The sequence below is a fragment of the Mercenaria mercenaria genome, unplaced genomic scaffold, assembly GCF_021730395.1.
Source record: "Mercenaria mercenaria strain notata unplaced genomic scaffold, MADL_Memer_1 contig_5013, whole genome shotgun sequence".
NCBI classification, from domain to species: Eukaryota; Metazoa; Mollusca; class Bivalvia; order Venerida; family Veneridae; genus Mercenaria; species Mercenaria mercenaria.
Genome location: NW_026463292.1, coordinates 7,967 through 73,509, shown reverse-complemented (window position 1 = coordinate 73,509; position 65,543 = coordinate 7,967). Strand labels below are relative to the sequence as shown.

Genomic DNA, 65,543 nt, shown 5'->3' with positions numbered 1-65,543 from the left:
CTCTAAGCCTTTTTGTGTGATTTCATATTAAGGCTTAAAATTTATACACCTTCCCACACTCCTAACATCTTAGGTTTTCCTCTCCGATGCGACTGTCTAAGTGTTCTCACAGAGCAGGTTTTCCGGCTAAAGATAAGCCACTACTCACTTCAATCAAAAAGCTGACTTGCTAGCTGCATTCAAAGGCCTGCTAAAAACTTCATTGTACAATATTTTGTTAACTGACCGATACATTGAAAACAGCATAGAACAGTATTTTATCCTAGGATCACTTAAATACTTTTAAACATGTATGTATTGTATGTGTGTCTTGTTTAATCTATACATTTTACATTCATGATTTTTGTTAACGTGGAATGCATTTTTTTGTACGCGTATTTGTTTGTTTTTTGTTTTTCTTTTTTTTTTGCAATTTATTCTGGAAAGCACTTTTGAACGTGTACATGTGTATGAAAAGAGTGCTATACAAACGCAGTATAACGATAATAATAATGATAATAATAATGATAATATTAATAATAATATATCTTTGAGACACGAGCCGTAGTTGAAGCACATTTTAATAGAAACCACATCACATTTAGTTATGCGTGTGTGTTAAGCATCTTAAAACCAAAACATTTGGAGATATATATTTTTTTCATATAATTTTAAATTATTTTTAATTACTTATATTAATATATTATATTAATTTTTTTATAGGAGAATTTGTTTGTAGATTATTTGTAATACAAAATATTATTTTACCGTTAAATTGCACTTGCCGCAATTAATTTCACGTCTAACTTGTATTTTTCCATAAGCGTGACGCCATTCGGGAGGTAAAACTTTATTATATCATCATTTATATGGTTCGCTGCGGATCAAGGTAAGTAATGTTAGCCTTAAATATAGGTTTGTGGTGTGGGAAAGGAAATTTACATATACTTTGTTATCTCGCATATGTAATTGGTGCCAAAATAATTTATATGGGATGAAAAGTTTTATTGTCTAATTATTGGCTAACCTGTTTGGTATTTGATATTATTTTTGTTCACAAATTTAAGCTCCTCCTACAGTATGTGACTTACCGGGTTAATAAACGACTGGAAGTAAATGATGATTTACTACAAAAAAAATCCCAAATATTTGTAAATGTTACAATTCCATTGTACAAAAATAATTTCAAAAACTAAAGAGATGGAAAAGATCTATGTTTTCTTTTCCCTTTTTTATAAGATCTACATTTATTGTCTCAGTAAAGTGTGTCCCTTATTATTCAATATGTATTATGCTGCGGGGTCATTCTTTGTGATTTCAGCCATCGGAAATATTATGTTCTCTTAGTCTGCCAACTCGTCACTGGTGTAGGCCTATGGGGCTTTAAAAGAGTTTCAAAGCCCGCCCTCTTAGCTCAGTAGGTAGAGCGTCGGTCTACGGATCGCGAGGTGGTGAGTCCGATCCTCTGGTGGGGCGTATGTTTTCCGTGACTATTTGACAAACGACATTGTGTCTGGAATCATTAGTCCTCCTCCTCTGATTCATGTGGGGAAGTTGGCACACATGCGGAGAACTGTTTTTACTGGTACAGAATCCGTGAACACTGGTTACGGGTTAACTGCCCGCCGTTACATGACTGAAATAGTGTGTTAAACCCAAAACAAACAAATGAAAGATTTCAAAAACAATAATATAGTTTATTGAAAAAGAAAAGTTCATCAAATGACAAGTGTTTGCAAATTATATAAAACAGAAAATAACAGTTGGAAGATGTGATCATTCTCGAAAAAGCAGCACGATCCTATTCATATAGATTCTACTCTACAAAATATTTATATAGATCAAATGCCCTACGGATTGCAACGATATTTTCAAATTGAAATCATTAAATATATGTCGTGAAAATACACAAATACTGTCATCCGAAACAAAATAACAAATGACGCACAGAATGCAGCAAAACTTATCACTTTTACTGTATACATGTCAGATTTAAAAAAAATGGCTTAGATTTTTCTAAACAATGCAAGATACTTGAGTGTGGATGTTCTCCAACAAAGTTGTCAGTGTGGACGTTCTCATCAGAAAAATATACTCCAGGGTGGGTACGGTGCTCTTTACTCGAGTCAAAAGTTGCAGCAATAAAAAAGTTACAAGACTTTTCTTCCCTGAATCGGCGTAAATTTGTGTGTGGTCAGCTCATTTGCGCTAGTTTTTGATGACGTTGCATTCTTGGTTTACCCACCGTGAATGAGAGCATAGAAAGTTTCCGGTCGAAATAATAGCACTCTCAAGTTGATCACGAGAGGTAATGAAATGTGCAACACATCTGACGCCCCCTCAATAAATCTGTAAAAAGTTTATCAAGACAAATAATAATGAAATTATTTTTAATAGTATGCAACAAGTTAGTTTAGTTATAGTTATGATGAGAAAGGTTTTGCTCTCTGGCCTCATATGTCATCTTTTAATGCTTTGTTTCAAATGATATAAAGTTGCTCTCCAAATTTGGGGAAAAAAACGTGTTTGTATCGAAAGTCAGGCTGAACTAATTTATTTAATATAGCCTTAGAACTGTTCTTTTATTGTCCAACACGTTAAGAGTTCCAATGGATTCATGCTTCCTTTTATAAATGCGTACGAGTTTATCTTTTTACCCACTAATACACAATTAACAATTTTAACACATCAAATCCCACATCACTGGCTAACAAACTTCGAATAGTAATGCCGTGATTTCCGAAGCAATTATTATTGCGTATGCACATCAATTTTAGGAAGTACTGGATAGTTTCTTTTGTAAGCATCAGGCGTTTGCTAGATGGAAAATATATTATTCATAATAATTCATATTCACACGGGCAATTCATCGTTATTGATCTGACGATACGATACAAATACGATACAAATACACATAGTAATATGTATTTTCTACATATACACTTTATCAAGCGATGGAATACATTTCTTTGTTCATTTCATCAAATATTTCTCAGAATTATATCAATGTTCTTACTCCACTGCACACATCGGCAATAGTACCTATTACTGGTTCGAGTCGTAAATTCGGCCAGGTCGTAAATATTCGGCCACCCACTTTAAAGCTTTTTTTCGAGCCAGATGCTCGAGAATGCATCTGTGTCATCACAAGCAATTGCGTTAGCAACAAAGTCGGCAAAAAACAACAAGTTGAGGCGAGTAGAAAAAAAGTTGTCCTTCCCTAAAGTTGTGTACTCTAAATAGCAAATATTTTGTCTCGCGGGTCGCGTGACGTCATCGCAAGCGCTCGTTTATGCTGAGGCCCGGCAAGGGTTAATTCAAATCTAAACTTTATAACACGAAAAGAACATGCGCTAACTAGCATAAAACGCGTTTAAAACAAAATAAATGAATATAAAGTCCCTCAACGTCATTGAATTTCCATGTCTACGTTGTTTTTCACGTTGACGTCATTTCCTTTTGAATTATCCATTTCAGGGCCGTAATACGTTTATTGCTTTGCCACGAAAAACGATATATAAAAAGGTGTTATAACAGCACATGAGCGCGAGAACTCTTTACTCTCCTGTTAAAACACCTCCAAAAAATGACAAGAATAGCAGTTTTATGCTAGAATGTGTGACAAAAAGTGACGTAAAAATTGAACTACGTCATGCTGCTGTAAGAAGGATGACAGGAACTTTTTTCATTTCTGATGGCAAATATTTCCCACGAGGAATGCTATTGAAAATTGATTGCAGTTTGTTGAAAAGGAACGATTTTGGCTGTAGCAATGATTTTTTTCCAAGACAATGTTGAAAATATAACCAACTTTATGTTTAAAAAGTGGCCGAATATTTACAACCTCTAGAAGGTAAAATATGGAGGCTAAACCCGTCCGTTATTTAAAGCGCTATTTTAATGTTTACCATACTGTAAACGGCCGTTAATGATAACAATCAATGTTGCTTGTATTAAAGCACAAATGGTAGAAATTGTATTCAAATTAATTGTATAAAGAAAGAAATATTTATGAAAAACCGCAAAAAGTGGCCGAATTTACGACTCAAACCAGTATTATGTAAGATATGTATATATATTCTATTGCTTTCCGTAGAACAGCTTAGAGTACCTTAGTTTCATGAAGATATACTTTTCATAGTATATTTTTCCTGCTACCCCCAATAAGTCGGTACCATGTGAAAATCTACTTCACGAGATATATGAATATAAAAATAATGTGACACTTTAGGATAGAAAATGCGTAATTCATACAATATGTAGTAAAAGTCTCTAACATATCTAAACATATTCATTTAAATGATGCAGATTTTATGATTTTTATATTAAACATACTTTGCTATCTGTTTTAAAAACATAATTGAAATTTTGATAATCATCTAAGAGCAGTTTCCTTAAAGGTTGCAAAGTTTCAACGACTGATTGTTTTAAGCATATTAAATGATACAATCAAAATTAACAAATTATCAACACTGGATGTTTATAAACTCTGCTTTTACATGTATATCATAACCGAAGTTTTATCTAATCTATGCATATTTTACTCAATGGACGTGGGTCCTGCAACAAGTTCTGTCGTTTGGTTCGGATATCTTAAGTGCTACGTTTTATCAATTTGTTTTATTACAAACCTTCAAAGTATTCCCTCATTTACCGAAAACCACTTTTGTAACCTTTTTAACCAATCGCGAAAAACAGATAAATAGTCTTCTTTTTGTATCTGTTTGAGACACTGATAAATGACGCGGCCAAGAGAACTTCTGGACTTATATTTCTTTCTAGAAAGCATTTTCTTAAGCCTTGGAAATAAAAACTCACAGGTACTGAAGTCAGGTGAATACGGCGTATGGTTTACAACTTCCACCTTTTCAGAAGCCAAAACAGACAACAACATCGAACTTGTGAGAGGGGGCGTTGTCGTGTAAAAGATGGACTCCTGACCATCCTTTGCTTGGACGTTTGTTATTATAAAGCTTTTTCACTTCTTTCAGTACAGGGTTCTTATAGAATAGCCCAGTGACTGTATGACTAGATGGACAATGCACTTGAACGACTGGCCCACTAGAATTGAAGAAAATTGTGTACAATATCTTTTTCGAACTTATGGTTCTCTTGGCAATACAGGTGTGTTTTTATCTTTTCGTTACAATTGCTTATTATTAGCTTTGGCTCAAACATGTGAACCCAGGTTTAGAAATAAGTTAGATATAACCCGACTATCACAGCCTTTGTATGCTTTCAAAAGTTCCCGGGCACATTTGAGACGTTGTTTCTTTTGCTCCTCAGTGAAATGAGGTACCCAACTAGCGCAAACCTTTCTTAGGTCCAAACGCTTTTTCAGAATTGTTTGCACACTGCCTTCTGATATGCCAGTACAACTGGTTTTATCTTTCACCGACAATCGCACATCCTGTTCGACCACAGCTTTTACAGCAGCGATGTTTGTTGTTGCTGAAAGAGGTTTGAGGCCTACTGGAACGGGTATCATCTTCGACAGATAATTTTCCAGCTTTAAAAGCTATTACCCACCTCAAACATGTGCGCACTGAAATGGCCTGAGGTCCATATATATAACACACAATTCATCAAATATCTGCTTTGAGTCTATATCAAGCCTAATGCGGCATTTAATATAGCTACGAATTTCAGTCCATTTTACAATGTGACACGTAAATTGGTCAGTGTGTATGACTACATGTTTTTCAATTTGAAATAACTCTATCATTTGAAAAGCAATATGTACTGTCTAAAGATTATGGTTAGGGCAGCCACGGTTACAAAATACATTAAATACACTTTTTCAATCAAATCGCTTGAATCCGGTATATACCGGAGTCTGCAATATAACACAGGCGTTCCCGGTCTGTATTTAGACATAGTAAGCTACCGAATTCCATTGTTGGTCTGCTACCTTTAAGGAATATAATAACTACCAATTTTAAAGTTTACTGATATGTTAGTTATCATTTAACTAAATATATACAGTTTATCTTTTTATCTCTTGAAAGAAATCAGTATTTGCTATGAAAATATCGTTCATAAATTTTGCTTCATTAAAAACAGGATATTACAGTGTCATTTCATACTGAATATATTAAAAGAGTAAATAAATAAAATTGATAAAATGCTCTGCAGAGCCTCGCAATTTATTATTTTATTCAACGAGTTTAATAAATTCGACAAGAAAAGTCACAAATATAATATTCTTTTTATTACACGTTAGCTTTTTCTGTCGAAACATCAACAATTATACTTTCTTCAACTATTATAAGCAAAGTAATTTGATCAACGTCTCTACTATATACGACGTCGACGTCAAAGCTAGTGTCAGATACACTAGTGTATTATCAAATTTATGTTATGGCTTTATTTCACTCCCGCGACGTCAAACATGTGATAAAGTCAGTTAAATTGCATTTGTAAAAGTGAATATCACTGATTTCAATTTTAAAGAATAATCTCTGTTCAGTTCCAAATATATCTTCAAAATGAGTTTAGCTTTTGACAGAATGAGCAAAATATGCATGTTACATGTGACTTTTAACTGTATTAAAATATTTAATAAAGGTTTTAACTTTTTGTTATTTCTCATTGTCTAACGGTGTTTTAATGCTAATTCTAATACGACCCGATTTATTTCCTATTGACCAAAGAGAACTTAAATTGTGTGCAATAAAGTCATAGTTTTTTACGTCACAATTATTATGTCAAACGTCAAAGCGGAGGACTGAAAAAGAAAACTACACAAAATTAAACAAATAGATGAATATCGTGGAGGATGTAGATCAGTTTTAATGTGTTAAAATAAAAATGAACCGCGCCATGAGAAAACCAATTTAGTGCATTTGCAACCAGCATGGATCCAGACCAGCCTGTGCATCCGCGCAGCCTGGTCAGGATCCATGCTGTTCGCTAACGGTTTCTCTAATAACAATAGGCTTTGAAAACGAACAGCATGGATCCTGACCAGACTGCGCGCTGGTCGCAAATGCACTATGTTGGTTTTCTCATGGCGCGGCTCAAATAAAGTATCTCAAACAGTGATTTTCTCGCTGATGAAATTATTGTTAGTCGTTCAGATGTGTAATATTATATATAATACTCCAAACAATGATTTATTCTTAACTGTAAGCTACAGAAAAGACAAAAGTTTTTGGTTTTGATATATTTTATTGTATTACCCCTTTACATTATAATGGCGTATACATATCAGTAAGATAGAATGAATTATAATAAATGCAAAAGGGTTAGATAACAAGTTTTTCACAGCATTATTAAATACCTTTCTCTTAACAATATTCACTTACTTAAGATGTGGCTACAAACTACAGTAACTGCTGTTCATGCAGTTTTGAACAATGTACTGCTGTTTACAAACTGATACCTAAAGTAATATTGAAAAGAAAATAAAAATAGGGAGAAGAAAACAGAAAGTAAGCCGAGATCTGGTGATTTAAGTGTATACTTTATATGTCATACAGTACTGGTACTTTGGATATTATTGCTTTGTTGACTGTTGAGTTTTTATTCTATTTTTGTTCAGGTGTTTTGCCCAAGAACTAATTCTAGATAATTCTGGAAACAAAATATCAAACAGTTAATAGTATGGTGATGAGGTTAATATCACCTTGGCCAGGACCATATACAACCCGCCCGCTTAGCTCAGTAGGTAGAGCGTCGGTCTACGGATCGTGGGGTCGCGAGTTCGATCCTCGGGCGGGGCGTATGTTCTCCGTGACTATTTGATAAACGACACTGTGTCTAAAATCATCAGTCCTCCACCTCTGATTCATGTGGGGAAGTTGGCAGTTACTTGCGGAGAACAGGTTTGTACTGGTACAGAATCCAGGAACACTGGTTAGGTTAACTGCCCGCCGTTACATGACTGAAATGCTGTTGAAAAACGGCGTTAACCCCAAAACAAAACAAACAAAAAAAAGGACCATATACTTGGATATTCACCGATAGTATCATACAGTAAATGTTTTATTTTTACGACTTAACTTAAAGTGGCATTATGCGCATCTTACAGCACGTAGTGTGTTTTTGGTGAATGTTTTATAAAAGCAAGTTTTCGTTTGCTGTGCATTTAAATGTGTTAAATTAACAATAATGCCTCATAAGTATTTGAAACTGATGCTTTAGAAATGAAGAAATCGGACTTATAAAAACATAGTTCATTTCTTCAGTTTTGTACGCAATGATCTCCCTTACCTATAAGTAGAGATTTCTGAGGTTGAAGGGAAGCAACTCCTGCAAGCAGTTTGACTTTTCTTAAAAAGACTGCCCCAGTCAAAATAAGAAAAAGTCATACTTAAAAAGTTATTATTTCGTAATGGTAACAGGAAGAGTTTGGTATACTGGGTTAAAAACAATAATTTCCTCGACCCTTTTTACACACGTATCTATTTGTGCTGTATTTTTACTTGTAAAATGCGTATAATTCCACTTTAAGGTAGAGTATTGTGCGTTTTAATCAACCTGACGTTGCGGGGTTTCGCGACGGTCCACTGCATTATTGTGCAGGATATGTAGTATATTTGGTAACCTGATTTCTTATTCAGTGGCCATCTACCTTACATTGTAACCAATGTAGCATTAAATTTTCGTCGTTGGTTACCGAAAGATTATGGAATTGAACAATTGTTTTGCTGTTCCTATATATTGCTCGTTATTTGACATTACCTTTATTTGAATAAGTCAGAGATTAACAAGCCACCCCCACCCACCCCACCCCACCCAGGTCGAATAAAACGCACAATAGTGTTGTTAGTATCTCGTAATTTGCTTTTTTGAAGAATAGTCTCTTGTTCAAGTTTGTTTACATGAATATCACTTTTTGCGGCGAATATCACTTTCTATGGACCTTTATGTGTTCAATTACCGACAATGAGATAAGCGGAATTTACGTGTCGTGAACTAATAGGAAATATACCTTCATTTAGAGACCTATAAATTATTAAGCATAAATGTTTAGCTACTGAATATTAAGTGGTTTACAAAACTTTATTACTACACTAAAATGGAAGAATAAAGAGGAACTCTGCGTTAAACACCTGGGAAATTTTAACTAAATTTATTGTCTACTGGTTTCGACCCAATAAGGACCTTCGTCAGGGTAATTACTTTATGACTAAATAAAGCTAAACTAATTGCATTATAGACGTCAAGAAAGAATACAATATCAATGGTATTTTTGTAATAATGGTACTGGATACTAAAATTTCTGCTGTTTTTTTCGTATTTCTGTAAGATAAACATTTTTATCGTAAATATTCGTAAGAGGTACAAAACAATCATTGGAACGTGTAGCTTTATCAACATCTGTGTAATGTAGTTTTTCTCAATTGTCATAGTAAACCGTTTTCATTGAGGGTATAATTTCCGGCTTTTTTATTTGATACTGAATAGTGTTAAGTGTTTCCCATATTCTTTTAATGGTTGAACTTGGCCTCAGTGATAGTTTTTTCAATAGTAGTCAAAAGTTCTCCTGAGCAGACAAAGTTAATTTTTAAATTATAAACTTTGTTTCTTAGTAATATGATCCTGGTCCAACCTGTTTTATCGCTATAGATTTACAAAATGTTCTGAAAAGATATTGAAACAAATTCAGTTATTAATACAGAACTGCGTGCAAAAATATCTAAATTTTCTTATATTCTATTCATATGTAGGAAAGTTTTGGAAAATTCATTTTTTATAAAATGCATTATGTATTATAAACTTGATAACTTAAAATGTGTCTCAAATTTTTTTTAAATTTTTAGAAGCTACTCTGAAGATGTTTTACGCATGAAAAAGACTACAATTGTAAACACGCTCGAAATACAATTTAGGCAGTGTAACTAAAAATACAAACTTCAAGTAGAAACTATCTATTTTAGATATATGTGTAGTTAACTGCATCAAAGTACGTAGACTGAAAGAATGATTAAAATATCATTTTCCGAAAAAAAGAGTTATTTGAGGTGAGAAAAATGATCCCGGGTAAAATATTTGGAAAAAATGGAAACAACTCCGCTAAGACTTTATGGTAAGCTTAGGTGGCTATTGACCTAGAACCTCATGCAAACTATGCACGTTTTACCTCTAGGCAGGGAAAAAGCATGCATACTTGCCACATGGATTACCAATCTGAATAGAAATCTATGTCAAGATCAAATAAGTTAATGCCCTGGGGAAAGTGTGACATTTTCTGTGGTGAAATTTGTCAACAAACAGACGATTTTTTAAAAAAAGTCAAAACCCACAGAATTTCACAAGGTGAAATATGTTGAAAAGGCTACTGCTAGAAAGAGAACAATCTCTACTACCCATATATATGCGTCAAAGTATGGGAAAACTATCTAGAAATATGAGAAAATCAAAGAAATCAATTTCAGGACTGTTAGATGCATGACTGTGTTACCATGCATAGCATTTAACATAGATAGGTTGTTTTTCTTTTGCACTGATATAACATGGATTAGGATTAACAAACGGTGTTCACTCAACAATTTCACTATGTAAACAGATTGTTTCCCTTGTGTAAAGAAGGCTTAGGGTAAGTCTCTATACAATTGTTATATGAATGAGCATTAACATTATAATCGAACTTACTAAACATATATGCTAAAATTGGAATCGTAATTTCTGAAATTTCTGAAATTGTAATCGGAATAGATTATTTAAAATAGCTGTGCTACGAACGACACTTCTGTCTGCACACTCAAAAGAAATAATAATACATCTATATATTTGATGTTGATAAAACCGTAAAACAACTCTATCACAGGAAACTTAATTGTAAGGAATTCATATTCATAATGTCAATTTATTAATGCTCATAACTTATAGTTATCTTTAAATAATTATTTTCATTGCAGTTTTTATGTATTAATAGGCAAAGATATCAAACTGGATTAGATAACGGTATTTGCAAATAGTTCTTGCTTGAACGGGTTCTACTTTCACTCGGTCCCATTACATATTTAGTATCTGTCCGCACCACTTTTCCAACTATGTACTGTAAAAGAAAATAGAACAACACTTTCATAAACATTGAATCTCACATTAAATATCTCACTACTGTCTTTTAGTGCGATTGACACATTTTTAAGATATAGATGTTGTTTTTTTATTTCAAAGTCTTTTAACACCTGCTGAAAGAATAGACATTAGGCTAGAATCGAAAAAGTTAGAAATAAGTACTTATTGTTTTTTCTAAATATCTTGAATACTGGTAGTTGATAAATTAAACCATTTTGTTAAGTAAGCAACATGCAGTTGATGTAATTTATAACTTGGTGCCTGAAAACAGAAATACATATTCAAAACTTTCATATCTCAAAATTTTACACAGGCGTTTTTAAAGTGATTGGAGCGTTTTTAAAATTCAAACTCTTTAATATTATATGCACATACAGATGCATTTTATGTGTTTTGGACAAACGCATTTTATTAGTAACATTCTTTGCCACACTTCTGATGTATTCAGATAGAAATATCTGTAAAATATTAGAACCAAAATAAAAAAAATCTATGTATCAGAGTCAATAACAACACATACAATTGATTAATAAGTTTGTCTTGTCAAGAATGACATATGAAATGGTCATTTCCTTCGGCTATTTTTCATTTAAAAATTGCACAAAAATATAAAACTACAAAACATTTTTATACATACTGAACGAACTTCTCTTTGCAAAGCTTGTATTCATATTGCATCTTTTAATGTCATAGATAACAAACATTACTTCTTGCTTTATTCATTTTAATAGCGAGTAAAAAAGCTATTATAGTTCCAACAGTAATAAAATTTTGTGGTATCTAACGAAAATGCCAAAGCTACAGCACTTTAGATATGTCTTCTATAATGACAAGCTATAGCATTTTGTGGACTTTTTATAATGCCAAGCTACAGAATCTTGTGGTATTTTCACAATAATGCCAAAGCTACAAAATTTTGTGTTATTTTCACGATAATGCCAAGACCAGAGCAGATTATGATATTTTTCTAAAATTCAAAGGCTACAAGATCTTTCTGTAGTTAAACCACATATACCAGTGCTACATCATTTTGTGATATTTTATCAATTGCTAATTGTTTACATAGAAAAGATATTAGATTGTTTTTTAAGAAAATATTATACGCTTTATGCTACATGTAGAAACCGCTCCAGACGTTTCGAGCAAACTGTTCGTTTTGACAAACTATAATAAGTTCAGTTTCAGCCGCTTGTTTTCTTTTCACAAAAAGTATGTACGTCTAAAAAGGTTACAGTTAAAGTAACATTAGGAGTAATATTTGCTGACCCAAACAAGAAACTGTTATTCATCTCTCTTTCGTCGAAGAAAGAAAAATCAGATTAGGTCTTTTTTATTTCTATAAATGTTTGTGTCATAAGAAAAATTATGATATAAGATTCGCTTTTCAAACACGATCATTTGAACCTTGTGTTCTTCACCAATGAATACTAATTTGTGTTTATTTGTGAAATTTGTGTTCTCATAGAATTTGGATAAAACTGGTCTAAATGCTGGCAATGACTGCTGCAATAAATGCATGTTCATTTTAAGGAACTTATCAATCTAATACTCATTTACTGAAATCGATTAATCGACCTTATAACACGTAATTAATTTATTTTTATACTTTAAGGTATTCGCGTACGCAATGCCTTTGCAAATCAACAAAAACACATTTAAAACATTAATGAAACCAAGAAAGTACAAACCTGGCGGCGGGGGCTGACGAACTGTCAAAATAAAATAAAGGAAAAGTTTTAATTATTTTTAGGTGAAAAATCATACTTTAAAGTTAGAACAATTAATTAGAAAGTCATACGCTTGGTAATGTCAATGATTCGAACACAACGTTTTAAAAAACAGTACTGAAAAGTATATGCTTTCTAATATTTAGAGAAATACTGTTATAAGGAAAGGCATGTTTTTATGTTTTAGATTTACGTCTCAATACATTACATTTAAGCGATATCATTTATAAGAACAAATTCATTCACTCATATCGCCTTTAATTTAGTTATATAACAAAACACGCGTCCGAATCTATAAAAAAAATCTAACGAATATCCTTGGTATCGGACTTCCTTTTAACATTAGAAAAGAGAACCGTCTTGTGGGGTAAACTTACCGGAGAGCAGCTGTGGATTATTTAGTCTCTTAGGCTTAGGCTTCCTTGGAGGTGGCGTGTATTCCCTTTCAATATGACGAGGTCTCCAGCCATAACTTTAATTTTACGGATACAATTTAACAAATTTATATTAACATTTCTATTGTTTTCGTAATATTTAAAATTCAAAACTAGCAAAAAAAGCCTTAAAAGAAGAAAGCATCATTTTTCAACTCACATATGCTTAGTAAAAGTACCTATGCGACACCCTATAGACATGTGCCTCATCATCAAAAAATATCCAAATCTCCTGAGATAATATTGCGATAACATCTGCGATTATTTTTCTTTTTGATATACAATTTTTAGAATATTTTAGCAGACATGTCGATTTCGCGCTTGATGCCATGTTGTAATGGTTGGAAAACCTTAATTAGGCTCAGATAAGTAGCAAACATACAATTTCACAGGTATGACATACCTTCTCTTTCCACCTACACATGGGCATTTGCAGCAGGATGGCATACAAACGTAGTTACAACAAACGAATAACGTCACCACAGCCGTAATTGCGAGAAGTACCATTAATAGTACAAACCAAATAATATTCCGTGTGTCATCAAAAAATGTTTTGTATCTGAAAAGCAACATTTAAAAGAAAAACAAATGAATCATGTGATGGTCTGTGAAATTACTTCGTTGAAATGTTTTGAATACGTGAAAAAGCAACATTTGAATTTGTTCTTTTCTTGCACAAGAGCTACTTTTACTTTTACTGAATCTGTTAAATGTATTCTTGCACAAATGTACATCGGATATATAAAGTTTCTTTTTGAAGCACAGAAATATGCTATACACAGTATGGTTTGACACTTACTAGCAGTTTTTAATATTAACACACTGTCGTATACATCCGCTAAAGTACTTGTTCGCATCGTCCCTGCGTTTACTCTCATTCTAACACGACATGCGAACTCCAAGACTATTACATTTCTCGTCGGTTACCGTTATCATATTAATTTATATGTAATTTTTGCGATTGTTTATGTTTAAGAATCATCAACCATGCTGGTCAGTATCAACCGGTACGTATCTAATGAATTAATCAAAAATGCATTAAATGCTTAATATCAGTTCGATTCTATATCATACTGAAAACAAACCGTTAAGAAATAATTAACAACAGTGTTTTCTCCAAAATATCGTTTACGTCATGTTTTTGTATTGATTTGAAGTAATACGGATCGATCATCATCAACCCATACTGAGTAGGGATTCGGCAGACATTATTACACAAAGATATGGATTGTCCTTAAATTTACTTTATAAAAACTGAATCAATTTTGAGCAAACTTTGGCCCGTATTTGTATTAAAACCTTGTGATCAATATCAATGAAATGAATAAAGAAAAAGAGTCGTTCTTTTACGTTTTTTATAAGTACAGATCAGTTCACGCGGAAAACCCACTTTCCGTTTGTTCCTCGAAAGAATATTATTTCATAGCGAGGAATTCCTCCGAGTACAGCATTAACCTATTGTCTGTGCTTCCGGAAAATCTACCCGTACCTTTTATCTTTTATTTCTTAAGCGGAATTTCGCCGTGTAACTTCGAGAATTATTTGACGGAACTCCAAGTTAAAATTTATACAGGTAACACTATAAAATGTACCGGTATTTTATGGCCTTTATGGCGCGTATCCGAGTGTGTAATCAACAGTTAACTGGTCAATTTGTGTGCCGCAAGATGATTTCGCGAAACTTAGAGGCAATATTTCCTGACATGGATGGATTTTTTTTATAACCACCTCGTTCTTACTCTTTAAATTTTTAAGTATGATATTTGAATAAGTTTTGACTATGCGAAATTTATTTAGAAATAAATGTAATGGAAAAATAGATAAAGAATTATATAAAACAGATATTAAACTTTAAAACAACCATCGTTAAAGAATAGCGATTTATTACGTGTACGCTTTCAAATGATAGCCGTTAAGGAATAGCGATTCGTTAAATATGATACTAAAATAGCTTTTGACTGTGCGAATAAAATTTAGAAATAAATTTATGTAAAACTGACTAAATTAAGAATAACATAAAACTAGATACATTTTAAAATAGTGGCCGTTAAGGAGTAGCGATTCTGAAATTGATTTCAACACTGATAGTCAACAATCTTCTTGTACATGTAGATGAACGTTTCAGTTTAACGCTGGCAAACATTTGAACTTAAGGGTAGTAATAACACATACAACATTGTGAATCGGAATGTGAATACGATAGACATTAATAAAATGATAATATTAATACAGTATGTTAAAGAAAATGTACTTAATACAGAGAAACTGCATTATTTGTTGAGATGACATTTATATAAATCAAAATATATAAATATATATATATATAAATTTATACATGCTTACGCATATTATATTAATCAACACTTTGAACTACATGTACACACACAATTACCAACGTTGACGTGACGATACGGTTGTAAATGCAATCCAGAAGACAATCAAAACGTTTTCATACATATAATTAATCTCATTCATTTGTCAACATCATAATAAAACAGATTTAAGTAATTTCGTTTTTATATAACGTAAGACAACAAATCTATGGGCCAGTGGTCTGTTACATTTTACACTTTTATGACCTAGTTATATAACTGCATTATAACGGGGTGGGGGTGGGGGTAAAAAACGGTAGTTATCAAATTGAATAAACATGTAGAGTTCTTGCTAAAACAATATAGCCAAACGATTCATTTTGAAAACATGAAGCAATGAATAGATCTAATTAATTGCGTATAAATACTTGCTTACATTATTTGCAAACGAAGCACAATATCTGAATCCGATGTTTCAGTGTATGATTTTGTTGTTTATTATAAATAAATCAAGGGAAAAAAGCAGGGTTCAGGTTAACAAGTTTTAAACTTAAAAAATATCTAACATTTTTCAAGAGCATCTTTAACAGAAATATGTAATCATTCTTTTGGAGATTTTATGAAAAAGATTACATGTTTTAACAGGTATATGAAGGGATAACCGGTGATTTTTGCTGCTGTTTTTTTTTATATGATTTATATGGTAGGAGAAAGAAAATACTGCCACATCTACTCATAAATTCTTAAAATGTTAAAAGTGCATAGGAAAATCAGACATTTTCATTTAAAATAAATGGTACTAGCTCTATTGGTATTCACTAAAAAGATTCTCGTATCATTATATAAGATATAATTATCATTATACAATTTATCCTTGAATTTACTCGAAGACCCAATACAATTTTAAAGGTAATTATTCATTCGTCTCGAATCGGAAGTTGGGTTTCATCTCCACCTCCAAGTGACCAAGTGACTTCGAATAAATCCTCTGAGTCAGAAATACCTTGACGGAAAATGGCTGACACGAGAAAACTTCGAGTCGGATTCTTGGTACTCGTTTTGGTCATCCTCCAAGAATCGAGTAGGATTTCCGTGTGAGCTGATCTGCACATGTAATACTATTTGAAGCAATAAACAGCATTAGGTACTGTATTACGCTTAACCATTTAGTAATATCTTAACGGTGTGCACGTGATCAAGAGCTACATTGTACATGCAAAATTTCTGGTAATCAAAAATGGTTTACGTTACGCATATGACGACAAAAGACCACGTAATATGCATACGCATAGGCAATTGAAAGTTCATACATGCTTCAGTACAAGAAAATAGAATTAGTTTTTACCTGGTAACACAGATGCAACGTCAATTTTTGTTGTACGATTTTTTCCCCTTTTTTATTATTTGTTACAAAGATTATTTATTATGTTACACGAACTGAGAATTTCAGATGATTCATTCTACAAGCTACTGAATAAACCGCAAATTAGTTCGTCCAAAGACACAATATTAGATCATGTAATTTGCATACGCGTTCATACATGCTTTACTTCAAGAAAATAAAATTAGTTTTTACCTGGTAACACAGAGGCAACGTCACAAAATTATTATGTTAAACGACACTTATTTATTTATTTATTTATTTATTTATTTATCATTTTTACAAAGATTATTTATCATATTACACAATTTGGGATTTAAGATGACGTTTTCTACTCGCTACTGAATACACCGTAAATTAGGTCGTCCAAAGACACAACGTTAGTTTGGAAATGCTTATTTTGGGATCCAAAACTACCAGTGCTCGATTTCTCCTTTGTTTAGCAACAATGAGCCTCGCAATCCGTCTCGTAGCAACTTTTCGCATATTAAGTTTTTCTTGTAGTTTTCTAACCACAGTTTCATCTGACAAATTATATTTAAGAAATAATTTATAGTAAAACAGTGCTTTATCACTATGTATACACGATGGGCGGGTATACGTCGGGCGTAATAATTTCACGAGGGCGCAGCCCGAGTGAAATTATTTTGGACGACATATAACCGCCCGTGTTTATAAATAGTGATAAAGCACTGTTTTGCTATAAATTATTTCGATTCTAATATGTTCTTTATTGTAAAATTTATATCAAATATGATGGAACTATTTCTTCGCGCAAGCATGGGGCCAATAGTAGGTCTTTGTTTATACACGCCAGGGCCGGAAGTGGTAATACGTCTTGCGGCAGAGTTCAGTTCGGGCGGAAATTATTGCGAATTATTCAGCAAAGCGAATAACTTACTCAGTAAACTCAGTTTGGAAATTAATCAACCCATTTGCGCTATGTGACATTTCGTTTAAAACATGTTATAAAGTAAAATATTTCATAAAATTTGAAAGCGCTATTTCTTGATGCGTACATGGCGCTAAATAACACGTTGACGTGACGTCAACATAATATCGTTGTGATGATTAAAGCATTGTTAGTCATATTAGAATTAACAAATAATCAAGGCCTTCGAGTGGTTTACCATCTAATTTATCATGGTTCAGAGGATAGATGCGTAGGAATTGAACCACGAGGGCGTTAGCCCGAGTGGTTAAATACTGAAGCATCTGAACGATGAACCGTGGTAAATTAGACGATAAATCACAAGAAGGGCTTGATTGTTTTCATTCTGACATGCTCATTGACATATTATGATAAATATTATGCTGGACTTTATTTACCCGAGTAATAATGTATCGGACGTCATGCCGGCAATTTGACGTCATAATTGACGTCATAATGCTCTCTTACCGGTCCGCGCGTAAACCGTTGTTTATCGCAGAATATACAGAGCTTGATTTCCTTCTTTGTTTAACTGGAAATCAAATCGAGTCATGTTAGAATAAGAATTTTATTTTACCAATGATGTACTAGCGGTCCATGAGGGTCAATTTTTGACGCGTTTAATGTTTCACGGCCAAAGACGTCATCGTGTGTTACCTGCCGGAAAAGTAGCATATACATTTACCTCAAAATCTACGTATTATACATAAACGAGTGTTGTCCTTAAAGTCTTCTGAACCTACATATAACGAGCGTAATATGAATACAGAAAATGTTTACACTGTCCATATGAAATATACAAATAAAACTATAATTAAGCTTATGGCTTACACCAGTCCTTTATAATATTCACCCTTAACTGCAACGGACTATTCATGATCTGAAGTCACGGAGTAGCCTGCCCTTGGAATGTTACACAGAAACTGTGCTACTACGGTTCAGCAATTTGTCAGTTAAGGAAAGAGAAGAACATCACAAATTTGGCGAATATGAAGAATGTGACAATTGCTTGTTTGGTCTGCCAGTCTTGTAAAAGCTGCTGTACAATATTCCTTTTGCGGGCATATTCATTGTTAAGAGTAAGGCAGATGTTCCGTAAACTATTTTGTAGTCAACATAAAACGTAATGTTGCATACCGGATTGTAGAACTTTGTCACTTTAAAATGTAACTTGCCAGAAATAGATCTACTGGGTGTAATGAGTATGTGCACAACAGGGCATTAGAACTGAAGAAATTGTTTACGGAACCCGTTTGCAACTTTCTTTTTGCGATCACTGGTCGTTTAAACCCCTTCCTAAGCCACTGTTTGTTATTTGTCCGTCTTTGAGGTTCGAAATAATATACCGATGTCTTCGTGTGAGAAGTTCATAAAACATCCTTGCATCTGCATTTTTAGATTTTTTTTTTCATCATTGTATCATTTTGCTTTTTGGTCAAAAGACGGAATACCCAACTTGCACACACCTCAGGTAATTTAAAATGTTTTATAAACTCTTCCCGGTAAAATGCAGGTAATTGAGAAATTGTAAATCTCGAGTCTTTTGCTACAATGTCTGTTACAACAGCAATGTTAAAAGAGGATACTGGTGTTTTATGGCGCAGCTTTAAATTCTTGCAGAATCTGATTGGCTTGTATAATCGCAGAATAACGCATCTTTATGTAGGACGTAATTGCCAATTGTCTTCTTACATGGAACACTATGCTTACGATAAAAACATTAGTGTACATAAGTGTGTTAAAATGCTTGTAACTCAGCTATAACAAAACCAAATGTGTTGAAATTTCCAATGTACTTTGTATACGGCTATAGAAAACCCCTAGAAGTTCATATAAAAATCGTCCTTGTACCTAAGACAGTTTCCACAAAAGCGCGTTAGTCTTAAATTTTCAGGATTCTCCTTCATTTATAGTTTTTCGTTTTTTCTTTAAAACAACAGATTTGATCACGTGACTTTGTGCCCACTCCAATTTTAATGACGGTTCTTTCGAAAACTTATGACTGACGTCCTTGACAGCTGGTTATTATATTTTGAAACGCTCATAACTTTGTTATGAATATAAATAAATATATCATCACATTGAACAAAGGTTTGTTTAGAAAAAAACATATTTTGCCTCGTATCGGAAATGAGTGTTGCATTAGCATCCATATCTTAATGTTTTTTGCGCTCAGTAGTTGTAGTAACATTGCTGAGAAATGAAAGTTTATTTGACCAAAAGTTCAAAATTCTACTGAAATAATAATGTAACAATTCCTATTTCAGCCTATATATACACAAGCAAAGCGTAGATGTACGTGCATTAGCTTTTTTAGACATGAATTTTGTTGTTCAATTTGGGTCTTCGATGCAATTGGTTTACATTTGTATTATTCTCTTTACAGAACTAAACATGCAAATTCAGTGTTTACTTTTGCAATCTTCTTGTTCACATGCTGTTCAGAAAACGAAGAAGTCTTGTGACCAAAAATATACAAAAAATGGCGTGTTTAAATAACGCGAACGATAGCGTTTGTTGCCAATTATTATAACACACATATCTTTATATCATACAGGAAGATATTTTTTAAGTGAAAAAAGCAGTTGCCTATCTCAAAATATACCGGTTAATAATAAACCAGTCGGAATAAAAAGTATCGTGATAAAAATTATACATATCGGAATAAAAAATATTGTATTACTTATCAAAATTATACATATAGAAATAAAAAGTCTTGTAATATAGATTGTTCATTGTCGGAACAGAATAAAAGGTATTGTAATGTAATAAAAATTGAACATGCCAGAATAAAAAGAAGGATCGTAGTAAGAATTTTTTTTCTATTTAAACAGAATAAAAAGTATGGTAATAAAAGATATTCTAAGAGGAATAAAAAATATAGTAATAGAAATCATACCTGTCGAAATAAAAAGTGTCGCAGAAAAATTATTCCTTACGGAATGAAACAAAAAATTATCATAAAAAATCATTTCTATCGGAATTAAAAGTATCGTAATGAAAAATTATACCTATCAGAATAAGCAGCTGTAGTTGTAGTTGTAGTTGCCACTGTTGTGGTGGTGGTCAACACGATACTCAAGGTCCTGCTTATGCCAGGGTTCCTTTTGTCGGCCACGCCCACAAGAATGTCACATGTAGAGGCGCTGAACGTAGTTATTGTATCAAGTACAGTTACATCTCCCGCTGAAAGGTAAACAAATATGTTATATTGGAATTTTAGAGAGAAAACAAGGTTATATATGGTTTGCAAAGAAATGCCATTTATAAGTATAATGTACACACTGGTACGATGGGTCAAAATTATATTTCCTGGATAGCATGATTTATTTGTTTTGCGCTAAAATACGAATGTGACATTTTGATGAAAAAGAACTGAGTCCAGCAACATTTGAAACTCATAATCAAACTTAAAAATATCTGAGCAATATAGAATGTTTGACACGTGTTGTTGGTTCAACAAAGTTTATGCGTTATTATGCTGTAATGGCAACCACAGACATGCATCAATAAGGCCAATCCTATGACAAGTTTAGTACAAAGCAATGACTTTGAAATTAATTTCCACGCTTCTTTTACAGTTTCTGTATTAAGCAGTTTGTTAATATGAACAAAATATGACATGCATATATCACCTGTCATAACTAGCTATTATCCCCCTCAGTCACGTGAGTGATAAGAAATAATGTAAAAAGCGAAAAACATGCTTTATTTTACACATTAAATTTACATATCTGAGAAACTTTATAATTATTTTACTTAAGTTCAGAGTTGGTACACCTATTTAATATACCTCAAGAAAATAAGTATCAAGATATGACTCTTTGTTTCTATTTATATTATATTTATCATGTCGTTGTGTAAAACAAATAAACTGCAAAATAGCAAAAAATCAGTCTTACTTACAGTCTAATACTTCAAATGGACAATCTGAAGGATCAGAATTAAAGGTGACGGTGACCGTATTGTCCTCGGGATCGGTATAATCAACTGTAAAAACTATGGTGCCGGGCGGGGTAGACGTATCTACAGTAATTAATGTCCCTGTCCCTAATAACAAGTGGTTATACATTATAAGAGGTCGACAAAACTCACTGCAATTTGATATGATGTAAAGTGTTGTACACGGAAAAAGAACTTGAAGTTGTATATTCAGTTTACCAAGAATGTTATTGTTTTGAATCCGTAGTTGAATAATTCGCAATATGTTTATATTGCATCTCTGGACAACGCTGTCATTGCCAAGGTTACTAAGAACTTAGAATCAACCAAGTGAATTTAAAGCAGCACGCCTCCAGATCTACGTCAATAGTTCAGGTATTTATAAAATGATTTCATAAATTATCTATTGCAATTAGTGTAAAATAATAAAATCATTCTAAATATTCAGACAATATTTCAAAAGTCACTATTGTAGATAGTAGAATACATATATTTGTAACGTTTTCAAAAGCGTTAGTCCGCAATTCAAGTCATACATAAATTGGAAGGTTTGTAGCTACACATACATTAAAATATCAATTTCTGTTAATTACATAATGTATATTCAATATTTAATGTCAATATCTAAAACATTACAATACAGGCTGACACTGCTTTCCATATCCGCGATCATCCTCTATTTCCAAAGAATCTGTCATTACAAACAACTCACACAATATACCTAAATGTAACCTAAATCGCTGTACGACATTCGATAAAAGTTTTCAAGAAAAACGTACGTCTCCCACCAATAACCACGCAGGAATTGTAAAATGGCACAGATTAAGGGCCGTTACTCTGGAGAAAATTAACAATTAACTGAACTTTAACATTTCAATCATATATACAACCTGTCTTGCCAGTGGTTTGGTGGAATTCCTCTTTGTGCTATCGGAGCAGTTGCCCGGACAAAAGTATAACAAAAGACATCAAAGTATATAACTCTACTGAAAAATTGAAAATCACTGAACTGGAACAATATGAAGAATGAGGCTTGGCACTGATCAGTTCCTAAAGGTTCTGTGGATATCCGACAAATAATATAAGAGAAGTGACCAAAACATCCTAAAGTTTGATGAACGTTGAAAATCCTCAAAGCATACTCATTCTTGTCAAAATTGGTGTAAATCCATCCAGTGGTGTCGGAGCAATTTCATGGTCAAACTTTGTGATAGACATACGGACAGACAGACTTACAGACAGACTTACAGACAGACGTACGGTACTAAATCAATATGTCTCCTCTACTAAATTTTGGAGACATAAAGTATACTCGCCTACAAGGACATTGTATACAAAGAAATGAATGCTGGAATGATAAAAAGTACAAGTGTAACAAACAGGTATAACTGCCAGCGGCAAATCTCCGAGGAGATACCGGTTTACTTATCTGGATGCAATCAATTATACTTTACCTGGTAAATTATTGATTACTGGTGGCGCGTTCGGTATGAGATTAACTGTTATGTCTTCACTGACACTGTCCAGTCTATCATCACATACAACTGTTATTATATAATCTCGCTGACTATAGTAATTGAATTGTCCCAGTGATTCATTTACCTGCGACCGTACATATATCCCGTATTCTGCAATGGAAATTTCATTAATTTGAAATATTTAAGTGTGATACCCCAAATTCTTCAGATAGTTCAGCACGACATTTATGTTGTGTTAGTGTACTGTTTGCTTTTTGAGCTCGATCATTTCAGCTTTAGTGGTTCAAATACTCCGGCTTTAATAGCTTTAGATATCGTTTAATCACCCCTAGGCTATTTGCCGGTTTTTCAGTTTTGTCTTTGAGCATTTTCTGTGATATGAAGGAACCATAACCTTAGTAATTTCCCCTCTCTAAATTCCATTTTATTAAGTTCTGCCCATTGTTTTCTCTTTTTAGAAAACCATTGTTTTAACTCTAGACCATAGCCGCTATTCATGGAATTGCACTATGTGAATCATTAAAGGGTCCATTACACCGCTGTATAAACACACCTGCGGGTGCCTCTTCATTTTATTTCGGTACCTGTAACATGTGTAAATGTTGAGTTCTGCTCAACCCAGTGAAAGAGGGCGTGGACGGCAGCTTGATTTTCCATCACCGGTTATGAACAGCCTCCGTCAAACCAAACCTGCAACATTTTCATTTTATGTCGTGTTGTTTTCCACTTTTTCTTATGTATAGAATTCACAAGAAAATGCTCGTGCATCAAGCTTGTCTGCTACCAATGTAAATGTATAGCTGTTTTCACTAGCTAGAGTTCGATGTTAAAAATTGGGACTTCAATACTTGTGTATCGACCATATTCTTTGGAAAATACAAGAATTCACGGGACATTGTGCGAACATGTCAGAAAAATTATTCTTCATGAATTTTCTCTCTGGCTTGTCTGCACAGGTTATTAAATCTGGACGAGATTTTGAATGATATGTAAACTCTACTTTAGAGTTTGACACCATTTGTACATGGAAAAAGAAGTATGAAATATATATTTTTTTAATGCGCCACTGTTTTATCTAAAGTCAGCAAGCAAAATTCAACAAAAACATCTACAAATATGAAACATGCCACCTGAAAATTCTTGTTAGTCGGAAAGCGGTCAACCGCAAAACAAAATCTGACAAGAAATTACCATGTTACATCTGAATGGGACTCTGTATGAAGTGTTGAGTAAACTAGTTACATGTGTAATTGCAATATGTCCTAAATAGGAGCAAAATAATAACCAGACGTAAAAGTCCCTACAATATGGACATGTCCATTTATGCTGACAAGTATACGACTTTTCATTTAAATTCAATGGAAGCTGTAGGAGTAATATGGCAAAGGCCAACAGGCAATATCTTAGAAATTGATATTTGGATATGAAAATTCCGATGATGTCATCATATCCGCCATATGTTAATAATATACAATGCACATATATATGTTGTTATATGGGAAGTCCAAAACAAGGACCATACCTCAATGAAAATAATCGGACATCAAGTCAGGTCCATGTTGATTATGCAAACCAAATTTGTTTCAAATTCGATGAAAAATGTAGCATAAGTTGAGTAAAAAAGAAAGTGTGACGGACGAGCAATTCAAATTCTATATTAATCCCGGGGCTTCAACACCGGGGAATAAATTGTCAATAATATGATACAACAAGAAGGAGGGTACGGATTTCGTTACATAAAGTCTGTTGAGGGCACTTTTAAGCCTTTTTTTTATACTTTTTTCTCATAGATTGGAAGTTAAATAGGTATGCAAAGGTAGTCAATCTTTCCACAGATGAACAAAAGAATGTAGGGATAATACACTTTTTTGTGTCTTATAGTCTGCAGACGCCCGCGGGAATGTTTGTGACCTCGACCTTCGGTCTCGCTCACAAAAATATCCCAAGGGCTTCTGCAAGCGTTAATACACAAAACAAACGTGTATTGTCGCTATTCTTGCATAAAAACATAACACGACGACTAAATGAAGGGTTTTAACCGATATTTTAATCTCTTATTATTATAAACATGACATTACCATAAATTTACCAGATGTTAATGTGCGCAGAAATACATATACGTCCATTGGAAAGCATTTCAAAAATAAAAAAAAATCAGGTATTAACAGCACGTGAATTGCCTTGTTTGCACAAGCTTTTTCTCCCGTTAATACATGGACGAATCAAGTGAAAAAAGTAGTTTTTATGCAATGTGCATTAAAGTGCTATTTCTTTCCTATATTCCACCATAAGAAATTTACATACATGCATATATAAGCGAAAGAGGGTCATAAGACATTGTTTTATTATTTCGTTTTTCTTCCAAAAGTATAATGAAATATAAAGACCACGTTAAAAGAATAAAACCCTTCTGTAGATAAATTATACAAAGAAGGATTTATATGCTTTTTGAATATGTTTATTCTCCCTGCCAGTGAGAAGGGGGACAGACGTTACAGGTAAGTATTGCCGTAAAACTGAAAAAGAGAACTGAAGATATATGATTTTACAAAGCGTTCTAAAGACTAATTTTAAACGTGTAAAAGTACAAGTTTCAGCACAAACCAAATGGAAAAGCTACAATTTTAACGATTTGATAAAAGACATTGTGTCTGAAGTCATTCATCCTCGACCTCTGATTCATGTAGAGAAACTGATTATGGAGAATAGCTAAGTACTGATGCAGAATCCAGGAACACTGATTTTATTAACTGCCCATGCTACATAAATGAAAAATGAGATAAACCCACGAAAATATAGACTTCCAAAGATATTCATAAACAAATAACTAACCATCGGTAGCTGCGCCAGTAAGGTTTGTGAAGAAAAATGGTGGGTCGTTTGCAGGAGAGACTGATATTGACACGTCAGCAATTCCAGAAGTGTCGCTACATGTGAATGTTGAAAGGAGAACTTCCGAAAAGATGCATTCGGGTATAGAGGTAGAACTTGCAAGACCGCTGAGTTCTGGTGGCTGTTAATAAAAGAAGACATGATGATGTTTTTCACTAGAAAACAGACTTATGACAATATCACAAAGGTTTTAACTGAACTATACCAGTTCAGAGGTATGTTTATTGAAGTTTATTGAATGAAGCTCAATTTGACTTTGTTTTTTCACATGAATGTTATACATGTACATGAGCCGGAGGCTTTTTGAACAACAGACTTTAAAAAATAGATATCTAGTTAAAGTCAATAAATCTTTCACTGAAGGTTGTTCTTTCACTACAAAGTAAGATTTACATTTATCATCTTAAATATTACAAATTCGAAATGTAAAGTACAAAAAGGAATACTTCTCTAATTATAAAAAGAGTTATGTTTAATTTTTCACTGTACACTTTTATCAATGAGATATATAATTGTGCCAATGTAATTCTTTTTGTGTCTAAATTATTGTTTGAACTGTTTTAGATACAGAGGGACGGATATTTTGGTCAAAGTAATATTAATATTGCTCTCTCAAACTCGTTTTTTATAGTCGAGGAGTTAGGTGAATATATGATCATTGTATTTCCTTAGAAGTCAATTCGTTTCATATAAGTGCACAATTAACTTTTTCTTTCTTTTTGCTTTTGGTACTCGCTTCAGAAGTTTATATTTTAACGGTCAGTTGTTTGACTGGTAACTTGATAATTATTATCGGCTTCTTAATTATTCTATGACAGGTAGATTAAAACTATGAAAGTTTCGGGGTGATAATTCAATACTTTTCTATTTCTTTGAATGAATTAAGTGAGTGGTATAAATACATACAGAGATTTATTCTATGAAAGGGTTGTTAACCTTTAGACTTCTGGCGGTAAATGATTCTGCCTCTGCGACCAGCGCTGTCCAAAATTAGCTGTACTTCTGTACAGGCTGATCATGGTCTGCACTGTCTGTCAGTAAGTATTCAGTGAACACCCCTTCGAATAATAAATGGTACTGTCCAAAGTGAATGATGGACCAGTCCATTTAAGAAATTTAGCAAGGTAAAGGTTAAGCAAAGAGTGCATTTATACTTTTTCTACTTACTGTATTTATAATAGTAACAGTAACAGTGCCCGTCACAGTTTGCTCACAGAGATCTGTAGCGGTAATAGCCAAAGTTCTTGGCCCGCTCTCACCAGTCAACGAAGCCTTTACAATAACTGTTGCTTAAATACATACAAGAACATGAACAAATTAGTGTTACTGAAAATATATTCTTATTTTAGTATATATGAAACAACTTTTTACATAAAAATTTAGGATTCGTAATACATTATATTACATTATACATAATACATTAAATATATTACATCACAAATACATTCGAAGGACCTCCCATATTTTATTTACTATTTAAAACATAGGAACATGTTTATTATTTTGATTTTAACAACGCAAATAGATCACATTTTCCGTAGTACATTTTCAGCAATACGTCATTTGGGTGATTTGGTGTTACAGTTTACTCAAATAAGTAGAAAGAGTTACATTGCCAACAGAACTTTTCAATATTTGTTCTTTTTATATAACAGCTCGCAAACAATTGATGAACAGAATAAAAATTGCAAAAACGCAAAAAAAGAAAATTATTTGAAACTAGTGAGCCTTTTGGTTTTGCAAACATTAGAGTAGCGTAGTGTCAGATTAGGAAAACAACACCGAGCACATAACATGAGTGTAGCAACAATAGGCCGTAATCTTCTCTTCGTAGAACATGACGCCAGAACATGGTGTAGTTGAAGGTTTCGCAAAACTCGCAGTCTTCACCGATCTCTCATTTACATGATTAAAACTATGAAAATGAATACGTAGAATAAATGAGAAAATCGTCTTGGCCTTAAACTAAATCCTCATAATAAGATTGTTTCAATGACTGATTTTAACAATGACCAAATACAAAGGTAGTCTATTTTAGTTTGATTCATCATAAAAAAACAATTAAACATATCAGAAGACTGAAAAGTTACCTTATATACAAGTGAGAAACCAAGTGGATATATTGCGAGAACTATGAACGTTGTTCTAAGCGTTAGTTTACCCAAATTAATGCGACATAGATACGCATGCGTAAAACGTATTGACTAAGTTTAAACTTAAGGTAGTTCTCCACGTTCGGATCGAAATCATTTCTACAATGTAGAATCTGATTAAACGCACGCTAATTTTAAGACATTATTTTGAATTCTTAACATGTGAGATGTTTTAATATCATATTTTAACTTTAGAAAGATAGTAACAGTGCCATTGTAATAAATTTACACACAGGTCGTCATTAATTCATAAAATTATTTTCATTTCCGCACGCCTCAGGCTTTATTCTACGTTTTCTGGATAAATGACGTTACGCCATCACGTCCGGTTTATCAAGGTAGTTCTGCACGTTTGGATCGATTTCTTTTCTACAATGTAGAATTTGATTCAACTCTGATTTTTCAAAACTTCAGAATATACCTAAAAAATCAGCAAATAAAAAAGATAGGATCGTGTGCTTGATGTTTTGCTAGACTGATTTTAAAAAAATTAGACCGCACGTATTTTTTCATAATGGAAGTCTATGGGAAAATCATAACTTTCATAACATTTTCGCGAATAGAAATTTCTCTACAAAGTAGAATTTAATGAATCTTCCCACAGTTGTAAATAAACATATGGTCTATAATGTGGTAAAATAAAATGTATAGGTCCGTGTGCTTAATTTTGAGATAACTGAGCATGCTTAAAGTGGACCGCACTTTTCACGCAAATTTTAAGACATTATTTTGAATTTTTAATGTGTCAGATGTTTTAATATCATATTTTAACTTCAGAAAGACAGTAACAGTGCCATTGTCATACATTTACTTATAGGTTGCTATTAATTCAAAAAAATGATTTTCATTTCCGTACTCCGAACCTAGGTTTTATTTCACGTTTTCCGAATAAATGACGTTACGCCATCACTTTCGGTTTATCAAACGTGAAGAACTATCTTAATTTTATAAAAAAAATGAATAATTTACCGTGATAAAAACTTAAGTTCGTTAGCTAAATTTCAATTGTTTTGCATTCTTACCCGTTCCATCGCCGTTGTCAATTATATCAAACAATGTGTCTGACACCGCCAGTTCAAGCTCGTCCGCATTATCGATGTCTGTAAATGTTACTGTTCCCACGGGATCATTTACAGCAGCCCCATTGTCTATGGAACCGACATCTGTCCCGGAGAAAGTTGGATACGTGGCTGAATGATAAATGTTTATACCAACTGTAAGGGTTTATATCATTGTAAAAGGAACCATGAGCAGTACATACATCTGCAGACTCTGAAATTATCTCATTATTTATTTTAAAATAAACAACTTTGGAAGCAAATGTGTGGGATATTAAATATAGCAGCATTTAAATAAATAGCCATGAAATAACGAAATAAACTCTCTACAAGTGTAGATGGGTTCTAATTTGTAATTTAACATCTGGACAGCCTGCTTTTCTACACTATTTGCAATCTCTATACAGATTAATAAAGAACTTACTACAATATTTTCTCTTTATTTTGTGACACCCTCCTCACCTTCTACTTATTTTCTGCTCTACTGGATGCCTCTTTCACAGATTTTGGACTTATAATAAACGTGCTACATTTATAATTTAGCAACGTTTGACATGCCATATTTGACTACGAAAAAAATAAAAGTTGTATTTTCTTCGCCTCACCTTATAAATTTCTTCTTTCTTAACTTGATATGTCAATAGGTTTACTTGTTATTTTCGAATTTAAAAGTTTGAATAAATAAAAACCATATTGTACAATACAGTCACATTTTAAGGTCTATTATAAGTTCAATGTGTTGTAGAAACATATCTTTTTACCTATATCAAATCTATTCCAGTCACACTTACATGCTACAACTTCAGCGCCTATTCCCCATTCCATGGTTGCTGACGTTTCAGCAGACCAGTTTTCATCTGTAGCGGTATTTACGCCAGCTGCAGCTTGATACCGGCCAGTGACTCTATTTCCACCATCCTTATAACCAACTACTTCAGTCCCAGCGGCATACCTGAAATGAATGCTAACTGTTTAAAGTTCAATAAAAGTGTGCCTTTTACGCTTAAAGAACTACATGTATACCATAATTGTATACATCCCCTGTTGCCATTGCCAAATGATTGTTAAAGATATCCAATGCTCATCTTAAAGTTGAATAATTTATCTTTAGATATTTACTTCAAATGTTTAAAACCCTTAACGGATGTATTTTACTTTACTAAATATATATGTAGTATCAGCTGATTGTTAATTCAAAGCCCTGAAAGAACTGATATCCAGTGCTTATTGATTGATTTTTCAGGGGTAGGTCTAGGGTTCGACTTTCCTAGAATTTGGCACCACTTATGCTGTTACAAATCAAAACGCCGTCTCTCCATGTTGTTAACCAATCAAAGCTTACGGAATTTCATTCATACGTGTTGCGTTACGAGTAGAATTTTAGCTATGCGCGAGAATGGATTCATGTAGAAAAACTGATACAAAAGATAGAGTGAGCGGAGCGATTCCGAATATTTCGAATGTGAATATAAAGTTCATAATTATTCTAGAATCCGTTGCTGCTTGCTTTTGTTGTTTAAAACGGTAGTCCTTAGTTGCTCACACACTAACACAATACCAAGGATACGTCTAGAATATTTGTGTAATGCGGTCACATAGAAACTCAAACGACACGAAATTGAAACTTGGTAGTTGATTGAGAGCTAATGCCAGTTGCTAAAGCTCCGGCTAAAAACAGCCAGTATTTCAGTGGTAGCTAGTATACATTTATACAGTGTTTACAGTGTATTCTATTTCAAACCAAATGCAGTAACTCATACACATAAACTTCTTATATTCATATAAACGATATAAAGTAATTGTTCATGATTTTAGACATGTAATTTGGATTTAATATACCTTAAAATAAAGCTTGTAAATTGAAATATAATTAATCTTAAACGTGTAAACTACAAGTGATATTTTAAGGATTAATGCTACAGCTGTTGTATGACCTCTTTTATGTGTTTAGGTTCGATAGTTGCATTGAATGCATTTTCAACGGTATCCAAATATCTAACTAACTTGCATTTTCATTGATAAAGTAAACGATATGTGTTATAAACTTAAAATGAAGTTTATAGCTGTTGTATATAAGGATCTTACATGCCTGCCTGTGTAAGACGGGATTTTCCCTACCCGAGGGACAGTGTGGAATGGAAAACCGAGCGTTAGCGAGGTTTTTTATCCAAACTGTCCCGAGGGTTGGGAAAAACAGCTGTCTTAACAGGCAGACATGTTAGATCATTTTTCTCGCCTATCACGTTCAAAATCGATCGTGGAGACAAATAGATTTGGGTATTTCCTGACATTATCTTTATAGTTTATGACGTCACAATAGTGCCAGTACAATGTGACGTCACCTTAGTGCGCGCTAATTTAGACAAGGTTTTCCCTAGGGGAGAAGGAATATCTATCCCCGGCGAGTGCTCAGACAAATGTATACTTTCCCCGCTAGGTAGGCAAGAATAAACTTATCTTCCGGTGTCACTAGACATAAGTTGATGAAATCTCCCGGCGGCGTCAGGTTTAAGCCGAAGGAACGAACCGACATACCACTTTGTCAATCTTACGGAGTCATCAAGTAAAAGTCGAAGGAATGAATCAACTCACCATCCTATACAATCGTTTGGCTTCACAAGATACCTAATCGCAGGAGTAAATTCCACATCTTCATCTTCTATAAAGTAAAGTCAAAAGCTCATGATCAAAAGACATGTAGACAGTTGTAAACACCCTTAAAATTCATCTTTCCAGCAAGAAAATCAATAAGGGCACAGGAAGGGAAATATCTAGAACAAAAACAAATTGTGAAACACAAAATTAAGTAAGTTTTTTTCACTTTTGTGTTCAAAGACTTACTGGCGAAGGATAAAATAAACTGAACTGTAATGAAAATATACATATTATTACGAAGTTAAGAATTATCATTAACGACACAGTCATGGTTTAGCGATAAATTTGGGTAAATTTGATATAATTTTGACTAATGAAATCCTATATATAAAAACAGTGGTGGTATTAAAGCGTATGTGTCATTCTACTTTTGAGTATTAAGTATCATTTATGTTATTTGCCTTTGATCCGATATACTTTATTGTGAACTAACTCTCTCTGTAACTAACAATTGGCATGTATGTCTTTTCTTTGCCACGATGATGTTGATCTTAAAGTATGTGAACTGTTTACAATAGTATATACTTCACAGTATAAAATTTGTACCATATGCTGTGTCTTTTGTCTTTTGAGTATCATGCTGATCTTGTGTTTCGTTTCGACACGATCAATATTTGAGCCGCATCATGTGAAAAACCAACATAGTGCATTTGCAACCAGTGCGGATCCAGACCAGCCTTCGCATCCACGCAGTCTGGTCAGGATTCATACTGTTCGCTTACGGTTTCTCTAATTGCAGTAGGGTTTGGAAGCGATAAGTATGGAATCTGACTGTTCTGGATCCATTCTGGTCGCAAATGCACTAAGTTGGTTTTCTCATGGTGCGGCTCATTTTGATTAATAACGACAATTACATATGGTTATCATTTATTACTCATGTTCCCGTGATATATTTGTTTCTGAAAAAATATTTTAAAAAATACACTTCGTACAAATATTGCCTTTAGATTTGTCATACAGTATATTTCGGTTTGTAAAACGCATGGATTTGTAATTCAAAACTATCTATTATTATGCTAATAGGGCTCGCTAAATTATAAACGAGCGATAAATGTAAATTGTATATACTTATTTTCCGATTTCAAGCTAGATGTCAGATAATACGATTTCAACCGTCTAAATCCATATCACGATTTTTACCTGATGTGGCAGTATGTGCAGTCGAGCTGATAAGTCGATAGGATCCGGAGATAGTAGGTCGCCATACCTGTAACTGAACATTTCCGGCAGCGAACGATCTATAACGCCACTCGGATATCAAACCACAACAGTCAAAACTATAATCTCCTTCACATACGAGAAAATAAGTATCTGAAAAAAAAGTAAGTCCATGTGTGCTGCAATTGTTTTCACTCGATTCTCATTCACGATAAAATCGACCACAAACCGCAAATTAAGGGCATGGTGTTTTATCGGTAACACGCTTGGCTGTCAATATAGAGATCCGGGTTTTGAATCCCGGTCCAGACACTTGAATTTTCTGAGATACTCTTCAGGCTAACTAATTAAGAGGCAATTACTTGTTCTTCCCAGAAAAAAACGGCTACCGGTGCTAGGCACCAGACACATTACTGAACGTGACTGTTGATTTGCACAAAGCTAGGCTATGTTAGACTATGTTAATGTTAATATATATATATCCGTATCTCAAGGATTTTTCTCTCTCTGTTCTGAGGGCTTTCTCTCGCTCTGTCCCTCTTCGCTCTGTGCCTGTTCTGGTAAATGATGCATTTAGCACTCTGAGTGATTGCCCTTTTACGTAAAGCGACATTGAACGTATTTGTCATGAAAAGTGCGCTAAATGAATCTGGTACAATATATAGAGGATATTTGTTTGTTTTGACTGAATATGGAATATATCTCACCGAGAAGCGAGAAAATTTCAAATATTTTCACGAGCGCCTATACCGTTGAAAATGTGAAAGTTTTCTCACTTCGCGGTGAGATACATTCCATATTCACGAAAAACAAACAAATTTTCTTTTTATTTTAGGCTTAATTACGTTGAGATGTGCATTTTGCAACAAATTTTAGTCTCAGCGCGGGAAAAGACGCGCGTAAACAGACATGACGTCAGACGTGTTGTGACGTTAGAAAGACGCACACAACATAAAGTTCCATTTTATTTCTTTTTTATTTTTTGCTGTATAACGTTATAAAATTCTCATTAAGTAAAATAATTTGAATCGGGAAATATACTATAAAGAACAAAGTGCGACTACAAATTTCATCCTGTTTTAAGCAAATAATTTAAAATTTGTACACAATATACAAGTAGATCGGCATTTACAGTGAGTGATATGCAATGAGTGACATGGATTATATCTCACTGATAAAACACAGTATTTCATCAGTTAGCATAAAAATAAAGTATAATATGTTTTACAGTTTGATTTTATAACTTTGCTAAATTCTTAAACAGAAGTAGAGGATCTATGTATTTGCTCTATTAGTTAAAATCCAGTTAAAAGCAGCAAGTTTATGATCGTCCTCGTGAGAAAAAATGTGTCATGAGGACAGGAGCGTATTGATGTACAGGCAGAGCGCTTCACCCGAAGGTCGCAGGTCAGAGTCCTGATGAGGGTGGACTATTACCAAGGTATGAGTTCTTGTATGAAGATCGAGGATAGTTTTATCAATATTCAATAAATACCTGGTAAAATGCTCTCAATTTTTATTTATCCTACCCTCATACAAGATATAGCACAAAATCGGCCTGCCTAATAAACTTTGCTTTATTTAGTAAGTGTCAAGGTATCACTTTTGTGGGAACTTTTGAAATCACATATTTTATCAAAATTTTTGCATTGAAACTGTCAGCATTTTATTCGAAATGTTTGAACTTAGAAAATGAGTGGTCAAATAATAGGATTTTATCTAGAAACAAAAAAGTCATTGCTATTTTTCACTTTTACAGCACTTCAGCCGGAAATTTTGAAAATACTTTTTTTTTAATTTTCACTGAAACCATTATCATTGTATTGGAAAAGACATCACATCTGCACGCTGTTCCTCTTTCCAACGACTTTTCCCCCATTTTTCTGGGCAGGTACGATAAATAGAATATTAGATTACTGTCTGAAAAAAGTAACTTATTAGGCTACGAAAAAAATATAAGGCTCGGCAGCGAGCCTCGCCTAATATATCTTTTTCGACTCGCCTAATAGATTTAAATTTATCAGACAGTAACCTAATATTCTCTATATAAATCATCAAAAATAAACGAAACTGCTACTTACTGTAGACTAGAAAATACTTAGTTAATATGTCAAGATTATACTTAATAAATTACAAGTAAATGGCAGTCTCCATGGCAATGTCATGTGACGTCATCCGACCCAATTTTGTCTCTTTTTCTAATTCCATGTGTCAAATCATTACTTCATTTTATCTAAGTTTCAAGCTACCTTTTCTTGATGTGAAGTGTAAGCATTACGCCATTAAAGTCAAGTTATAAATTTGACATCATTGAAATGTTTGGCAGGCATACTGTGTTGGTCACCGCTTGAAACTTAGTGATGAAAGGAGACATGAGAGATTACATATTGTGTTTTGAATCGAAGATTAAGAAAGAGAAGAAAAGGAAGTTTTCTGTTGCAACAGACAATGCCCTGAAGAAAACAAAACTTTATTAGATGGACAGGACGCTTATAAGTGGTCAGGAGAACATTGCTGACGACTCGTGGTACAGACATGAAAAATAAAGTTCAGTTACGTGTTCCTTGATACGGCATCACAGTTCAGTGTACTAATTCTTTAATACGACAGGAATATCATATGAACAGTATTTGTGTATTCGTAGGAAGGTATGAAAATGCATTTAATGGCGATAAACATTGAACCAATGGTAATCATGAGCTGTATTGATTAATTGCATGTCATATGACAGTGTCCTAATGACGTTGGGCGCTTTGGAGGTAGAGACGTTGCCAAGGAGACAAGACATTAATAGGTTCATATCCGTCATAGTTTTCAATTTTGGCATTTAATGGGACCAGAAATAAAGAAATGAGCATATTTTCCGGGTATTTATTGTACACCCCTCGAACATCCTTAATTAACGTAATTCATGACCTGGCGAAAAATACCAGTCAGTTTATCACACGAGTACCAATGAATAGTTACAATTTTGTAAAAAAAATCTATTATCGCATTGCTTCATGTATTATCATATTAACATTATTGGCCCTTAGGGTCATTATCGATAATGGCCCTGTCGTTAGCGCGGGAAATTAACGTCCGTAAACAAAATGACGTCATGACGTTTCATGCAGGCAAGACAATTAATAGTTTAATTTTAGTTTTATTTTCTGAAGCGTAACTTCGTGTATTTTTCATCAATAACACTTATTTTCAGTCCTAAGCTTTTCTGTAACCACACAAAAAAGTAAAATGAAAACTAAAGTCTGTCCCACCTATCTGGTTAACATCATTTTTAAAATTATGATATGCGTTATGATGCCCTAAAATATGTTTTTATATAGCACAGATCCATATCTCTAGGCACTTTTTTCATTTTTCAAAAAAAAAAAATTTGAAGTTGATATGTTCAATTTTGTATTTTTCTCCATAGACCGTAATGCTAAATGACGTCGCGTCGCTTCTTGTATATAAACAATATGGCGGCGCCCTGTAATACATTTTTTAGGGGACAACTCAAAATTATCGACGTTTAAATGTATTAGAAAATAAAACTCGGGCCGAGTTCACTCTGTATTGCTAAAAAAGTCTCACTGTTGTTGTATGAATTCAAATAAATGTTATCAATAAAAGATGATACGGGGAACAATTGGCATGTTTCACTTCCAGTGTTACAGAGTAATTTAAACATATTTTTGATGTTTGAGTATTAATCGTTAGTAGATCAAAATGTTTTAAGAGCATCCCAAAATTTGGGTCGATTTTAAGATTAATGTTACCCGTAAAGCAGAAAAAGGTAGAATATCTTACCCTTTCTCATGCCCAGCTTAATTTCCCCTCGTGCGTATCTGGATCGCCAGCATTTGCGTTATGAATTGTTTTTATTTCTTAAAAATACTTAAATATAACTTGCCTAGATCTACCTGCATATTAATAAAAAGACATATCTTAGATGATAGCGCTTTGAACATTCTCATGAACAGATTACGGACAAGATTCCCGATTTCCGGGATAAACCAATTGACATAGTGGAAGAAACACTGGTATTTATAGTTCCGAATTTAATAGCGGATATCAGTTACTTGATATTTTTATCATGAAGTTTGGCTTGATAACTTTGTCATTTAATCTTTTTTTTTATAAAATTCTAAAATAAATACTGAATACACAAATCGTCGGCCGGCGTCAAAAATCTCGTTTCTTAACTTTTAGGATATACAAAGCAATCCTTTTTTCATGACAACACATGCTTTAAGTAAAATAGCATTATCGGTTAGGCCTGTACTTAAATTATCGCACATATACGAGATTTTAGCATGACATAATCGTAATAAATTGAAATGTAAGTGGAAACAACACGATATCTTAACGTCTGTTTTGAATTAAGATTTAAAAATTGTCATTAGGCCCTACGACATTTTTGCAGAACTTTCATTAGCTAATTTTTTTCGCCGACGCCGTCTAAATTCGTTTTCGTTACCTGTGACACGTGACTTCAGTTTGCAAATCAAACTACTTGATAACGCATCATAGATAAGTTATCAAAATGGAAGATTTATGCAACACTCTGCCTGATTGGACGAGAGTGTCAATTTCTTTCACTCTGTTGATTGTGCTACGCTGAGTGAAATGTAGACAAAGCGTTTATCCTAAACGACGCTGTTCACAGTTTTAAAGCTAACTTTGGCTCAGTATATTTAGCAAGAATATTGATATATCTCAAAATGATAAGTAAGTTTAATAAATATGATAAAAACCTGTTCAAATACCAACATATAACAAATTAAAGAAAGAGCTGAATACGGTCTGCGTATCACATGAATAAGGGTGTGATAAGAGTCTTTTATGTAAAGAAGTGCTTTTTAAAAGATTTTCCTTGTTACAATTGTCGTCTGTATATGAAAAGGTTTCTTGCTTTTGTGACTTATTCAGATTGCATATTAAAATGAGTACTTGTTTGCTTTGATATATTTGTTATAAATTATTTAACTGATTTATTATATATGAATATTTTTCTTTAGTATGGTATGCAAATATTGAACTCAGTTGAAATCTGTTTTATCATATATATGCTATATAATGACTGAATCTCATTACACTGAAATGAAGGTACGCTGCATACAGTTTATCTTTTTGATATGACTACGGTCCAATCTGACTAAAGTACATCTCCTATTACGCTACGCATAGGATCTGAGAACGACCTATTCATTGCCTCGTTCTGACGACCCTTTCGCTAGCCAATCAGAGCCTAACTTACAACATCTTGCAAATCTACCTGTAGCCTTGGCTTTTGATATTTACAATTCTTATGTCGTTATGTATCAGATAGCCGCCTAGCTCAGTCGGTAGGCCACTTGCTTTGTAAGCGAGGGGTCCCGGGTTCGAGCTCTGGAATGACTAGAATTTTTCTTACTCCTTGACATTCGAACAAGTCGTCTGATTGGATAAAATAAAAATAGCAATACTGGAAATCCAAAATCTACAGAAGACGAATATGAATGGGTCGTTCTCAGATCTTCGTTTAGAAGATTCAGTACTTTAGTCAGATTGGACTACGGTCAAACTTTGCTTATGAAATAAAAATATTGAAATGATAACAATTGTATGTTTTGCTTGACCTTCACTTTTTTATAGGTGTGACGTCATTGTCAAAAGATTCATGAATAGCGAATATGCATTTGTTAAAGCGGGATCAGTTGGCCTATTTTAGAAAATGAATAAAAATAATAAATAAAAAATCCCTTAATTGATTTTTTCTCATGTATTCTAATCAAACTTGATTTGTAGCATCTTTATTAGGCCCGCAGCCAACTTTGTTCAGCTGGGACATTTGACCCCTTTTAGGGGCTGCTAGAGCTAAAACTAGAAATGCCTTTATACAGAGTCTCATGAACAGCTTGATGGATCTTTGTCAAACTTGGTCTGGAGCATCATTATAAGGTCCTCTTCCAAATTTATTTATATATGAACTTGGGCCCTATTAGGGACCACTATAGCTAAAAGTAGATATGCCTTTCTTCGCATTAACCACTAAAATGTAATGGATTTTTATCAAACTCGATGTGTAACAATATCGTAAGGTCTCCTGCTATTTTGTTACAAATGGGGATAGGGACCAATTTAGCTAAAAAAATAAACACGTTTAATGACCTCTTCTCATGAACCGCTTCATGAATCTTCATCAAACTACTGCTGTAATTATTCGTCTAAGGATAAACGAAACAAAATTGCAACCCTACGAAACCTTTGCGAAAAATTAAAAGAGAACCATTTAAATTGTTAAAGTGCGGTGTTTAGTTTTGCAATTTGAAAAATGTTAGATGAAAGATGAATATTAGATGAAAAATTCATAAGTTTCTTTCCTTATTACAATTCGCCGACCATCATTTTTAAAGATATTTCTTGTTAATAACTACGATAAATTGGCTTATTTTCGGGATGTAATATATGGATATGTAAGTCAAGGTAGCCGGCTTTGATAAACTGTATTATAAAGGATCATTATTTTAGTTAAATAAATTACATTTCTTGTGATTAATTATTTAAGATCTTTTCGTGACTTACCTATTCATTTCGCCGTATTTACTCGCTCATATCATATCGGCCGATATTGTGTTTAGCTGTCAAGAAATGATCAGAGTGTCTTTATCGTCATCGGCATGTTTATAGCTTCCTAAAGTAAAGTCTTTAATAAAGTTTTGTAGTTTGTTACATGTTGAAAATCATTTTTGATAGAAGATGTCAATTATCGGCGGTCATTTAGAATTAGGTCTTTTGATATGTAATTATCTTACAATACAATTGCCTTAGAATAAAGAGTTCATCATTTTGTTCAAACAAACAATAAGAACCAATCAAGCTAAGATTATAGACTTATGTTCATGTATGATATGTAAATATAGGGCTGGCTACCTAGACCTTTAGACTAAAGGTTCCGGTAGAACAGGCTACCTAGCCACTGCCAAATTGAAAACTGAGGATCTTTCATAGTATCAATAGAGGTCTGAAAGTTCATTATTATGATAGTAACTGTTATGCCTAAGTTCTTGCAAAAATATTACTCATTTGTGTTTTATAAGTTGGTTTCCTTATATTATATAAAGATTGCCCTCTTTTTGAAATCATTGAGAGATAATAAAATCTGGAAAGTAGATCCCTCGGAAGCACCGAGAACAATGCAAACAGTGAAAATTGCAGACTCGGTTTGATTGAGTCTGTTCATGAGCAGTAATGGAAAATGCAACACTGCCCACGCCCCCTAGTACCGGCTTATGCAGTATTCAATCTTCAAATCTAAATGAGTTGAAATCAATGATCCCGAAGGACCAGAAAATATAACAACACTGAGATGAAGTAGGGGCGACTTTTAACACCCGCTGTTGTGAAGTAAATAAAACATGGATTACCACTGTATGTGTAATGTTGGTTCGTAAATGTGACTTTAAATACATATGTTTTATAGTTCTATTCAGTCTATAATTCATGAAGGTCGAAATATCTACCAAAAAAAAATTCATATTAATGCATGTACAAAAATTATCCTTCATATTCAAAAGAACCCGATTACGTTCAACCTCGTAAACCTGTTTGCATGGGTATCAGGAAGGCGGTACACGATGTTGAAAGTTGAGACTTTGATGATGAAAAGCCGAACCTACAATGATGAAAAGTCCAAAATACAATGATGAAAGGTCGAATGTATGATGGTGAAAACTCGAATCTACGATGATGAAAACTCGAAACTACGATAGTGGAAAGTCGAAACCACGATGGTGAAAATACGAAATGATTTCGACTTTCAGTATCATAGTTTCGTGGTTTCGACTTTTAAACATCGTAGTCTCGTTCTGACGTTGCTTCGAGCTCACATACGTTATGAGGCGATGGCCCTACCGGAACACCGTACGTAGACATCATGCGCGGATCCAGCCATTTTTCTCAAGTGGTGTTCTGACCGAACCCTTACCATGGCAAACATGTGTCTGTTTATATTTAATAATTTGAGGTTATTTATGTGGATGTTAGCCGTTTACAAATAAAGAGTTGTCAATAAGTATTTGTTGAACAGGCTAAAAGAGGAAATAGCGGGGCATACTCCCCCTGAATATTTTGAAATTCAGCGTTTCATTTCCTGCATTCTGGGACGTTTTAGAAGCATTTAATAACATCTTTCCCATTGCCATTGTATATACAATATACCCCTTATTTTCGTATTTTTATGAGCTCACCTGTTAAATTAAAAGGTAGAATTATTCGTATTTTTGAGATAATTAACATAAATATGAATTAGCGCTCTACGTGAAGCAGCCCCATACACTTTGAATGCGGTCCCTAATGTTGCCTTTTCGAAAAATCATTATCTTTCCTTCTTCTATTCTTTCCTTTTTTTTAGGATTTTCCAAGGGGTCCGGACTACCGGACCCTCCCCCTCTGGATCCGCGCATAGTTAAGCTTACCTGGACCGCGCATAGTTAAGCTTACTTTTTTTACCATAAAAACAAAATTTCGGCTCCATTTACACAATTTGGTAAAATTATTTTTTTTTCGAAATTGTGACTTTAGAGCGGTATTTACACATGACAAAAATTTGACAATATTAAAACTGTAGAATTATAAATTCTTTTCAACTTTCAAAACCCTTAGAGATGTTTAAATGATGTAGATCTACATTCTAAATCGATCTGGCTCTATAGCATTTGACCCGCGATTCACGCTCTGAACATTATGGATTTATAGTTGGCAGGGGCGTAGCTGGCTTTTTCGTCCTGAACAAAAGTTTGTGCATAAAAAATCTGAACCACGGGAAGACGTAGCCATATGCCTTTGCTTTTTTATCGTTTAATTTGTTTTATCAGTTGTCACAAGTTCAAACGAAGATGGAATGCAGACGGAGAGAACTTTGCTTTGCTTTAAGTCACGATCTAGTATCTCAGATGTGAAGCCGTTGATCCCATCTTATTTTTAAATACACTTCATGTGTGTGTGTGTGTGTGTGTGTGTGTGTGTGTTTTTTGATTTTTTTTTCATCACGTTTCCTTAAAAACTCTTTCGATTTCGCCAATGCACGGGATCCCTCTCACATGCAGTCGACAAAATTTTGCCTCTTTGCCTCACAGGATCTCTCTTAACTCCCTTTACCCGGCACGGGAACCCTCTCTGACACAATTTTCTATCAGCACCGGCGCCCTCTCAATTTCACTTCAATGTTAGAATTATGAGATTGTATATATATTTTTTAAAAGTTGCACAATAATGCAGACTTACAAGTGTGGCCTCTCTTTGTATCAAATCAAATTATCCAAATTCTAGTTTAAGTGATTTAAGGATCATTCTAATATTTTTAACATTTTCTTTTTATAAACATAGAAGGCTTTTACCGTGTAGTGTTTTGCCGATTGAAACATGTTTCACAAAATGACCTACTTTTGGTAATGCGTCCATTTACGCCTAAAAAGGATTAAAGACTGAAATCCCTTCAATGGAAATAGATTTTAGTTTTGCCTGCTTTGTGGGCAAATAAAACTTTTTTTCCGTTCATATGCGTCGTAATTAGGCCCTAATCATCTCTCTTATCTCACTGGTCAGGATAAGGCGGACCCGATGATGCCATTTTCAAATTTGGTGCCAAAATATTTAGTGCAGGGTTAAAAAGCGCTTATAAAATGTTAACTACAAGCTGCAAGCAATGTCTATTTTCCGACATTAACAAAGTTGCAGGGCGATATTTTGCGGGGCCGTGGTATACGAGCGAGATAATAGTTAAACTACTGTTATCTGCTTTTATCAATCATGGAAATAAAATTAACTCTAATTACATGTTCAATACGGATTTTAGATTATCATAAGCTCCTGTAGCCTTACCCCCCTTACCATTCCATTTTTATTGCTTATTTAGCATTTTTATTTTTCGTTTTCTCGGATATCTGCAGGCCCAGGCCTGCCGTGCCTTAAAGAAGCGTACGCCACTGATTAGATGAACAGTACTTAAAAGTGTAGTGTGTTTTCAAAGCAGTAGTTTTATGGAAATTAATTTTGGAAAGGGTTATATAATATCGAGGATAATTCTTTGAAATACATTCAATGGGAAGGAAGGATTTTTAAATTGTAGAATACAGGTTATTTTTTGAGCCATGCGTATGAAAAATGGTGTAATCAACGCATTGTTTCATATGTATGGTGCAATTGGTGCCTGAATATCATCTAGAGTGCCGGAGCCACTGAGTGTAGTTGTTCGACATAGAACAAAAATGAAGTTGTATTCCGATTGGACGGTGGAAAAATAAATTGGGAATTGATAATTTGTAGAAATCTAAAAATCGGACCTTGGGATACAGCATACAGTTAACTTGGAATTTGAAAGTTGCATGTGAGTAAATTTGTCTTCCTTGCATTTGAAATTTGTTTTGAATATACGAACTGTTCAATCTGTTGAGCTTTCAAGGTATTTCAGTACAAAACGACGATTATTCATTTTTAAATCCATTTTGAGTGGCTCCCCAAGTAATTCACGTGAACATTCATGTTCTCCTCCTTTTTAGAGAGTAAACGCCAATGGCGGCCGATTTTTTACAACAGTGAGCTGCCGTTGGAAAAATATATGTGGCATTCATTTAGCAATTCGAGTACTTAGAGAAAAATCCTTGAAATTCTCGAGGGTGACTTTTTTGTAGTTTAACTAACGCTATTTACTTTACCGATAGCTGCTCCAGTTTTGTCACCGTGCATCCAAGTTGATGTTAAGCGATGGGTTGGGACAGACTTTAGAATTGTAATCTACATGCGTATAAAAAAATAGAACCTAGTGTCCATAAAATTGCACACTAAACTTTTAAACGTTTTTCATATTGCATTATAGGTAAAGACAGGCTACTTAAGCAGGCTATCTCGGGCTATTATCACCTTGCCAAGGCCATTATCGCTCAAAGGTACACCGCTCTCTCATGTATTAATCTATACATATTGCCCACTTTCACTTATAATGTCTGACATTGGCAGTTGTGTTACTTTTTGTAGAAAGGTATGTAATAACACGCATTTCTAACCTACCAGTCTGACCCAAATTGTCGTTCTTGTCTCTTTTGGGGTCTTTCTCGCCAGCGAAGTCTCCGGTACAAGCTGAAAAAATGAATTAATATTACAAAACCAGAAAAAATACGTTCACAGATCGCAGTACCCTGATATCGTTACGCTATCTCTGTGTTCGTGTGCAGATGTAACATAATAACCAGGAATAGAGTGAAAGGTTTAGACGACAAGGATGAAACGAACATACAAGAACACAATGGGACACTACCCTAACCTTTACCCACTATTTTCTTTTCTTTAAATGGACTAATAATATCTGTCATGTGTTTACGAATCGGATAGAAATACCCGTCCCAAGGGCACCTGTGCATTGGGCGGTAATGAGGCTGAATATTTTTTCTTGCATATCGTATACATGTACATGTTAGTATTTTATTCTTGCAGATTATTTTTCTTGCGTACCTAATTTTACAAATAACTGGTAGACATACTTTCTTTGTAGCGCTTTTTCTTATTGTAGAGCGTGGGAAATTAACGTCCGTAAACAGAAGTGACGTCATGATGTTTTGCGTTACGCACAGTAACAAAGATCCACTTTAGTTTTATCGTTTGTAGCGTAACGTTATGTTCTTTCGGTAAACTACCGTGATTTGAATCGAGAAATATACTATAAAGAACGGAGAGAAACTATCAAGATACCTGCATTTTTCGTATTTTACATGAACAATATATTATCATTGCATGAACCACTTGTTGTCATTAACAGCACGAGAGTCAAATGGCATGGGGGTGCCAGATGGGTTTTGCCGGCATGGGTAGAAACACCGGAAATGCTAGTCCGGTGTGCAAGAATGTGTTATCATTTAATTTGGACAGTAGATCTACTGTACTTATTTTTCAAACAGATGTTCAATGAATATTTACTGACAGAATAACGAACAGAACTGGCCGCAAAGTTAAAATCATTTGCCGCCAGTAGGCTAAAGGTTAAAGACCCATCACAAAATAACTTTATTATACATGTACTGTGTTTACGTGATGAGAATTATACACGATTTATGTCGTAAATAGAGAAATATTTACATTCGCCCTATTCTTTTCCATTGAAAATTATGATTAAAAGTCAACGCTCCGTAGAGACAACGGGCCGCCGTTTTGACGACGTCTGCGTATAGACAGGGAGAATGTTTCTTAGATGATGTCGCAGTTGTTCCGTCAGGTGAATAGAATAGCCGCGAAGCTGATTTTAATGTGAAATGCAATAGAATGTGTGAAATTTATAATATAATTCTGTTTACAAATGAAATGGAAATATATCGTAGGAAATTTTCTGTGTTCATGCAAAATGTGTACGACAGAATAGCATCGGCAAATTAAACATGGATTTACGGATCATATTCTGTCGTTCTTTGCGCATGAACACCGAAAAAAATATGATTTCATATCTTAAAGAAATGCATCTACTGTTTTAAAAGTTAAAAACTGACAATAACATAGAAGGTGGCCACTCATGATGACTACTATTCTAAACAGCTAATTGGGGGAGGAGGAGAGTAAGTCACTACATTTTGGTGGGTCTCTCAAAACGGTCTGTGGCAGACTCATGTTATGGCAGGTACATTGTATACAATATTTCAGTACAGTATGTAATAGATACTGCCCAATATGGAGCGCCCTAGCTGTCTTTTGATGTTGATATAACACGTTATGCTGTACATATACCGGTATATGAAATGCCTCTACCCAGATATACAATGTTTATACATGTATATATAGAGCTTCACACTGTTTATATGTATTTGCGGTGATTTTAACTGTGCATATGGTTGCTATAACTGTATATGTGGTGATTTTGATAGTGTATGCGGTTTATTCTGCATTTTTAACTTTATATGTAATTTTTTCTGCTGCATATGTTGTGCTTCTAACTTTGAATCGGAATTACTTTTTGTGCGGTGTTTTCAACTTTACTCTGTGTAATATGAGATACATGTACCTGCAGCTGTATGTGCATTAAATTTACATGCGGTGCTTTTAAGTTTATATGTGGCGCATTGTATTTTACCCTACCCTCATAAAAGATATACCACAAAATCGGCCTGCCTAATACACTTTGCTTTAACTAGTCAGTGTCAAGGTATCACTTTAGCGGGAAATTTTGAAATTACATATTTCATCAAAATTTTGCATTGAAACCAACACCATTGTATTGGAAATGTCTGAACTTAGAAAATAAGTGGTAAACAAAGGTTTTTTATCCTAAAACAAGAAAGTTATCGCTATTTTTCACTTTTACAGCTCATCAGCCGGAAATTTTGAAAACATTTCTTCTGAATTTTCCATTGAAACTGTTATCATTATATTAGAAATGTTCTAACTAAGAAAATAAGTGGTAGTATCAAAAGTTTTTATCCAGAAACAAAAAAAAAAGCTAATGCATTTTTTCAGTTTTATCCATAAATTGAATTGCATTTGCGAACGTCATATTATATGACTTCAAGTCTGCATGCTGTTGCTCTTTCCAACGACTTTACCAATTTTCTGAGCAGGTAGGAGAAATAGAATGTTAGATTACTGTCTGAAAACAATTATGCGGTGATTCATTCTGCATTTTGAACTTTATATGCAATTCTTTCTACTGTATATGTGATGCTTTCAACTACCTTATGTTGTGCTTCGAACTTTGAATCGGAATTACTTTTTGTGCGGTGTTTTCAACTTTCATCTGTATAATATGTGATACCTGCAACTGTATGCGCATTTCTTTTAGTTTAAACATAATTTTATTTCAAACAATGGTACAACATATACAAATTTACATTACGCAGTACAAAAGATAAATGTATGAAAAAGGGTTAGATCCGAAAGCTAAAGCTTATAGAGGTCTTCTCCTATAATTAAGTACTATAATAAATACGCAATGGCAGTGCTTATTATCTTGTCTGAAAAAACACATTTTAATATGGAAAACAAAAAAAACACAGGAGTAGTAGAGCTTTAACTTATGAACGAAATATTAGAACATAAGTTTTTAAAGTACTTAAGAGTGATGATCATATATATATATTAAATTAATAGGTAAATTAAATGAGGTTAACATAGAAGAGGAAATGAACGAAAAAAGGTGAATAGAAAAATATATTCATTCGGATCGCCAATGGAGCAGTAAAGCATATAGCATTCAGTAAACAGATGCTCATGAAAATCGTCTGCTTTCCCGGATGTAGTTTTGGACTGCTTGGAATATTTTAACATTTATTTCATCGCTGAGATTTCGGTCTCCATTCAGTAGAGTGTGCAGTGATATAGTGCAATAGTTGGAAGTAGTTTCAAGAAGACGAACTCTGATATTATCATAGTGGTGACACTCAAAGAAGAAATGATGGTTACTCTCTGGAAGACCACATTGACAAAGAGGTGTCGGAGAAATGTTTTTTCTGAACAAATGCTCATTTAGGGAGCTGCATTCAGTACGGAGCCGAGCATGGTATACTTGCCATTTTCTGTCGCCTACGTAAAAATAATCAGGGCATTTCGGGACGCTAGTTTTCAACTGCGATTTGAAGGAAGCTAATGAAGTTAATTTTGCAATTCTCTTGAAAGTGTGTTCCAATCTCTAAGAGCCGATGGAAGAAAGGCATTGTAGTAAAGAGATTCTGGTACGTATAGGCGGAATGTCAGTGGCGTTGCGTAAATTATACCTAGATGTTTTCCCTACAGATGGTGGGACAAGAGAAGAAAGATAGTCAGGAGTAAGGCCGTTTTTCATTTTGTAGAGTAGAATAAGCTTATGGTGAAGTCGTCGACTTTCAAGAGATTCCCATGGAGCTTCTCTATTAAGTTCATGAAGAGATACAAGTTTGGTAGCCCCAGAAACAATGCGGGAAACTTCATCCTGAATTTTATTGAGTTCGAGTTTCTCATATTGCGTGCAGTTGATATAAACTACATCAGCATATTCATAAGCGGTCTGATGAAAGATAAGTATATTACTTCTAAGGATCTTCTGTCAAGTTGAAACTTGAGTTTTCTCATGATATTTATTCTTTTCCATGCCCGTTCTTTGATAGAGTTAATGTGAGAATGCCAAGAACCATCGTCAGAAAAGTAGACACCAAGATGTTTGTGAGAGGATACCAAGGAAATAAGTTGGTCATGCATTAGAAGATGCGGGTGAAAAGGTTTAGATGATTTACGTGAGATGGTCATCGTTTCTGTCTTGGAAGGATTAAATGTAACTAACCATTTATCAGCCCAAATGCATATCTTGTCGATGTCAGATTGAAGAGTTACCGCAGCAGAAAAAGGATGGTCAACAATAATATGCAAACTGGTGTCTTCAGCAATTAGATGTACATGAGAGCCTAAGTCATCAACAATATCATTAATAAACACTAAGAATAAAAGAAGGCCTAGAATAGAACCCTGAGGGACTCCTGCATCAACTGATGACCAATTAGATTGGGTGCCAGGTAAGACAACGCATTGACGTCTGTTAGAGAGATAGTCAGAAAACCAGTTCAACAACCGTCCGTCCAGTCTGGCATTTTTTAACTTGAAGAGAAGACCTTTATGCCAAACTTTATCAAAGGCCTTGTTAATATCAAAGAAAACAGTTCTTACTTCAAGTCCATCATCAAGAGATTTACAGAAGGTATTGTACAAATAAGTGAGCTGATTCACGGTCGAGTCCCCTGGTGTAAATCCAGATTGTAGAGAAGATAGGAAGTTATTATCACGAAGAAAGTTAAAAAGGTGCTTTTCAGTGCAGCACAGCAGCGAAATCGGTCGGTTGTTGTTAGGTAAAGACGGGTCACCTTTTTTGAAGACAGCACAGACGTTAGCATCTTTCCAAATTTGAGGTACCTTACTGCATTGAAGTGAGTAGTTAAAAAGAGAACAAAGAGGAAATTTAATCACAGGTGCAGTTTCACGCAGTATCCGATTACTAATTCCATCTGGTCATGATGCTTTGTTGATATTTAAAGAACTCAAGGCGTCTTCGACGTCTTGTGGGGTAATGGAAATAAAGACAAGTTTGTTTCTAGTCGCTTGATAATCATTGTCAGGAAGGTCCTTATTAGAGTTGATTAGCAGAGCCTGGCTGCAAAAGAATTCATTCAATAGATCAGATTTTGATTTAGAATCAAAGACAAGTTCCCGAGTGGCAGGATTTGTGAGTGGTGGTATAGTTTGTTTATCAGTTGTAGAGATGAAGCCTTTAATAACTTTCCACCAATCTTTAGCCGTAGTAGAGTCAGATTTAAGTGTGTCAGCAAGTTTTGAGAAGTGATTTTGTTTAGCTGTGCGAATTAATGATACAATTTCATTACGAACCTTTCTGAATCTATTCCAGTGCCCTGGGTTCTGAGAAAGTTTGGCTCTGTGATAATATTTTTTTGCGTTTCTGAAATTTTTTCTTAATTTGTGCTGTGATCCAAGGTTTATCATTAGGTTTCACAGTGATATTTCTTGAAGGAATACATTCCTTAGACAGTTCGAGGAGTTTATTAGTAACAGATATAGTATAGTTATTAATGTCTTCAGTTTTGAAAAGATCCCAGTTGGTATCCTTGATTTTACGTCTTAGTGATGTATAATCGCCGCTGTCGTATTGCCATATTAAACGTTTAAAGGGCTTGACACGGGGCGTAGAAAATGTAAATAGAGCATAAACAGGACAATGGAACCGTTGATTCTGGTCTAGAGTTGGTTCCCCAACACCAGAGGTTATAACTTTATGACTACAAGATACAAGAAACAGGTCTAGAAGAGCAGAAGAAGACTCTGTGAAGTGGGTCGCATTTCTTTTAAATTTACATGCGGTGATTTTAATTTATATGTGGCGCATTTTTTGTGTATATGGTGCTTTCAACTGTGTATACGGTTCGTTTAATTTTATATGCAGTACCATTATATTTATATCGGGTGCTTTCAACTTTATATGTGGTGCAAATAACATTATGTGCAAACTACATTATGAGAAAAGAATATTGCAAAACAACGAATATTGCCGTAAACATTCGACATAGGATATCATTCGAGAGCATTCTGCCCTTTCTACAACAGTTCAGGGTAAGCCTAAAGTGCGAAAATAAGGTTATTTCGCGAAAATAAGATTTTTTACGAAAATAAGCCATATTTACATAAATTTATTTCATATAATTATACACATACGATCAGCAGACACTTATAAAGCAAACAAAAACAAATGATTTAAGTCCAATGAAGTTTGCACAGAATATGTATTTGAAATCACCGCAAATTAAATTAAAAGTACCGAATATGAAAATCGAAGCATTACACATAATGAAAGGAGGACCAACGAAAGGTTAAACAACCCCATATACCGTTAAAAGCACCACATATAAAGTTGTAATCACCGCATGTGCAACTGAAACCATCGCATGAAAATGTAAACCAATCCATATACAATTGCAAGTACCACGTATACAATAAAAAGTATTGTTCAAATCATAAAAGAGAGGCGTTTTTTTAACTTAGGTAAGACTTAGGTAAGACTTACAGAACGAAAAGGATATTATATCCTTTGTGTATCTTGAAAATTGCAATTACGATCATAGAATTGGGATACCATAACACAGACTAAAACAAATCTTACTTAAGCTTATGTATATCTTTTCAATGAGGTTTAAAATTCAAAGAAAATTAAAAAAAAAAATGAAAAATTCTACTAAGAGCACTGCTCCTTGATTTTTCAATATATTGTATAAAAATAGTGATTTTCATGCAGTTTTCTCTCATAAAAACAGAAAACACATTTCTACCAAATGTATGGTATACTTACGGGTCAACTGTGAATAACTCCCATCTAAATATAGAAGAATAATCCATATGGAAATATAGCTATTCTTCATTTCTTTGTGACAAAAAATACTGAAAGAAATAAAAAATTTACGACCTTATGTCTTCAGCAACGATATCACAACTAAATGTTATCAAAAGCGAAAGGAATATTCGATTAGCTATTTAACAATTTTGGCAAAACAGTTATTTATTTATTGCAATATTGATAAAAATTAAATTAGTATTCGACTCTTCAAAATATCAAATTCAGACAACGTCACTGAATACTTCTTATATTGATAACCAGTTTGAAACTGATTGTATATAAAAATCGTTATGTTAATTTTGTTTTTATATCTAAAGTTCATTAACCGTCAAGTTGTTAGCCGCCTTTCATTTCATGTTAGTCGTGGTAGGTGTTAACAGATCTGTATGCACAACACGTGCGTTCAAACTTAAGTATCAAAGGTGTTTACGCGATTAACTTTAATTTATTATTGACTACTATAAATTGAGTTAAGCGTGTGTAAAAAATCCTTAATAGAAACTAAAATAAGCCGCACCATGGTCTGACGTATGTTTTATGATCCATGTTGTTCGCTTTTAAAGCCTATTGCAATTAAAGAAACTGTTAGCGAACAGCACGGCTCTCGGATGCACAGAACGGTCTGGATCCATGCTGATCGCAAATGCACTACGTTGGTTTTCTCATGGTGCGGCTAAAATTAGTTTGCATTTGAAAGAAGCTTCTGCAGAATAGCTTTGTCATAAAACATACGTCAGACCCTGATTAACATAAAAACTGAATGCCAGAAATATTTGAGTTCTTACTTATTGATTTAAGGTCTAAGTCTGTAAAAAAACTGTAAAATAAACAAAAGCTAATAAAACTTAATTTAATAACATCTATTTAATGGATAACTTATTTTAGTCAAACTTGTTATGTCAGAAACAGTCGCATGTTAACATATTATGGTAAATGGATTCAATGTCATCATCATCATCATCACCACCACCACCATCATAAATGCATAACAATGCAATACAAAGATCGGTTGTTACATATACATAAACAAATAACATAAGTTAAAGAATTATGTATTTAATCGAAGTAAAACTTTGATTAACTTATTTGTTTATTTGTTATTAAAACATAAATGAAGATAATGTAAATTAAAATATTAGCACATTTTAGAATACTACTTATTACGAAATATAAATATACAGTTATAATATTACATATAAAAGATTATATAACATGAAATTTTGTACAAACCTTGGCTGTAATGAAAAAAAATATCCTAATTATATTCAAAAGTACGGTGTTATGTTTAGGACATGCATTTATTTTTTCAAGATTAAATTATCACGTGCTTGTCTCGAGCGCGCGACATCTTATCTCGTGCGCTCGACATCTTATCTCGGATATGTATACATATCAAATTTTTATGAAGCTATTTTGTGATTGAAAACAAATATTTGAAATAAGCTACACGAATGCAAAACGATAACGACTCTTTTTGCATTTCAGTTGAAAGGAAAATTACGGTCTACAAATGTGTTGGATATAATTGTATAAACAAACTCACTTTTTCAAGAGGTTTGTTGCACCACCCGTGCCAAAGACAGGTTACATAACTTCATAATAAGATCGTGTTCAAAATTGTTTTTTCTAAGTTAGACCCAGGAATCAAAGCATTGTCGACAAAGTCAGGTCCTAGACCACTGTACCATTCGAACATTTAAAGACACACAATATTTCATAAATATTGATGGTGTAAATTATTTCAAATGCGTTACACGTTGGACGGTTGTGTACAACAATTAAAGCTGCATTCCATTATTTCCATAACCTGTAATAGTTAAAAATAAAGTCGTACACTACTTCCCAAGAGCGACAACTTTAAGAGGAGAGATAGTACATGTTTAAATATACTATGTACACACATTAAAAAGATAAAACCACACAAGATACAGCAGATAAAGAACATTTGTTATTGGTAACAAAAATACTGGGTTATGTAGCAACCACCAGATTTAGGCCATATATGTCACAAGAAGCTTCTCCAAAGTAGGGATTCATGATTTATCATCTTGTTCTGGTCAGGTGACTGTTCACTGAGATATTGTCCTTGCAATTTTCAACATAAGTTTAATATAGAACCATTTTTAGGCGGATGTAATTCTGCATAGTGGTTTTCAAGAAGAAGATTTTTTTAGGAAATGTTGACGGACCGACGACGCACGACGGACGCCGGACATTGAGCGGTCACAAAAGCTCACCATGAGCCTTTGGCTCAGGTGAGCTAAAACAATGTATCGGCAATATATAAACAAAATACTAAAAAGCGCAATGGTACAGCCTTGCGTGCTTAAATAAACTTGTGGGCTAAAAATAACCAATACTGAGATTTGACACGAATCGTGTGCTTCTGCTTTTCTATGTGACCGCATTACAATGCTATTATCCATTGAAACTATAGAGATCATTACCGTGCATGTGTGCATGCAAATTATGCGCTTAGCCAAGACGAATGCATGGTCGGAAAGAAACCGACTGGAAGCGGATAATAGCGCGCCCTGGAACATATATCAGTTATGCCATTATGCAATGCGCGTATAGCTTTATATATATGTACATGTATCACTCTCAGTAAATTTCGAATAGACATGCTGCCTGACGTACTCGTTAACAGAATAAATAACATGCGGAAACAATAACCAGTTAAATAAATATATTGGAACAAACATAGAAAATATACAATATAAATTATACAGATTATTTTAAGGAGACCAAATTATTACGGTGCTGGGATACCCAGGGATGGGACTATCATACTCATACTAATGTGTACTCTGGGATACCCATTCTGACCCAAATTTCTAAAACACAGCCAAGATACCTAACAACACATATAAATCTTAGAAACCTGAGTTTTCTGGAAAGCTTTGCGGACATATGGATGTAGTTTCTGCATCTTTCACAAGGATAAACCTGGGATGCCCAGGAAGCTGGAAATACCCCAAATAGATGGACGAAGTTTCTGCGTCTATTGCCGGACTGGGCTTTGCCTCTGCTGACCTATATCTGAAAGTGGATCCGAAGTAAGTGATCTACGACCCGGAGACCCTTTCCCCAGGCCTCTAGCCCAAGGATCTCTATTGCTTAAACCAGACTGATCCCGCGACAGGTCCATCTGGAAGGGTCTCATGCTTCAACTCAAGTACAAAGGATGTTGTGGTTAAATAAAGTCTGTACAGCTATATCTACCGTCAGGTTTAGAGCCTGCAGTCTCACACTGGAGATAAATCGATCTTGCCGCCACTTAATCAAATCCACACGTCCACTTACTGAGTAAGGGTTAGCAAGCCGCAACCAGACCCTTAAGTGAGACTGACACAACGTGTCCCTACTGGTCTATACATCAGAACAGGAGACCTGGATATATCCCAGAGACCCTGCACAAAACCCGTCAAGTCGATGTTTCCATAATTGTGTAAAGCCATAGTGTCAGGAGCAAGGCCCATACTGTAATCGTTGTCATAATCCGACCCTTTTCCCCCGGATTGTGCACAGAAAGGGTAGTGTAAACTACCGGTCTCTGAATGAAGGTACATGTATTAGTAAAACTGAGGTAAAGGACACAGATCCCCAAACAAGGGCAATACATTTTGCGACGCAGGACAAGAATCGCTCAATATAGTGCCATAGTTGCTGCCATGGAGAAGGACTTGACGTACATGCACTTAGGTTAATAAATGCGGGAAGATGGAACCCTGGTAGAGAAGGTGGTACCGAATACAATGACACGCTTACGGTTTCTAGTGGCGGCAACCACTAAACTTGTATGCCCTCATGCCCTAGACAAAACAAGGATAAATTAACTGTCGGTTCCCAACATGATTAAAAGGCAACTCCCCAGTGTGATTGAAGGGCTAGCGAGCTCTTGATTTTGAATGAGGTTGCTAGTATGAGGGTCACAAATCTTTGAAAGGAAGTGGCCTCCAAACGTTACATAAATGGCTTGACTTTTAGTAACAATATTCCCCAATATTGTTAATTTGTCTCCGACTTTAGGTCCTCTAGAAACCAGTTAAAGTTCAAATGTCTGGATTTCAAATTTGGCCCCGGTCTTGCATAAACTTGTAAAGGAGTGATGGCCTTCACCCATAAAGTTTAAAGTCCCATATTTGCTATCAAAAGAGTTACTTTTGTAAGAACTTGCCTTCAGACTGGGCAAATCTTATGTACCATTTTGAACTTTTACCTACTAGAGTTACATCAATTTCACTTACAGGATATCTTATTTTGAGGCAGTTCCTGTAATCGTCTTCTTTAACTACAGTGAATATATACAAACAGTATTAAAGAAAGTCACAGTATTCCAGTCATGACCATTACTGGATACCGGCTCCATAGAGGCTATATATATATGGTATATCTACTTAAGGATACAGTCGAGATTGACAACATGTTTGATGAAGTCTTTGTTGATGAATGAATACAATGATACGGTTACGGTTTCTGCACATTCAAAACATTCACAGTTACAACATACAGCATTTAACAAAATGTACAATTTGTGTGCATAAACATAAATTAGATTTCTAAATATAGTAATATGTCTGTTTCAGATTTAGCATCGTTATAGTGCACTGCTTCGGACAATGTCTGTATATGTAAGTATGTCACTACAATGTGCTAAAATACCTGACATATAATTATATATTAAGTGTTTAAAAAATGTTTGTGTGCGTAGCGTTCTCATGATGTAATCATGGGCCATGTAAATTAGGTTCAAGTTTCATAGTTTGATTGTTAAATGTATGTGTTTAAAATTGAATGCAAATTATTTAAAACAAAAAGATAATTGTAAGTTTGCTATTTTTCAAAGAAAAAGTATGTGTTCACATTACAGAATACATGAAAATGTATAGTTAATATGTAAGGTAACGCAAATTGTAACGTAGATTGTTTTAATACATGTGTTTAAAGTTAAAATGCAAAGCTATATTAAAATATATTTTGATTGAATTGTTAATATGCTACTTCTAAATGCTAAAGTACATCTAAGGTAACAGAACACAAGAGATATAGTTTGTGTGTTCGGTAACGTAAATTATAACTCATTTTGATATATAAATACATGTGTTTTATGTTAAACCTACAGTTTGAAATGCAACACGATACTGTTAAGAACAGAATTGTATTGTAATTATGTCTTTTTTTTCAAATGATAAAGTATGTTTTAAAGAAACTGAAGACTTAAACTATAATTTGTATGTTTGGTTACGTAAAATGTAATGTAGAATTCAATAAATAAATGGTTGTATTATATGCAACTAAAATATTAATATAAAATTGATATGAACATTTTTAAGAAAAACATGTTTGAATTATGTCTGATTGAAAAATAGCACATTTTGGAAGAATGACGTTACATTTTAAGAATCGCTAAAAATCAACTTTCTCTTAACTTATACTGGCACTCTATATGCATGTACCTTTTTTTGTTGAACTTTGAACTTTTTAATGATTAACTTCATTTTTTGATTACCTGGTCATCTAAATTTGCAGTAAAATGTTTATGCCAAAAATGTTTGGTTTTTTAGGGTAACGTATTTTTTTCCCGATATTTTTCTTCTTTAACATTACACTTTAGACAATTAACCAAATTGCAGCACCTAGTATACACTTTGAAATAACATATGCAAAATTGAAATGATTTACTTAAAAATTGATGAAAAAAATATAGGTCTTGAGGGTAACGTATTTTAAAGTATGATTACGGAGAAAAGCCCCTCTTGCTAGTTGCAGACTTTATGACAAAATGTTCACCACACATTGGGGTTTCAAAAACATGGTCCACAACCCCGCCCCCCTTCCCCCCCCCCCCCCCCCCGCCACTTCTGGCTCATGGTCTATTCTGTTTCATTTTAAACAACTGATTCTCACAAGAACAGATGATTGCTAATGAGGTGGTATGGATATCAGCTGTGGTCGGGGTCCGTCAAACATTTAGCAAATGTAGAAAATACATAATTGTGCATGATTTGATAGAAAAATAATGGTGTTGCATAAGATTAGCAACAAAATCAAAAATTATTGCCGAAAGTCAAATATCTACATGTCACACTAAGGGGTCATTTGTAATAAACAGAACATACATATATCTGAAAGGTCTAATTATTTCAACGAAGAACTAAATATGTGGCCGCAAATGATTATGTATGACAGTGTATTTTGAAAGTTTACTTGTTGTTCAAGACATTTCGAAATTTCAATAAATTCAAATTATGCCATCATAAGAATTTATTTGCATTTAACAAACTTTATCACTGTTAAATTCATAAGCACTTACGGATGACACACATTACAAAAAAATGATGATATATAACGATTACTAAGAAGAACAATTTGTTGTTTTTTCTGTTATGTGAATACGTTTATGTTTTAATTAACGCTTTCGATCAGTATTAATAATTTTTTCTTAGTGACTTTATTTTTTCTAACACGTTTTAGAAACTTAGATGTGTCTCAGAATGAACAGAGTGATAGAAAAAAACAATCCATTCATATATCCATAAAACTAGGTATTTGGTTGTTATCAATGAGATACAATTTCAAATGTACTGTCTACATATTTAAAGAATTTGGCAAAGTGCGCTATAGTTCAGTATAGATAAAGTCGAGTTAATAGAAATTAAAGAACATTTTGTTTGCGATGTGAAGGCTAGAAACTAGAAAAAAAACAAGCGAAATTAATGCATAATATATTACCTAATTATGTTTATTTATTTATTTTGTTGGGCTTAACGTCTCACCTACACAAATGTTGGTCATATAGCGTCTTCCCAGCTTTGATGATGGAGGAAGATCACAGATGGATGTGATATTTTTAGATAGCAGACCTTATCGGTGACGTCACATTTCCTCACTCTACCAATTAGTTTCTTCTTTATTTTATGTAAACAATGAAATCCTGAGACTTCATTTTCAGTACTTTAGAGCATTTCACTGATATGAAAACCATACATGGTCATTTAGTATGACATGTTTTCTTATCGAAAAGTAGAAAAATATTGACATATTATGTTACATATAAGAAAATTAATCTGTTTTGAAAAAAACACCACCCTATGAAAACAGCTGTTTACCAATTACGCGTATGTAGACATTTTCTCAAAGAGCAAAACTAAAACCTGGAAATTCACTATGAAAATGGTCTAGATCTTTTCTCAATACAATAAGCAATAAAAACTAAGCCAATATGTAACTGCCACATCTTCTTAGGACTCATTATACCAGATTTCATCAACAACATGACACTACATTTTGGACTAGTCACACTGAGTAGTCACATTCTGTTTTGTGTAATCAGTCATGACAGTAAAGTTGGTAGGCAGTTGGTAGTTGGTAGTTGAACATTCGAATAACCAACTACTTACTAGTTGCCAGTTGGTTATTCAAAATGCAATAGCATGTCTGATTACCTTTTCAAACATAATGATAAAAAAATCATTCTAATCCTTGTTTTGTTCTATGATATTAATCTTCATTTCTTTAAATGCATTCAGCAGTCTCAAAAATTACCTGGAGAGCCAGTTACCATTTCGCGATATATTTCAGAAAAGCCTTTATTTCATACACAAATGGATAAAATCATTCAATTTCACATTTAATATGTTATTTCATATCAATATCTGACATTTACAACGTAAATATCAGTCTTAGAAAAACTCTGGAGAGCCAGTTGCCAATTCGCGTGCGAATAACCAACTGCCTACTGGTAGGCAGTTGGTTATTCGATATTTTACAGACAGTCATTGTTTGGGTTGAAAATGATAAAAAAAACATTCATTTTAATCCATTTTTCTGTTATCAAATATTAATATTTATCATTTTAGTAGCATTTAGTAGCCTGCAAAAGAGCTAAGTGTGCCAGCTGCCATTTCGCTGTATATGTTTCAGAAAATCTTTATTTTCAAACGTAAAACAACAGAAGCATTCAATTTCAGTTTTAATTTGTTTTATATATCAACATCCAACACGTTCAATATATAGATCAATCTTTGGAACACTTAGGAGAGCCAGTTGCCAATTCACAAGCAAACAGCTTACTGGCTACTGGTAGGCAGTTCGATATTCGACATTTTCCATAGTCTTTTTTCTTTTTGTTTGGTCAAAAATGATAAAAACTTTATTCTAATCCTTGTTTTGTTCTTTAATATTAATATTATATTTCTTTAAATGCATTCAGCAGTCTCAAAAAGTACCAGGAGAGCCAGTTGCCAATTTGCGATATGTTTCCGAAAAGTCTTTTTTAAGACACATATGCATAAAATAACTCAAATTAACATTTATTATGTTCTTTTATATTAATAGCCGACACTTTCAACGTAAAGATCAGTCTTGGAAACACTCAGAAGAGCCAGTTGCCAATTCGCGTGCGAATAACTAACTGCCTACTGGTAGGCAGTTGGTTATTCGCCATTTTACAGACAGTCATTGTTTTGGTCGAAAATGATAAAAACATTCATTCTATATTTTTTTTGTTTTTTGTTCTTGAATATTAATATGTATCATTTTAGTAGCATTCAGTAGCCTTCAAAAGTATTAAGGGAGCCAGTTGCAAATAATTCGCAGTATATGTTTTAGAAAATCTTTATTTTCCGACATTAAACATCAGAAGCTTTCTATTTCTGTTTTAATTTGTTTTTATATATCATCATCCAACACTTTCAATATAAAGATCAGTCTAGGGAACACTTAGGAGAGCCAGTTGCCGATTCGCATGCGAATAACCAACTGGCTACTGGTAGGCAGTTGGTCATTCCACATTTTACAGACAGTCATTGTTTTGGTCGAAAATGATATAAACATTCATTCTAATCCTTGTTTTGTTCTATAATGAATATATTTATTCCTTTAAATGCATTCTGCAGTCTCAAAATGCACCAGGAGAGCCAGTTACAAATTCGCAATATGTTTCAGAAAAGCCGATTTTTCAGACACATATGCATAACATAATTCAATTTTACATATATGTTGTTCTTTCATATCAATAGCTGAAACTTTCAACGTATATGTCAGTCTTGGAAACACAAAGGAGAGCCAGTTGCCAATTCGCGCGCGAATAACCAACTGCCTACTGGTAGGCAGTTGGTTATTCGACATTTTACAGACAGTCATTGTTTTGGTCGAAAATGATAAAAAGTTCATTATAATCCGTGTTTTGTTCTTAAATGTTAATAGTTATTCCTTTAAATGCATTCAACAGTCTCAAAATGCACCAGGAGAGGCAGTTGCCAATTCGCGATTTGTTTCAGAAAAGCCGATTTTAAAGACATATATGCATAAAATAATTCAATTTTACAAATATCTTGTTCTTTAATATAAATATCCGACACTTTCAACTTATAGCTCAGTCTTGTAAACACTCAGGAGAGCCAGTTGCCAATTCGCGTGCAAATAACCAACTGCCTACTGGTAGGCAGTTGGTTATTCGACATTTTACAGACAGTCATTGTTTTGGTCGAAAATGATAATATATTCATTCTAATCCTTGTTTTGTTTTTTAATGTTAATATGTATTCCTTTATATGCATTCAGCAGTCTCAAAAAGCACCAGGAGAGTCAGTTGCCAATTCGATATGTTTCAGAAAAGCCTTTTTGTCAGAGACATATGCATAAAACAGTTCAATTGTACATATAATTGGTTCTTTCATATTAAAATATGACACTTTCAACGTATAGGTCAGTCTTGGAAACACTAAGGAGAGCCAGTTGCCAATTCGCGTGCGAATAACCAACTGCATACTGGTAGGCAGTTGGTTATTTGACATTTTACAGACAGTCATTGTTTTGGTCGAAAATGATAAAAAAATTCTTTCTAATCCCTGTTTTGTTCTTTAATATTAATATTTATTCCTTTAATTAAATGCATTCAGCAGTCTCAAAAAGCACCAGGAGAGCCAGTTGCCAATTCGCAATATGTTTCAGAAAAGCCTTTTCTCAGACACATATGCATAAAATAATTCAATTTAGATATATTTTGTTCTTTCATATCAATATTCTACATTTTCAACATATAGGTCAGTCTTGGAAATACTCAGGAGAGCCAGTTGCCAATTCGCGTGCAAATAACCAACTGCCTACTGGTAGGCAGTTGGTTATTCGACATTTTACAGACTGTCATTGTTTTGGTAGAAAATGATAAAAAATTCATTATAATCCGTGTTTTGTTCTTAAATGTTAATATGTATTCCTTTAAATGCATTCAGCAGTCTCAAAATGCACCAGGAGAGCCTGTTGCCAATCTGCGATATGTTTCAGGAAAGCCGATTTTTCAGACACATATGCATAAAATAATTCAATTTTACATATATGTTGTTCTTTCATATCAATATACGAAACTTTCAACGTATATGTCAGTCTTGAAAGCTGTATTTCAGGAACAACAATAAATACTAAATCTACAATAAATGTGTCTTTTGAAAAAGAAAACGAATTGGAATATCTGTAAATGAAAAAAGAAATGCAAATTCGCTAGTTTTCAAGTCAATTTACACAAAATGCACGATTATAACATTTAAAAATCTCGTTTCACAAGCATAATCATAGCAAAACAATTGCTCCGCTCCATCAGGTTTCTGAAAGCTTTGATTTGTTCAAGTATTATTCAGCAACCACTAGCTTATATTTAGTTAAGTGTCATAGATATTCAACTCAAAAACGATTCCACATATTGTAGAATTCTTTTTTCACTGAGTCAATGCACTTTGCTTATTCAGCATTAGTAATCTATAGCTTTACTTTGTGCGAATTATGCGAAACTTCATAGGACGCTTTACTGCAAAGAGGAGACGCACACGTTATGTACATGGTCCGGTCAAATGATATTTTGCTGAATTATTCCCCTTATATTGTTCAAGATTAGTAAACTATCGCGGCTTCCTTGTTCAGAGTATTTCTTAGCAACCACTTGTTGGAACTGAGTGAAAATTCACAGAAAGCTTCCCTCTTGAGAGGAACATGCTGCTGTCCGTTGATCCTTAATAGAGTAATTGTCCTTTCATTATTCATCATAAACTTTAGCGCCATCCTTATCCGGAGTTTTTCTCAGCAACCCTAGGCTTACGTTCAGCAAAACATTATAAAAACTTTCACTCCCGGGAGGACATGTGCAGGTCTTGTAGGTGCCTTTTCTGTATGTATACTACTTGATAGAGTTCTGAAACCTCGGAAGCTTCACTTCTAAGACGAGGTATGTGTCCAGTTAATGAAATCCATTTTAAAATTAAATAAATGTATTTCGGAGATTATCCGTAGATTTTATGATTTTCTTATTATTAGGGAATCGATCCTAATGATTTTCGTCGCGATCGATCCCTCTACGGTAACATGCTATATATACCGAATGAGATATACCATCGAATTAAAAAATGTGGTCTTCCGACACGTGCACAAGCGTCTGACTTCGGATCTTTTGAAATAATATGCATTTTCCTTGTGCGTAATAAGCGTCCACAAAACTTGTCCGAACAGCAACGTCTTGCACATCAGTACAAATATGGGCAGTACTGGTATTGCTTTTTGTTCCAAAATCTACCTTTAAATTGATACAAATGCAATTATCTAGGCAAGCTGTAACGATTACCAATTGAGGCAGTGCCTTATTTAAGAAATAATAAGTTCCCAAGTGTGGTTTATCGTAGAATAACCCTTGTTTTGAGTTCTTATGTGTAAGAATATATCACGAAGGCTTAGGCCTGAGTGATATATTGTTTCGCATAAGAACGAAAAATTTGGGAACTTGTTATTTCGATTCTGACACGACATACTAGTATCAACAGTGTTAGAAAAAAATGGTAACTACTTTTTACGACCGTGCTACACACCTGGATCGGATGACGTCATTGCACGCGAGTGGTTTAATGCAGAATAACCCGAGATAGATTTTGCTCTAAGTGTATGTAGGTTATTCGCTGGTCGTGTTAGAATTCATATTATACTATTAGGCTACGATACTTATACTGATATGTTTTAGACAGATAATCAAAACAACACCTCGGATGGAAGTGACAAGTTGTCACCTTAAAGTTCCGTATATATAAGTAATGTCTCATTTACTTTTAACAATGAAAGTGTACCTCTTTGTTTAATGACACATATATTGTAGTTTGCATTTTAATTGTATATTTCTAGTATTGGGTTTTTATTGGTGGTATGGAAACCCGCTAACACGATATGTTCAAACAAACGTTTAACTTGAAACTTAAAGTAGTAATTATCATAGTCTACAACAGGAGAACGAACCTCCATAACTCAATCTATTTGAATTTGGAGTTATGCCTCTTTTTAACTTAGAATTTATCTGTTTAATGGCAAAGCCCTAATTCAGAGTCAAGCACTCAGAAAGCTCGAGTGTGCTGTATTACGGACAGCTCTTGTTTGCATTAGTGGTTTCTGAGTGGTGGGTCCCAGGTGCATCGTAGCAAGCGGGGTCACAGCTAATATAGTCTCTTAGAGCTCTACTTATAGAGCGGCTATGTACTTAGTTTTGTATATGTATTATTGAATTGTAAACTTACATGATTGTATATAGATGAGACTCAAATATAAATAAAGAACGTTTAAGTTTTATAAGTCTAATTCTCATAGCTTGTAAATGGAAACCGAATTAAGAGAATGTAAACGCTGTTTAAAGGAGTACATACGCAATTATTTGTTGCAGCTGATTGACGTCACGATGTCACTCGTAAAACCTACCGTTGACGTGAAAAAAATGACACTAAGATGAAAAGAAGAAATCTTGCGTTACTCCTAATGTACAGTTGTACATTGATTTGATTTTATTTGAATGAAGAGTTGCTGAATAGAACAATGCTGCAATAAAAGTATCATATAATACTGTTTTGTATGTATATAGTATCAATAATACTTTGAATCATTGATTTACCATATCCTTTCAACAGAAAATTATTTTAAAGTGCACAAGTTATTCCGATATATTACGCAGATATTCATAACGAAATGCAGCTGTTTAAGAAATAATTTGTAGCAAAAGAGTGCTTTAACACTATTTATGCACGATGGGCGGTTATACGTCGGGCGTAATGATTTCACGAGGGCGCAGTATAAATTATTTCGATTCTAATATACATGTTCCCTTATTCCGAAAATGTAAAAAATATAGTAACGCTCTTTCTTGGTCACAACAAAATCATTGCATCACCATGGTCACTGCACGTTAACATGACGTCATTGTAGCGTAAGAGTGTTTTAACAGAGACAAACATATAAGAATTATGTATATTACATGGCTGTGTAAATACGAAAAAGAACATAATAAAGAGAGTGAGCTTAAGTGTAAGTTATAATGGAATTAAAACGGGAATAGCCCTTTTCATACATTTTTCCCGAAACCGACGTCAGAGCAGTATTACTTGTTCAATCAAATGTTTTCCGCAGTATATGCAATATATTGTTGCCTTCGCTATCTGTTTATAGTTCAAGGCGAAGTTGTAAACTTGTAATTCTATGTTTAAAAATCATTGTTCTTGTTTTAAAAATTTTAAAAATTAATTGAAAGAAAAAAGGAATGGCTTTTACATGATTCCGTAAACGTGTTTCATTTAATGTAAAAAGAGATTAAAACGCGCAGGCATCTGAAATTACTTTCTGACAATGCAGGTATCTTAATATATTCTTCGTGTAAGGCGGTACTTCAACAATATCAACGTAAATGATGATTTCTTTCAAACTCGTGCAGATTTTTGTTTAGTTTTATAGTATTTTTTATTAAGTATGTTCACAGAATTTCAAAAATCTGGTTATGTGTGTTTACATTATGTTTTAAAATCTTGGAATCTATGTCACGCTTGAAGCTTTAATCAGGTTTTCTTTGTTTTTAGGGTAAAATCGTATTAGCTGCAGTGATACTTCTTGTGTTACAAATGCATACATTACCCTCTGTTTAGGGTTATCAATTTTAAAACCTTTATTCGAGATTTTTCACCAACTGGTAAATATACACGCATTCCTATATGCCTGTGTTATATGGAAATAGGTATGTATATAGGAAATCTATTTATAAGTGACCGGGATTGCTTGTAAACAAATCTTGGTATTGACCGTAAACGGTCTTGCTCTGTGTGGCAATCTAGATGGAACAAGACCACAGTTATTTGCCCTAGGTTGATCCCAAAATGGAAGTGGTTACGCGGAAAATAGTTCCTCTGTTTGATGGAGAATATTGGTGAACTTTTGAGTGAAAGACCTGCAATAAATGTCATAATTTAATAGAGGAGATATGAAATAGTAGGTACATGTACAATCTGACAGAATGAGAATGTCAGAATAAGCATCTTGAGGGTATTCTTCATACGCATGTGATTTGGATCAAAATGGTGGAAAAAAGAGCCGGTCAACCCCATGTTTATTTTGGCTGGAATTTTTTCTCTTGAATAGTTCTGTTGAGTTTAGGTATTTTTAGTGGGGTTGGAATGCATGCAAAATTGCGATAGTGTCCAGTGCCTATATAGAACATATAGTAAAATAACTATGGTCTTAGGCCAGATGACAAATATACATTA

General features: G+C 33.9%; 1 protein-coding gene across 1 annotated transcript; it reads right to left on the bottom strand.

The window, feature by feature from the left end:
- Positions 1–8,721: 8,721 nt before the first annotated feature.
- On the bottom strand, positions 8,722–51,207 carry LOC123564729 (uncharacterized). The gene is made up of 15 exons (XM_045358494.2): positions 50,947–51,207; positions 44,160–44,228; positions 33,111–33,281; positions 31,908–31,974; positions 30,107–30,267; positions 29,280–29,447; positions 27,272–27,393; positions 26,045–26,225; positions 23,189–23,362; positions 21,699–21,842; positions 20,804–20,978; positions 13,572–13,727; positions 13,112–13,206; positions 12,696–12,716; positions 8,722–10,984 (listed from the first exon to the last, which is right to left on the bottom strand). Exons 1-15 carry the CDS (start codon positions 51,014–51,016, stop codon positions 10,950–10,952), a joined length of 1,809 nt encoding a protein of 602 aa, XP_045214429.2. The 5' UTR covers positions 51,017–51,207; the 3' UTR covers positions 8,722–10,949.
- Between the last annotated feature and the right edge of the window lie 14,336 nt (positions 51,208–65,543).

Excerpts from the sequence above, each read along its gene's own strand:
- LOC123564729 (XM_045358494.2), bottom strand. The coding sequence starts at position 51,016 with ATGAAGAATAGCTATATTTCCATATGGATTATTCTTCTATATTTAGAT. Across the intron at positions 30,268-31,907 it reads CCAAACGATTGTATAGGATG|GTATGCCGCTGGGACTGAAG; the intron begins GTGAGTTGATTC and ends CATTCATTTCAG. Across the intron at positions 21,843-23,188 it reads AGTAATCAATAATTTACCAG|GGACAGGGACATTAATTACT; the intron begins GTAAAGTATAAT and ends ACTTGTTATTAG.